We start from the raw sequence: 72,089 nt of genomic DNA, 5'->3' as shown, positions 1-72,089 counted from the left end.
CGGTTGTTTGGATGGCTCGTGCAATTCCTAATCTCGAGAGCTGAGTTCGGGAGCTAGCCTCGACCTCTACGTACGCCGAGCGCTCATGGCGCGATTTATCAAAGAACCGATGGGAGGCCAAAAATCATAGTAAGCCTCATTTTCATATATCTGTTGATTTGATCAAAATGTCTTTCTTATACTTAACCAATTTTCTTATGTGTAGGACTGGAAAAATATGCGGTCATGAGGCCCCCGTCAGGTAAGGAAAAGACATTAGCCCCGATTTCGAAACCTGCAAAAGACAACAAGAGATAAAGGGTCTCTACCTCCGAGGATCCAGAGCTTAAGAAAAGGACGGATCGTAAGCCGAGGAAGAATGTCATCCCTCTGACCAAAGAATTCATTCGACATATAAGGGATGAAGAAGAAGAAGAAGAAGAAAATGACGGCTCCGTACTGGTGGCCCGAGTGAAGAAAACCATCGATGCCCCAAAGGCAGCTGGATCGATGTCGGTTGATGAGGCTCCACCTCGAATTGAGGTAATATCGGAGAAGGACTCGGGCAAAGTCCCCGAGTTGTTAGAGATCGAGGATGCCTCCCACAAAAGTAAATGAACGGTGGGTAAATCTGAAAGGACTGGCCCTGAAGCCCTTCGAACTAAGGAGAACGCCCCAAGTGACTCACTTGGGGCAATAGTAATCGGAGACTTGCCCAATCTCCCTGCTTTTTCCGAAGGGGCGATTCGAGAAGCCCGAGCTTTGGGGACCCTCGAGGTAGATGGATCTCATGAGGGAGAGGGCCCCTTCCGTTATTTGTTTACAGGTATCGAGGATGTTGCCGGCCCGAGTGACGCATCGGATCTTTTCTTCGAGGCTCAACGAGCCCTGAACGGGTAGGTCTCGATTCCCTTTATTGATGTCATATTTTTTCATTTTCTACCTAACTTTTTCTCTTTTACATATAGGCTTTAGCTCTTCATCACGAGGCATTTTCCAAGTCTGGGGCAGAGTTGAGCCGATGTGAGGCTGACTTCCGAGGGCTTTCGGAGGAGAGAAATGCCCTCAAACTTCTTAGTGGGCAAAAAGAGGAAAAGATCAAGGATCTTGTAATGATCCAGCCGATCATTATGAGAGTAATAGCCTCGATCCCCTATATACTGCTTCTCCCATATCTATTTCTGCTATTGTGACTTGCCGGGAGTTTTTTTTGGACTTAGAGAAGTAGTAGATTTCTGTTGTTTTATTGCAGAAAAATCCTTCATCGCGTTCGCGAGAGGTGCCTCGCGATCGCGTAGAGCATCTGGGAAAGGCAGCTAAGTTGTTCTTCGCGTTCGCGATGTTGTTCCCACATTCGCGAAGGTGTGGGACCTTAAGCCTACGCATTCGCGATATGGTCCTCGCGTTCGCGTAGAGGAACAGGGCAGAGGGAGTTTCGGGCATTAAGCCTACGCGTTCGCGAAGAGGTTCCCGTGTTTGCGAAGGGTCCGTCAGTGGAAGGTACGCGTTCGCGAGAGTCCCCTCACGTTCGCGAAGGAGAGATTTTGGGCTAGTGGAAGATTGTTCATCGCGTTCGCGATCGTGATGTCTTGTTCGCGAAGAAGAATGCACATGGGCAGAATTTAAGGTTAAAAAACGAGGGTTGAGTTCATAGCACAAAATTTTGATTGAGAGCTCGGTAGAAGGCGAAATTTGGAGAGATTTTCGGAGGAAGTTTTTGGGTAATGATTCCTAACTCCTTTATGGTTATATTCCACTAATCTATGGTTGATTTCATCATTTAATTTCGGATTTTGGGGTTGAAATTGGGAAAAATTTTGGAAGAACTTCTTCAACAAAGATTTTGAGTTTTGAAAGGGGATTTGAGGTCGGATTTGAGTAATTTTTATATGGTTAGACTCGTGAGTGAATGGGTGTTCGTATTTTGTGACTTTTACATGATTCCGAGGAATGGGCCCCACAGGCGATTTTTAAGTTAATTTCAGAATTTTTGTTAAAATGTTGATTTCATTAATTAGATGAGTCTATTATGGTTGTATTTATGATATGTAATTGCTTTTGGCTAGATTTGGGCCATTCGGAACCGGATATTTGTGGGAAAGGCATTGTGACCGATTGATTGAGCTTGATTCGAAGTAAGCGGCTTGCCTAACTTTGTGTGGGGGAAATCCCCTTAAGATGTGGGCGAGTACATACATGGGCTAGTTGTGGTAAAACCCGATTTTCTTACTGAACAGCAACATGTTTTCCTATTACTTTGAGTTATACAATTTAAATGAGTACTAATCTATTTTCATTCTTAATTGAGTTATTCCAATATGTGTAGCTATCATGTTTAGTCTAATACAACATATATACGTGTCTTAATTGTTTATGTGAATTCTGTGCAACTTGCTTAGTAAATTTCCTGCTTCTTCCCTGACTGGTACTTAGTCTAAATCGTAGGAATTTCGTGATTTAGTTGTATTTCTATCGTTCGCGCTGTATATTTACTTTGGGACTACGGAACGGTATTCTGGGAGATCCCCCTGTACTACATATTTACTTTGGGACTACGGAACGGTATTCAGGGAGATCCCCATGTACTGCATATTTACTTTGGGACTATAGAACGGTATATCGGGAGATCCCCCTATACTGTATATTTACTTTGGGATTACAGAACGGTATTCCGGGAGATCCCCCTGCACATTTACGTTTGGGACTACGAGACGGTATCTCGGGAGATCCCATGTTGTGTTTCTCTGTACTGAGCTATTACCTTCTATGATTTCATTGTTGTTAAATTTCAGCCTTTATTTTATTACGGTATTACATTCTATATTATTTTTATTATATATTTACTAGTAGGGCCCTGACCTGACCCATCACTACTCGACCGAGGTTAGGCTTGGCACTTACTGGGTACCGATTGTGGTGTACTCATGCTACTCTTCTGCATATGTTTTTCGTGTGCAGATCCAGGTGCACCTTATCAGCCGCATTATCGGTGAGCCGGGACAGCTTTGGAGACTTCAAGGTATATATGTCGCGTCCACAGACCTCAGAGTCCCCTTCTACTCTTTCCCATGTCCATTATCTTCTGTATTTTTCCTTTGTTAGACTCTGATGTATAGAGACATTAGATTTTCCTTCTGTAGTTTGTGATTCACGATGTTCCGGGTTTTGGGATTTGTTGTGTATTTTTGAATAGTTGGTTAAATTTATATTTTTATTTCACTATTCCGCAAAATGTTAGGCTTACCTAGTTGTAGAGACTAGGTGCCGTCACGACGTCACATAGAGGGGAAATTGGGTCGTGACAAGTTGGTATCAGAGCTCTAGTTTCATAGGTGTCGTGAGTCACAAACCGGTTTAGTAGAGTCTCGTAGATCGGTACGGAGACGTCTGTACTTATCTTCGGGAGGTTGTGGAACTGTTAGGAAAATTTTACTACTTTGATTCCTTGTCGTGCAAAAATTATTGACTTCAAAGATTCTAAACTTATGTATTCTATTCTCTCATAGATTGTGAGGACACGTACAAGCGGATCTGATGACCAGGCACCCGCGCCTCCTGCTAGAGCCGCGAGCGAGAGGGGTCAGGGTAGAGGCCGAGGACGTCTACGTGGTGCAGCCAGAGCACCCGCACGAGCTGCTACAGAGGAGCCCCCAGTAGCTCCAGCTGGAGGGTAGACACCTGAGGTACCTGTTTCTGCACCAGCCCTCCAGGAGATTCTAGCCCAGTTTCTGAGCATGTTCAGCACCTTAGCTCAGGCTGGATTGATTCCACTTGCTCCCGCCACATCTCAAGCCGAGGGAGGAGCACAAACTCCCGTCGCCGGTACTCCAGATAGCGGGTTCAGGTCGACTAGGCTCCAGAGGTTGTACCAATGCAGCCGGTAGCTTAAGCTCAGCCCGAGGTTAGGACATCAGCTTCTGAGGTGAAGCGACTCATACTTGAGAGGTACAAGAAGTACCACCCACCTACTTTCAGTGGATTGGCTTCAGATGATGCTCAAGGTTCTGGAGAAGTGTCATCGTATTCTCCGTACTATGGGCATAGCGGAGACGAGCGGGGTTTCTTTTACTATATTCCAGCTTAGAGGAGCAGCCTATCAGTGGTGGCGTGCTTATGAGTTGAGTAGTCCGGCTAAGGCAGCTTCGCTTACATGGACTTAGTTCTCGGACATGTTTTTGAGAGAGTATGTCCCTCAGAGCCTCAGGGACTCATGGCGCGCGGAGTTTGAGCAGCTGTGCTAGGGCGCTATGACTGTGTCAGAGTATGCAGTTTGCTTCAGTGATTTGGCCCGACATGCACCGGCCTTAGTTGCCACAGTTCGAGAGAGGGTTCAACGGTTTATTGAGGGACTCCATCCCAGCATCCGGAGTAGTATGGTCAGGGAGTTGGAGATGGATATTTCTTATCAGCAGGTTGTGAGTATTGCCAGGAAATTTGAGTGCATGTTTGCCCAGGATAGAGAGGAGAGGGAGGCCAAGAGGTCTCGAGTGACTGGTTATTATTCTGGAGCTCGTATCCCAGCAGCTCTCCATGGTAGGGGTTATGCGAGCCGCCCTGTTCATTCAGCTCTTCCAACCGCCAGCGGTGTTCCAGCTCCTTCTAGACCCCAGGAGCCTTATAATGCACCGCCAGTATCTAGTGTGCCTCCTGCACGGGGTGTTCCTAGCGGCCAGTCCAGCAGACCTGGCCCAAGCTAGTCATAGTAGCCACGCCCACCCAGAGCTTGTTTTGAGTGTGGTGACACTCGCTATATGGTGAGGGATTGCCCCAGATTTAGGAGGAGTTCACCTCCACAGACTTCTCAGCCACAGCATGCCCCACTGGGTCCTCAGGCCATGATTACAGCACCAGCTGCCACCCCACCTGCTCAGCCAGCTCGAGGTGGAGGTCGGGGAGGTAGAGGTTGCCCTAGAGGGGGAGGCCAGACCAGATATTATGCCATTCCTGCTCGTACAGAGGCAGTTGCTTCTGATTCTGTCATTACAGATATTGTTCTAGTCTGTCATAGAGATGCGTCGGTATTATTTTACCCAGGCTCTACATATTTCTACGTGTCCTCTTATTTTTCCCTGTATTTGGGCGTATCGCGGGATTCTTTGAGTTTCCCTGTTTATGTGTCTACTCTTGTGGGAGATTCTCTTGTTATGGACCGTGTGTATCGGTCATGTTTGATTACTTTTAGTGGTTTTGAGACCAGAGCCGACTTATTATTGCTCAGCATGGTAGATTTTGATGTTATCTTAGGCATGGACTGGTTGTCGTCCCATTATGCTATTCTTGATTGTCACGCCAAAACCGTGATGCTGGCTATGCTAGGATTACCGCGGTTAGAGTGGAGAGGTACCTTAGAGTATACTTTCAGCAGAGTTATTTCATTTCTTAAAGCTCAACGAATGGTTGAGAAGGGGTGTGACGCGTATCTAGATTATGTGAGAGATATTAGTATTGATACCCCTACAGTTGAGTCAGTTCCAGTAGTGAGGGACTTTCTAGATGTGTTTCCAACTGATCTTCCGGGCATGCCGCCCGATAGAGATATTGATTTTGGCATTGATTTTTTGCCGGCCACTCAGCCCATCTCTATTCCTCTATATTATATGGCTCCTCCTGAATTGAAGGAGTTGAAAGAGCAGTTATAGGAATTGCTTGATAAGGGCTTCATTCGGCCCAATGTGTCACTTTGGGGTGCTCCTGTCTTATTTGTGAAGAAGAAGGATGGTTCTATGCGGATGTGTATTGATTACCACCAGTTGAGCAAAGTCGTAGTGAAGAACAAGTATCCATTGCCTCGTATTGATGACTTATTTGATCAATTACAGGGTGCCAGAGTGTTTTCCAAGATTGATTTACGTTTAGGTTATCATCAGTTGAAGATTCGGTGGCCAGATATCCCGAAGACTGCTTTCAGGACCATATATGGTCACTATGAGTTTCTTGTGATGTCTTTTGGGCTGACCAATGCCCCAGCAGCTTTTATGCACTTGATGCACAGTGTGTTCCGGCCCTATCTTGACTCATTCATCATTGTGTTTATTGACGACATTCTAGTATACTCCAGGAGTCGGGAGGATCATGAGCAGCACCTGAGGACTACACTTCAGACCTTGAGAGAAAAGAAATTATATGCAAAATTTTCAAAGTATGAGTTTTGGCTAGACTCATTGGCATTCTTGGGTAATATAGTATCGAGTGATGGGATCCAGCTGGATCCGAGGAATATTGAAGTAGTGCAGAATTGGCCCAGACCGTCCTCAACTACAGAGATCCGGAGTTTTCTTGCTTTGGCGGGATATTACCGTCGATTTGTAGAGGGTTTCTCGTTTATCGCAATACCTATGACCAGGCTGACCCAGAAGGGTGCTCCGTTCAGGTGGATAAAGAAATGTGAGGAGAGCTTTCAGAAGCTCAAGACAGCTTTGACTACAGCCCCAGTATTGGTATTATAGGTTCGGGGTCTTATACTGTATATTGTGATGCATCGCGGATTGGTCTCGGTGCGGTGTTGATGCAGGATGGTAGGGTGATTGCCTACACGTCCAGATAACTGAAGGTACACAAAAAAAACTATCCTACCCACGAACTTGAGTTAGTAGCTATTGTTCATGCCTTGAAGATATGGCGACATTATTTGTACGGTGTTCCTTATGAGATTTACACCGATCATCGGAGTTTGTAGCACGCTGTTCAAACAGAAGGATCTTAACTTGTGTCAGCGAAGGTGGTTGAAGCTGCTTAAGGATTATGATATCACCATTTTGTATCATCCGGGGAAGGCCAATATGGTGGCCGATGCTTTGAGTCGCCGGGTAGAGAATTTGGGGAGTTTAGCATATCTACCAGCAACAGAGAGGCCATTGGCGTTGGATGTTCAGGCCTTAGCCAGCCAGTTTGTGAGATTGGATATTTCTGAGCCGAGTCGAGTATTGGCTTGTGTGGTCTCTCGGTCTTCTCTTTATGATCGTATCAGGGAGCGTCAGTATGATGACCCCCATTTGCTTGTCCTTAAGGACACGGTCCAGCACGGTGATGCTAAGGAGGTCACTATTGGAGATGATGGTGCATTGAGGATGCAGGGCAGGCTATGTGTGCCGAATGTAGATAGTTTGCATGAGTTGATTCTCCAGGAGGCTCACAGTTCACGGTACTCTATTCATTCGGGTGCCGCAAAGATGTATCAGGACTTGAAATAGCATTTCTGGTAGAGGAGAATAAAGAAGAACCTAGTAGAGTATGTGGATTGATGTATGAATTGCCAGCAGGTAAAATATGAGCATCAGTAACCAAGTGGATTGCTTCAAAAGTTAGAGATTCCAGAGTGGAAATAGGAGCGGATCACTATGGATTTCGTTGTTGGACTCCCACGGACTCAGCGGATGTTTGATGCAGTTTGGGTGATTGTGGATAGGCTGACCAAGTCAGCTCATTTCATTCCTGTGATGACTACCTATTCTTCCGAGCAGCTAGCTCGAATCTACATCCGTGAGATTGTCAGACTTCATGGCATACTGGTATCTATTATCTCTGACCGGGGTACGTAATTTACATCACGGTTCTGGAGAGTTGTACAATATGAGTTGGGTACTCGGGTTGAGTTGAGCATAGCATTTCACCCTCAGACGGACGGGCAGTCCGAGCGCACTATTCAGATATTAGAAGATATGCTCCGTGCGTGTGTGATAGATTTTGGGGGTGCTTGGGACCAGTTCTTGCCACTTGCGGAGTTTGCTTACAACAACAGTTATCAGTCCAGCAATAAATGGCACCGTATGAGGCTTTATATGGTAGGCGGTGTCGGTCCCCAGTGGGTTGGTTCGAGTCCGGCGAGGCCATATTATTGGGTACGGACTTGGTTTAGGATGCCTTGGAAAAGGTGAAGGTAATTCAGGATAGACTTCGCACAGCCCAGTCCAGATAGAAGAGTTATGCGGATCGGAAGGTTCGCAATGTGGCATTCATGGTTGGAGAGCGAGTCTTGCTACGGATTTCGCCTATGAAGGGCGTTATGAGGTTTGGAAAGAAAGGGAAAGCTGAGACCAAGGTTCATTGGTCCATTTGAGGTGTTGCGTCGAGTTGGGGAGGTTTCTTATGAGCTTGCCTTTCCTCCGGAAGTATCATGGTGATCCGTCTCATGTGTTGGATTTCAGCTCAGTCCAGTTAGACATGGATCTATCTTATGTTGAGGAGCCAGTGGCTATTTTGGACAGGCAGGTCAGAAAGCTAATATCAAAGAACATTGTTTCTGTGAAGGTTCAATAGAGGGGACAGCCGGTCGAGGAGGAGACTTGGGAGACCGAGCATGATATACGCAACCGTTATCCTCATCTTTTCACCACTTCAGGTATGTCTCTATGCTCGTTCGAGGACGAACGATTGTTTTAAGAGGGGGGATGATGTAACGAACCGGCCAGTCATTTTGAGAGTAATAGCCCCGATCTCCTATATACTGCTTCTCCCATATCTATTTCTGTTATTGTGACTTGCCGGGAGTTTTCGTTTTGGATTTTGGAGTGATTTGGGACACTTAGTCCCTAAAACGAGAGCTTAAGTCTTAGGATTTTTGACCGTAGTCGGAACTGTGTGAAGATGAATCCGGAATGGAGTTATGTCGGTTCCGTTAGCTCCGTTAGGTGATTTTGGACTTAGGGGCGTGTCCGAAGTGTGTTTTGGAGGTCCGTAGCTTATTTAGGCTTGAATTGGCGAAAGTCGAATTTTTGGAGTTTTGGACCGGTAGTGGAAATTTTGATATCGGGGTCGGATTCCGATTCCGGAAGTTGGAGTAGGTCCGTAATGTTGAATATGACTTTTGTGCAAAATTTGTGGTCAATCGGACATGGTTTGATAGGTTTCGGCATCGGTTGTAGAATTTTGAAGTTTCAAGTTCTTTAAGTTTGAATTGGAGGGTGATTCGTGATTTTAGCGTTGTTTGATATGATTTGAGGGCTCCACTAAGTTTGTATAGTATTTTAGGACATGTTGGTGTATTGGGTTGAGGTCCCAGGGGTCTCGGGTGTGTTTCGAATGCTCAACGGGTCATTTTTGGACATAGAGAAGTAGTAGATTTCTGTTGTTTTATTGCAAAAAAATCCTTCATCGCATTCGCGAGAGGTGCCTCGCGATCGTGTAGAGCATCTAGGAAAGGCAACTAAGTTGTTCTTCGCGTTTGCGATGTTGTTCCCACATTCGCGAAGGTGTGGGACCTTAAGCCTACGCGTTTGCGATATGGTCCTCGCGTTCGCGTAGAGGAACGGGGCAGAGGGAGTTTCAGGCATTAAGCATACACATTCGCGAAGAGGTTCCCGCGTTCGCGAAGGGTCCGTCAGTGGAAGGTACGCGTTCGCGAGAGTCCCCTCGCGTTTGTGAAGGAGGAATTTTGGGCCAGTGGAAGATTTTTCATTGCATTCGCGATCGTGATGTCGCATTCACGAAGAAGAACGCACCTGGGCAAAATTTAAGGTTCAAAAATGAGGGTTGAGTTCATAACACAAAATTTTGATTGAGAGCTCGGTAGAAGGCGAAATTTGGAGAGATTTTCGGAGGAAGTTTTTGGGTAATGATTCCTAACTCTTTTATGGTTATATTCCACTAATCTATGGTTGATTTCATCATTTAATTTCGGATTTTGGGGATGAAATTGGAAAAACTTTGGAAGAACTTCTTCAACAAAGATTTTGAGTTTTGAAAGGGGATTTGAGGTCGGATTTGAGTAATTTTTATATGGTTAGACTCGTGAGTGAATGGGTGTTCGTATTTTGTGACTTTTACATGATTCCGAGGAATGGGCCCCACAGGCGATTTTTAAGTTAATTTCAGAATTTTTGTTAAAATGTTGATTTCATTAATTAGATCAGTCTATTATGGTTGTATTTATGATATGTAATTGCTTTTGGCTAGATTTGGGACATTCGGAGCCGGATATTCATGGGAAAGGTATTGTGACCGATTGATTGAGCTTGGTTCGAGGTAAGTGGCTTGTCTAACTTTGTGTGGGGGAAATCCCCTTTAGATTTGGAACTATTGTGATATGTGAGCGCCGTGTACGTGAGGTGACGAGTACGTACATGGGCTAGTTGTGGTAAAACCCAATTTTTTTATGAACAGCAACATGTTTTCCTTTTATTTTGAGTTATACCATTTTAATGAGTACTAATCTATTTTTATTCTTAATTGAGTTATTCTAATATGTGTAGCTATCATGTTTAATCTAATACAACATGTCTACGTGTCTTAATAATTTATGTGAATTCTGTGCAACATGCTTAGTGAATTTCCTGCTTCTTCCCTGACTGGTACTTAGTCTAAATCATAGGAATTTTGTGATGTAGTTGTATTTCTATCGTTCGCACTGCATATTTACTTTGGGACTATGGAACGGTATTCCGGGAGATCCCCCTGTACTGCATATTTACTTTGGAACTATAGAACGGTATTTCGGGAGATCCCCCTGTACTGCATATTTACCTTGGGACTACGAAACGGTATTCCAAGAGATGCCCCTGTCTTACATATTTACTTTGGGACTGCAGAACGGTATTCCGGGAGATCCCCCTGCACATTTATGTTTGGGACTACGAGACGGTATCTCGGAAGACCCCCTGTTGTGTTTCTGTGTACTGAGCTGTTACCTTCTATGATTTCATTGTTGTTAAATTTCAGCCTTTATTTTATTGCGGTATTACATTCTATATTGTTTTTATTATATATTTACCAGTAGGGCCCTTACCTGACCTCGTCACTACTCGACTGAGGTTAGGCTTGGCACTTACTGGGTACCGATTGTAGTGTACTCATGCTACTCTTCTGCACATGTTTTTTGTGTGCAGATCAAGGTGCACCTTATCAGCCGCATTATCAGTGAGTTGGGACAACTTTGGAGACTTCAAGGTATATCTGCCGCGTCCGCAGACCTCGGAGTCCCCTTCTACTCTTTCTCATGTCCATTATCTTCTCTATTTTTCCTTTGTTAGACTCTGATGTATAGAGACACTAGATTTTCCTTCTATAGTTTGTGATTCACAATGTTCCGGATTTTGGGATTTGTTGTGTATTTTTGAATAGTTGGTTAAATTTATATTTTTATTTCACTATTCCGCAAAATGTTAGGCTTACTTAGTTGTAGAGACTAGGTGCCGTCACGACGTCACACCGAGGGGAAATTGGGTCATGACAGACCTTCGAGCTGAGTTGGCCAAGGCTCACCAAGACCAGACAGACCTGATCGGGCAGATAATGACAATTTTAAAACCCATGGGCTCGATTCAGGAACGGTGGCTAATATTTCAGTCTCACAGCTGCAACAGAAGATTGAGAGGATTGAGCAGTTCTGCGACGAGATCTGACGATGAAGGCGGAGTCCTTGGGGTAGAAAGAAGGTATGGACCGCCTTGCTGCATAAAAAGAGATTGTTCATGCCCAATTGTCATCGACCAAAAGTCAGCTCCAAGGCCTGAAGGAGAATAGTTCAGCTCAGGCAAAGAAAATAGGGGAGCTCGAGGATCAGTTGGCTTCCGAACTTGCAAGGGCCAAAACTGAAGCCGAAAAAGCAAAGGCCGAGGCTAAGGCGATCGTGGCCATCTACCGGGCTGATGCTGAAGCTACTCAAGCCCAAGTGAGAGAGGCTACCGAGACCACTCAAACTCGAGCATATTGAATTGCCGAACTCGCCCAATGCCAATCTCGGAGGGAAACCCTCGAGGAGATCCACGCTCGAGGTTTCAATCTTGCCAACGAGATAGTAAAGGCTAGAGAGCATGAAGCCGAAACTGGAGCGCTGGCCACTTCTGGTGATGATGATGATGATGGTAGCAAGAGCGGGTCCGAGAATGGGGAGGACCTCCATGGAGAAGAAGCTTCCCCCGGAGGAGATCGAGAACCTTAGGATTTTTCACTTTTGATCTTTTTGTATAGGATCCTGATCGGACCTTGTAAATATTCTCATATATATAAAGATCTCTTTCCTTTCCGACTTGTCTTTATTTTATTTAAGCCTTGTGAAAGTTTTGTTTTACTTATGCCTTATGAAAGTTTGTTCATAAGTTCTAGGCTTAGGCAATTTGATCAAATCCGAACAAGTGTAGTTTTTAAAATCGAGTGAGTACTTGCTCGAACTCGGACTAAGGTGACCCTTAGGTTTAATTTCGTGAGGATGATTTCTTCGAACTTACAAATAAACTAGCCCTTTAGGCTCTTGAATTAGGCCGATACGGCCATAGCAAGAAATGACTTTCTCCCCCTTTTCGGCTTGAAACGTTTATCGTTATATAAATTCGGTTGTGCCTTAACACGAAATAAAAGATTTGCTCGAGAGTTCGAACGGTTCTGTACCCATTAGGATTTTTAAGGGTCGATATTAACGAGACCCTTTGTTTCGTAATGCCTTAGCATAAAATAAAGAATTTGTTTAAGAGTTCGAACGCCTTTGTATCCATTAGGGTTTTCGAGGTTCGATATTATCGAGACCCTTAGAAATTTAGTCTAGGTTAGCCTTTTTAACCAGTTTGTGAAAATATTCGAAGGCCTATTTAATAACGAAAATCGGAAGTCTCCGAACCGTGTTGATTTGGTCGTAGCCTTTAACTTGGGATTCACCTTTTGGTCTTGTTCCCCTGTTATACTTCGAACTTGTTCGAAGTATCAGTCCCCGAGTGAGGTGGCCGTGGCCTATAAAATCGAGGATTGCCTTTTTAAGGTCTTACAATTTCGAGGTTTAGTAATTCGATCATGTCAATTTTTTGGACGGTAGTCCCAGAGTATCGGGTAAATTGTGAACTTCAGTTGTGATCGGCCCTTAAGCCAGTTTCCACCATAGATTATAAGTATGAAATTGTAGAGTATAAATTTTTCTAAAGCATGGAGCATCTGGTAAGGAAAAATACTTCTTCCAATAAATTATACATGTGTAAATGTTTTGCCATTAGGGCTCGAGTAATCTACACGGATATGGTTCATTTAACCGTTTGGTCCTCTACAAAATTTACCTATCGAGACCCTGTCGACACGAAGTATTTTTCTTATAACTATCCGAGGGTAATGCCCTCCAATATTCGAGATTGATTGTAAAGGAGCCTCGGATAGTGCTGAATTGCTCTAAGTTAGCACGAACAATTTTTGCCTCGTTAAAAATCTCGCCAGAAAAACCAATTTGGGATAAAAACCGGTCTAAGGAAAAAAAGAGTGCAACTCGTGCTTTCAGACCTAAGGACTGCGTTTGAAGAATCCTTTGATGTCTTCGATCAAACATCTGCAAATGGTTAGTATAAAATATAAACGAAAATGGAGAAGGCCATACCTTAGCAGTAATATCGTTTGAGGAGTGATATGTTCCAATTGTTTGGTAATTGCTCGCCGTTCATAGTGCCAAGTTTGTAGGATCCTTTTCTGACGATGTCGAGGACCTGATACGGTCCCTTCCAGTTCGGACCAAGTTTTCCTTCGTTTGGGTCTCGAGTATTGAGGGTGACCTTCCTTAGAGTCAAGTCCCCGATTTTGAAGTGTCGAAGATTGGTTCTTCGATTGTAGTACCTTTCGATCTGTTGTTTCTGTGCAGCCATTCGAACGAGGGCGGCTACCCATTTTTCATCTAGCAATTCGAGGCTTGTATTCATATCCTCGTGATTTGACTCTTCTCTTGCATATCGAAACCTGACGCTGGGTTCCCCGACTTCAACCGGGATCAGAGCTTCAGCGCCGTATACTAAAGAAAATGGTGTTGCCCCCGTACTGGATTTTGACGTCGCTCGATACCCCCAAAGGACTTCGGGCAATATTTCTCTCCATTTTTCCTTTGCGTCGTTCAATCTTTTCTTTTGATTTTTAATAATGGTTTTGTTTGTTGATTCGGCCTGTCCGTTCCCACTAGGATGATATGGCGTCGATAGGATCCTCTTTATTTTGTGATCTTCGAGAAATTTTATTACTTTGCCGCCGACAAATTACTTTCCATTGTCGCATACGATCTGGGCAGGCATCCCGAATCGGCATATAATGTGATCCCAGATGAAGTCTATGACTTCTTTCTCTCTAATTTTCTCGAAAGCCTGTGCTTCAACCCACTTAGAGAAATAGTCAGTCATAAACAAAATAAATTTAGCTTTACCTGGGGTCGATGGAAGAGGGTCGACGGTATCCATTCCCCACTTTTATGAATGGCCATGGGGATAAGACTGAGTGGAGTTATTCTCCAGGCTGATGAATCATCAGCGCATACCTTTGACATTTCTCGCACTTTCGAACAAACTCTTTTGTATCATTTTCCATATCGGCCCAGTAGTATCCTGCTCTGATGACTTTGTGAACCAATGATTCGGCACTGAAATAATTTCCGCAGGTGCCCTCGTGGATTTCTCGTAAGACGTAGTCGGTATCTCCTGGTCCCAAACATATCGCCAATGGTCCAACGAACATCTTTCTATATAGTGTTCCATCTTCGGCCAATGTGAATCGTGCGGCCTTCGTACATAGAGTCCTCAATTTTTTAGGATCTGATGGAAGCTTCTCGTTCTTTAGGTACTCGATATATTTGTTCCTCCAATCCCAGGTCAGACTTGTGGAGTTGATTTTGGTGTGGCCTTCTTCGATTACTGACCTTGAAAGTTGTACGACAGTCCCCGAGTTAATCTCGCCGTCTTCAGCTGATGACCCCAAATTTGCAAGGGCATCGGCCTCGCCATTTTGTTCTCGAGGTACATACTGTAAGGTCCATTCTTTAAAACTATGTATAGTCACCTGTAATTTGTCCAAGTACCTCTGCATTCGATCTTCTCGGACCTTGAAAGTTCTGTTGACTTGGTTTACTACGAGCAGGGAGTCACATTAGGCTTCGATGACTTCTGCTCCCAAACCTTTAGCTAGCTCAAGACCTGTAATCATGGCCTCATACTCGGTCTCATTGTTAGTTAACTTGGAAGTTTTAATAGCTTGTCTAATTGTATTACCCGTGGGCGGCTTTAAAATGATGCCTAGCCCGGACCCCTTCACGTTCGAAGCGTCATCTGTGAAGAGGGTTCACACCCTCGATGATGTACCTGATTTTAATAACAATTCCTTTTCGACCTCAGGTACGAGAGCAGGTGTAAATTCGGCCACGAAGTCCGCTAAGATTTGAGATTTGATGGTCGTTCGGGGTCGATACTCGATATCGTACCCACTGATCTCGACGCCCCATTTGGCCAATCGGCCCGAAAGCTCGGGTTTATGCAAAATATTGCAAAGGGGATAAGTAGTCACCACACAGATCGGGTGACACTGAAAATATGGTTTTAATTTTCTATAAGCGCTTATTAAGGCAAGTGCTAATATTTCTAAATGTGGGTACCGGGTCTCGACCTCACCTAGAGTTTGATTAACATAATAAATAGGAAATTGCGTACCTTGCTCTTCTCGAACTAGGACCCCACTTACCACGATTTTCGAGACTGCTAAGTACAAGTAAAGTTGCTCGTCTGCTTTCGGAGTATGAAGCAGTGGCGGGCTCGAGAGGTACCACTTTAGTTCTTCCAATTCTTGGTGGCATTCCGGGGTCCATGCAAAATTGTTGTTCTTTTTTAGCAGTGAGAAGAACCTATGACTTCTATCTGAAGACCTCGAGATGAATCGTCCTAGGGCGGCTATGCGCCTTGTTAGTCTTTGTACGGCCTTAGCATTATCCACGACTGTGATGTCTTCGATCGCCTTGATCTTATCGGGGTTGATTTTGATACCCCGATTTGATACCATAAAGTCGAGGAACTTGCCCGAGCCGACCCTGAATGCACATTTCTCCGAGTTGAGTTTCATGTTGTATTTTCTTAGTATATCGAAGGTCTCCTGCAAATGTGTCAAATGGTCCTCTGCTCGCAGGGACTTAACTAGTATATCGTCAATATAAACTTCCATTGAATTACCTATTTGTTCTTCGAACATTCGATTTACTAAGCGTTGATAGGTTGCACCAGCATTTTTGAGTCTAAACGGCATTACATTATAACAATTGGTGTCGTACTTAGTGATGAACAAAGTTTTTTCCTGATCCTCCGGGTTCATTTGTATCTGATTGTACCCGGAGTAGGCATAGAGAAAACTAAGGATCTTATGGCCGGCCATGGCATCGATCATGCGATCGATATTCGGGAGAGGAAAAGAGTCTTTAGGACATGCTTTGTTCAAATCTTTATAGTTTACGCACATCCTAAGTTTATTTCCCTTTTTAGGGACTACGACTACGTTTGCTAACCATTCGGGATATTTTACCTCCCGAATGGACCTTATTTTGAGAAGTTTGGTTACCTCGTCCTTGATGAATGCATGTTTTACCTCGTAATGGGGTCTTCTATTTTGTTTTACCGGGCGGATGGGGTCCAAGCTCAGTCGATGTGTAGCGATTTTCGGCGGGATCCCTGTCATATCTAAGTGGGTCCAAGCAAAACAATCCATATTATCGATAAGAAATTTAATGAGTTTTTCCCTGAGCTCAGGGGTTAACCCCGTACCCAGGTATACCTTTCGATCGGGTAGATGCTCGATCAGTACGACTTGCTCCAGCTCCTCGACCATCGATTTGGTGGCGTCGAAATCCTCGGGGATTATGAAGGATCGAGGGATCAAATAATCATCGTCCACGTCTGTTCCTTGCTTCTCCAATTGAGTCGAGGCTAGTAGTTATGATTGCTATTTAGCTCCCTATTTTCCTTTGGACTCCGATCCTTTAGTTGACGAAAGTGTCGATACCGGTATCACTTCGCCGACCGCGAACATCTCTTTGGCAGCATGTTGTTCCCCATACACCATTTTTACTCCATCCGGTGTTGGGAACTTCAGCATTTGGTGAAAGGTTGAGGGGACCGCCCTCATATTGTGAATCCAGGGTCTTCCGAGCAGTGCGTTGTATCTCATATTGCCTTCGATCACATGGAACTTTGTTTCTTGAATAATTTCAGCTACATTTACTGGTAGGATGATTTCACCTTTAGTTGTTTCGCTTGCCATGTTAAAGCCATTGAGAATCCGAGTTGCGGGTACGATCTGATCTTGTAGGCCGAGCTGCTCCACAACCCTCGATCGAATAATATTGGCCGAACTTCCTGGATCAATTAAAACATGTTTAACCTGAATTTTATTCATAAGGATAGAGATTACCAAAGCGTCATTGTGGGGTTGTGAAATCCCTTCTGCTTCATCATCATTGAATGATAAAGCGCCTTCTGGAACATAGTCCCGAGTTCGTTTTTCTCTGGTGATCGATACTTTAGTGCGTGTGAACACGGGCCCTTGTGGAATATTGACCCCACCAACGATCATGTGAATCACGTATTGTGGTTCTTCCTGCTCGTTCTTCCTGTTTATGTCTCTGTCTCTGAAATGGTTTTTAGATAGGTCACTCAAGAATTCTCGAAGGTGACCCTCGTTGAATAGACGGGCCACCTCCTCCCTTAGTTGTCTGCAGTCTTCGGTTTTATGACCATATGTACCATGGTATTTGCATGTTTGATTGGGGTTCCTTTGGGATGGATCGGTTTGTAGGGGTCTGGGCCATCTAGTATCTTTGATTCTCCCAATGGCTGACACAATACCTGATGCGTCGACGTTGAAGTTGTATTTTGACAATCGTGATTCTTCTGTAGGATTGACATGTTTATCGAAGCCACTTTTGCTCATGAGCCCTCGAGAGCTTTGTCTTTCGATCATTTTGGATGGGATTGCATCCTGGGCTGCTGTTTCTACGATCTGCATTGTATGGTAGATACTGATCTCTACTCGACCGAGGTTCTCTGTCGATATCCCTTTGAGTTCTGCCGACGGGCCTGTTTGGATAAGCAAAATCGGAAGGGGTCCCCAACTGATCATCCTTGACCCTAATCTTCGATTGGTACCGATTATGTATATCGGCCCAGGTTACCGCAGGATATTCAATTAAATTCTTCTTTAGCTGTCGTGATGCCACCAAACTTCGTTAGTTCAAACCTTGAATAAAGGCCTGAACAGCCCAATCGCCTGTGACCTGTGGTAGTTCCATGCGTTCCATCTGCAATCGAGATACGAATTCCCTCAACATTTCGTTGTCTTTTTGTTTCACCTTGAAGAGGTCCGATTTTCTAGTCGCGACCTTTATTGCTCCGGCATGTACCTTTACGAAGGAGTCTGCAAGCATGGCGAAGGAATCGATGGAATTAGGCGGCAAATTGTGGTACCAAATCATTGCTCCTTTCGACAAGGTTTCTCTAAATTTTTCAGTAGAACAGATTCAATTTCTCCAAGGTCCAATTTTTTAGTCGCGACCTTTATTGCTCCGGCATGTGCCTTTACGAAGGAGTCTGCAAGCATGGCGAAGGAATCGATGGAATTAGGTGGCAAATTACTGTACCATATCATTGCTCCTTTCGACAAGGTTTCTCCAAATTTTTCAGTAGAACAGATTCAATCTCACCGTCTTCTAAGTCATTCCCCTTTATTGCGCATGTATAAGAAGTGACATGCTCATTAGGGTTAGTGGTCCCGTTGTACTTAGGAATTTCTGGCATTCGAAATTTCTTCGGAATGGGTTTCGGTGCCGCACTCGGAGGGAAAGACTTCTGTACAAATTTCTTTGAATCCATACTTTTTAAAATCGGTGGTGCCCCCGGTATTTAGTCAACCCGGGAGTAATATGTCTCTACTTTCTTGTCATTTGCCTCGATTTTCTTTTCTCCCGATTCAATCCGTTAAATGAGCTCCTCGAACATTTTTATAATGGCGGGGCTAGTCCCCGATTCGTTGGCATTCGACCTTTTCGGCACAGGCTCGGTCCTTTGAACGACTTCTGGTTCGATCCTACTCGGTGTTCGGTGTTGATTTTGTAGTTGTGCTATAGCGGCCTGTTGAGCCTGTAACATTTCGAATATCAATTGGAGGCTAACTCCACCATCTTCTCCGCCCTGTGTACCTCGACCACCTGATCGAACTTTCCTGTGTATACTACCTTCGGGCTCAATGCCCAAATTTGCATTTAGGGCGACATGTGAAGTGACATCGACGGGATTTGCAATCTCCCTCGAGGTCGGCCTGAGATTTCTCGATTCCTGGGGTGGCTATGTTGTCGTTTTCCCCTTAAAATCCAAGGTTGTTGTCACTATGTGTAGGTGTTGCTTGTGAGTTTGACATGTTTGTCCTGAAAATAAAGATTCTTACGAGAACAAGTGTAAAGCAGTGTGTGTTATTGAAATTAGTATTAAGCAATCACTATTATCCTTAGCCCCACGGTGGGCGCCAAACTGTTTACCCTTAAAATGGAATAACAATTAAACTTATAATATGGTTCGAAGGACACGTGATTTCACCTAATACCAATTGATAAATGTGAGGATGAGTAATAAAAATTAACAATAACGTAAAGCAAACCAGTATTAGAATGAGACTCAACCCTTGAGTTTGGACACCCTCGAACTGGTTGGTGCAAGAACTATGAAAGTATAGCAAGCTGAATAACAATGGTGAGAACAATAAAGAGAATTATATTGCTTTTTATGTCTGTCAACCGTCCTTTACAAATAGTTAATACTCCCCTTTATATAGTAGAGGAGTTCTACTTATGGTATAACTCTAATTATAGAAGAAATCCCATGATTAGCTAATTAACCGTTTCTGATTTGATCCGTTCCGAGATTTACGTCATGATCCTCGACCAGTCACCGAGGTTTACGCCGTGATCCTCGACCAGTCACGGATATCTCGCCTTTTTATTATTGTGCTATCTTCGATCTTGCTCGATGTCTGTTTATTTAGCTTCGATCGCTACTAGCCTCGATCTTGACATGTAACTCAGTTCTAAACTCGGTACCCTATCCTCGTGATATGGCCTATTCCGTTACGAGGCCATCCTTCGATGCAAACTCCCGGTCTCGATCAAATAGAAAAATCAGGTGGGCCCAATTTTAACCGTATACAACTAATACATGTTATGCATTACTAATTTTTAACGTGCTCAAAGTACGATGCAACAGCAAAGGAAAGTACAGCAACGACTTTAATTTTTTCTTGGCAGATAGTGACTTGATATATGTTGATAATTCAATATATATACAGTAACACAGCAAGAGTGACTAGGAAGATAGCGCAAAATGAAAAGAGAATCTGTTTGACACTGAAGTATCAACCCGAGCCATGGAAAAAAACAAGATGAGTCACTTTCCAATAAACTCAGCCAAAGGAAAATCTGATTCTGGCTTGGATACTGATTTTCCTATACTACCTCCGAGACAAATTCAAACTTTAAAGTCTCTAAGTATTACGAGTATTTTTTATATATTAGGGTAATTAATGTATAAGCTATCCAAATTGAATAATTCTGCAATTTATCTAACCTTTAGTCTAATATTATGTTTGTCATTAGAAAAGAAGTCTCATTTTCAAGCGATTTCTAATAAAACGCAAATACATGAGTAATTTTAAATCATAATCAAAAGTTAAAACATAATTTATTGTTTTATTGGCAAAGGAAAATCTAAAGATTTAAGAGATAAATTTGATAAACGTGAAATCCACTAATTTTACGCTGCGAATCTGTTAATGACAAGTCAAAGACGAAACGATTTGCTGACGTTAAAGGCGTTGCCCAAAGTGTAATGGGTGGAAAAATTGAGACATTCCGAATACTACAATAAAAAAAAAAAATTGGACATTTTCCCTATCTATTTATAATTCTGATCTAGATCCATAGCTACAAACTTATCACTCACTGAGTCACTAACTTTGTTCCTTCTCCATTCTCCATCCATCTGATTGTTCACTAGCCTCATCATCTTACCATATTGTCTTACAATATTTTTTCAATCTTTTTCTTTGACAAACTAGTGTTAGTGTTAGAACCTATGCGATAAGCGCAGAGGCGTAGCAAAGATTTCAAGTTTATGGGTTCGGAATCGATAAGAGAAAAATATCATGTATAAGTTGAGTTGGAATCTAATTTTTTGTACTAATATTTTTTCTTTCTTTGCAGAAAATAATTAAACTAATAAGAAAAAGGAACAATGAGAAGAAAAAGTTCACTTTTTAAATTTGCAAAAAAGAACTATAATGCTGAAAATTCAAAAGTAAAGTGGTGTATGCAACTTTACAAATGATGAAAGTATTTGTGCACATGAAAAAATCCAAGCAAATGACCCACTTGCAGATTTGGAGGATTACATTTCAGCAAACTTTACAACTACAAGCACATGCAAGTTGCCAACTTGGAAAAATATATGCGAGAAATTAATGTACATGATATATTTTTTCATCTATAAATAGCACTACATTTAGCTTCTCATAACACACAGAAAATTGAGAGGAGAGCTTCTTCTCTTCCTTGCTTCTTTCAGTACTTTCTTTTCCTATTTTAGATATTACAGTGTTTTCATTTCTAGTTCCGAATAAATTATAATGTTGGAAATTACTCTAGCACCTATTTTTAATTAAATAGGGAAAATTATTCTCTTGAATATTTCTTTCTATTTTCTTACTTAATGGGCAAGAATATTTTCGTTGTTAGTACTAACTCCATTATGGAGTAATTTTTCTTGTGTTGAGAGAATGACAGGTCTTAATATTTCTATATAATAGTAGATATTATCCCTCAATTTCACATGTTTGAGCTGAAGTATTTTCCATTTAAAATTTTATCTGTTATATAGTTAGTTGTTATTTAATTTGTTAACATCTATCTATTTCATTCTACATATTAACTTCTTACTAATTCTATAATCGAAAAAGGCGGAAGAGTTATATAGTTAATTTTGGTATTGATAGATGTTAACTTTTATTTAGTGACATCTAACCCTTATATGTTAAAATTGATTCTACACTTATCTGTAATCGAAAGAGGTGAATATTGTAGTTATCAGTTATAACAAGTAGGGTAACCGGAAGGGACTTACTAAAAAGAGCAAGTTTTAGTTTAAGCATATATTTCTGGATCTTTAATATTACTATTTTGACGATTAATTTGTATAACCGAGAGGATTGCAATTAATTGTTCAATTTAAGTAATAATATACAAATGTAATCGTGAGAGGCATTTATTCATTTGTGAAAAATGAAAATTGAAGAATAATTTTATCTATTATATAATAGAAATATTAAGTGAAGTTATGATCCCAATACCTTTTTATTATATTTGTGAAAAGCAAAATATTTTCTATTGCTCTATTCATGCATTTTAGTTAGTTAATTCACAACTCAACTCCTCCTGGTTTTCCCAAACAGTAATTAAAACAAGAAACGTCTGTAGAATAGATAAATCAATCTCTGTGGGTTCGACATCTTTCTATACTATAATTTGACAGAGTACGTGTTTAAATTTTATACACGCCAGACACTCGTCAGGGATCCTAATACTTTTAAGTTACTGGATTCTAAATTAATAATTTGTACATATTTAATAAAATTTTTATGACAAATGCATAATTTGAACCAAAGCTACTGGGTTCGGCCGAACCCGTAGCCGACACTGTGGCTCCGCCTCTGGACGCGCAGATACTTTGGCAGAATATTAATCTTATAATATTACTCCCTCTGGTTCACTTTAAGTGATTTTTTGGCTCTTTTCACACATATTAAGGAATTCACCTTTTAGCATTAATTAATAATAAAATTGATCATATTAACCTTAATTTGCTCATTGAAAATATAACAAATTACTCATAGGCTTGTTACTCCAAGGGCAACTTTGGAAAGAAGAAATTAATTCCTTCTTGATATCCGAAAAAATTAAATATTTTGGAGCACAAAAAAAGGTCAAAAAATCACTTAAAGTGGACTAGAGAGAGTATGATATAATATACCATATTATTTTAATAGACATTAGTTGTTATTTTATTTTTTAATACAGTGTGTAGAAATATAATAAAATTTATACAACATAATACACATCATACAGTTAATGTAGTGTGCAAAAATATAATAAAATTTATATAAAATCAAAGAATACATATTATATAGTAATCAAATTAATTATATGTTCCTTATTTATTTTTTATTAAATTAGCAAGTACTTAGTACTATACACTATAAGTTATATATTCCTTATTTTTTAATATTTTGATATTACTTCTCTTTTAATATTACACAAATATATATTTTCTTACTTTGAAAATATTTTTATTTTTTTAAACTTATGTCATACTGTTCAAAATTCTTCAATTGTCTAAATTTCAATAATTGTTTGAGTGTTATTTACTTATGTTTTATTTTTAATTAATTCAAATTATAAATATCTATAAATTATCTTTACACCCCCCCCCCTCTTCGTATGTTTTTTTATACTGAAAATTTAAATAATATAATATTTTTTAACTAAATTATAATTTTGAATTCATCAATAGTATAAAGAGATAAACCTTTTATTATTTTTGTAAAAATGCTACCAATATTTTTAATAAATATTATTTTGTGTTATATATAAAATATAAATATCTAATAGTATCTTTATGTTTTTGTATTTTTCATTATGGAGTTATGAGTTTTATATTTATTAACTAAAATTTTCTAAATGAGAAATTTAATTAGCATACACATTTTTACTCTATCGCATGAATTCTTTTTTTTTTAGTATACTTTATTTATGACTATTTATTTATTATGATTTAGTTATGTGTATATATACGACTTTTCTCATTATAATTATAATTTTATGTCTTATATTTTTATATTTTCTCACAAATTTATATTTTATTTATTTATTTATTTGTTCCAAGCTTATCTAATTGTATTGTCCATTCCTTAATATTATTAAAGTTTCATATAAATTTGTAGTAAACTACCAGTTTAATATAATACAATAAATATAATACCATATTAGGAAGAAACTACTTCCCAATTTGAATTGGCAGTTTTTTATTTTTTATTTTTTATTTTTTATTTTAAAATAATTTTAAAACCCTTACTTGAAACTACTCTCCAATTTGAATTGGTAATTTTTATTTTTTATTTTTTCTTATTTTCGTTTTATATTTTAAAATAATTATAAAACTCCAAATTTATTGGAGCTTTGTCCTAAAAGTTTACACTTGTCATCTTATGGTTATGCCACTTGACATCATATAATTGTTATATATATATATATATATATATATATATATATATATATATATAAGAGAGAGAGAAAGAGAAAGACTATCATATTAGGAAGAAACTACTCCCCGAATTTAAATTGACAATTTTTAAAATTTTATTTTAGTTTTTTATTTCAAAATAATTTTAAAACTCCAACTTTTTTGGAGCTCTGCCACTTTTTTTGGGGGGGTGGGGGTGGGGGGCGGGGGTTTAAAAGATTCTAGTTGAAAATTATTTAAGAGATTGCTGTTTGGCCAACAACCAGTCAAAATGAAAGAAAAAACAAGAGTAGGAGATTTTTTGGGGGAGGGTAAAAGACAGAATGTGATATAGCCTTCCTGGAAGGAAGTTGAGGAGTGAGGTGCTCTTTAGGTGTAATCTTTGAGTTTGTGCTACGGTAATATTTCACCGTACGTTATTATCAACAACAAAAAAAGTATAAATAGAACGAACTGAAGCCAATGACCTATATATTAAATTGTATACACCGTGTTTGACGTCCCTAATCTATAAACTGCCCCTTCCACTGCTTATTTGTTCTACAATATTCTTCTAGCTTTACTCTTTTTCTTCTTTCCCACGTACTAACTGACTAATTCCTATTATGTTAGGTGCGAATTATTCTTGTGGCAATACAAACAACCTTACTACTGTTAATGATTTTCAAAAGAGTTTATATGATTTTAATTTCAAATTGTATCCTACTTTTAATTCCGTAACCAAATTCGGAATAAATTTAGACTTTAGGCATGCAACCTTAAATAATAAAACAAATGTTGATTATTTGAATAAGAGGGTATTGAGTTCCATTACGCAAATAGCCTTTAAAATCAGCACATTATTATGAAATTCTAGCCTTAGATTCACTGTGGAGACCGTTTGGGAATGGCTAGTAGACTAGTAGTAATACAACTAAAACATATATTTCAGTCTGTTTACCCGAAAAACGGATAGAGTTGAATTTGTACATAGTTCTAAGGATATGTGATATAGCTTAATACAAATCGTAAGGATAAATAGAAATATCAAATATGGATTGCAAAGAATGCAAAATAAACAAGGTTGTAAAGAAAATAATTTTTAGGACTAAGCAAGATGAATCAATTTATGAAGCTTAAAAGAGTAACTCTTGAATATAAGAGAATATAGTGCTTGAATTACAATGTAAGTCAAAGAACTCCCTTCTACAGAAATGTAGCCATCCTCTTTATAGTGGAGGATCCTACTTTAAATATAATTAAAAATACTTAGTGGAGAACTCATGATAAATCAGTTTTTTCCTAATTTCCGCCGAGATTCTCTCCCTTAGTGTGTTTGCAACGGCTCTTGTCTGTGAGCTCGAGCTCGATCGGCCTCGGTGTTGGTCGGTATTGCTTCTAGAGCTCGATGTGGACTAGGGATCAGGTGATGATTCAAGCTCGGTATCGGTTATCCTCTGCCCCTTAAGCTCGAAATTATCTCATCATAGTTCGATTCGGACCCGAGCTCGATAATGACTTCGAACTTGGTGTTTGACTTATACCTGAAATCTGAAGTTCGTTCATACTATCTTCGGAACCCATCTCGATATTACGAAGTCTTTCTTTGATCCATTATGTTTCGACCTCGATCAATCGTACTAATGCCGAAATCTATTTCGACTGTATACAGATAGTCCCCTCGTTTCTCGGGAAGGATGTGGTGAGAAACGATATGATTTCTCAATGGCTCGATTGGATATGCGCAGACGTTTGCATCGAGCCTGACCATGACATCCGTGATAGTTGTTTGTCAGTTTAGCTTACCAAGGCATTTATTGCGTGTCAGACGGTGGTCGACCACCACTGATATTGAACGGTCATTGCTTCAATCTATAAATAGCCCCTCCTTCCACCATTTATCACTTTTACGTCTTCCATCTTCAAAAAAGTTTTAAAGTTCTTTTTCGTTTCTTTTGAGTTCATTCACTGATCTGTGACTCTTTTCTGCAAAATTCTTCCTCTAAACCACCAAATCTTTGTCACCTTCTTTAAATCCAAAAATGGTGAAGACTTCAAAAATCGTCCCCCAAAAAGAAAAAGGTTCTTCTTCCCAATCCGCCGCCGACAAAACACCGGTGGATCCACGGCCTGAGGAGTGCGTTCCGGCAGCGTATGTTCTTACCTCCGATTTCAAACTCGATAAAGGTTCGCCGATTCCTGGCCGATATGAGCCCGTATCAAGATATATTTGTTCGATAACCAGGGGGTATATCGAGCAGATAAAAAAATATTGTAACTGGGGGAACAAAGAAGTGGTAGTGCCGTCTCCCGAAGAGGATATTACTACTCACGTGAGAGGGTTTTTAAGTGTGTACACTTACCCTTTCACGTTAGGTCCACTCGACCCTGTTATCATAGATTTTTATCGTAAATACCTAATAACCCTAGGCCAGATCCATCCTTTGTTTTGGCGGATCGTTATTTTGATCCGATACTTTGTGAACAAAATCGAGGGGATGCCTTTTACCCTCGATCATCTCATCTGATTGTATCGTCCTCACTTTTTTGAGGAGGGTTAATAAAACTTCAACATCGAGCTACCAAGGCTCTTTTCTCAAGCATAGACGAGGACAGGGATCGAGGCTGGATGGGCAGGTTCGTTCGAGTAAGGACTTCGGACCTGATTCCGACTGAAAAGATGCCTTTTCCTGAGGAGTGGAACATGAAGCGTAAGTGTAATTCTGTTGTTATCTCCTACTATTTTGTCCTTTCATTTCTTTTCTCACCGATATCCCCCTTTTTGTGATGCAGCGGTTCCTTGGATTCCCGGCGCAGTGCCCGATTTCAAGAACTGGGTACGGGATCTGGTTTCGACCTCCTTATACGCCAAGCGCTCATGGCGTGACTTGTCAAAGGGCTGATGGGAGGCTAAAAATCATGGTAAGCCCTTTTCTCGTATTTTTTGGTAGTTTGAACAAGATGTTTTTCATACACTTTAATAAAATTTCCCGTATGTAGGTATGGGAAAAGATACGGTTTTGAGGCCCTCATCCGTCGAGGAAGAGGTTTCGGCCTTAAAGCTAGTGAAAGAAAATAAGAGGAAAAGAGCCTTTGTTCCCGAAGATCCAAAACCGAAGAAGAGGACGGCTCGTAAGCCGAACAAGAATACCATTCCTTTGACCGTAGAATCAGTTCTGCATCTAAGGGATGAAGACGAAGAATAAAACGATGGGAAACGAAGAAGACCACCGACGTTCCACATGCAGCTGGATCGATGGTGGTTCATAAGGCTCCGCCTCGAACTGAGGATATATCGGAGAAAGATTCAGGCAGAGTACCTGAGTTGTTGGAGATCGAAGATGCTTCCCATCGAAGCCAACGGATGGGGGATATATCTGAAGGGGCTCTCCCTGAATCTCTTCGAACCGAAGAGAATGCTCAGAGTGATTCACTTGGGACAGTAGCAATTGAAGACTCGCCCACCTTCCCTACTTTTTCCGCAGGGGCGATTCGGGAAGCCCAAGCTTTAGGGGCCCTTGAACTAGACAGGCCTCATAATGGAGAGGATCCTTTTCGTGACCTGTTTACCGGTGTCGAGGACGCTACCGATACAAGTGACGCATCGGATCTTTTTCGCGGAGTGCAGCAGGATTTGAATCACGTAAGCCTTAAATTATTTTGTTGGCATTACCTTTATGTTTGCTTTTCTTTTCTAACTTCGTTTCTTCTTTCTTTGCAAGCCGCGGAAGTTCATTGAGAAACATGTTCTCGGTCCTGAACCGAGCTGCGTCGATATGAGGCCGGCCTTCAACGGGTTACGGAGGAGAGGAACTCCCTTAAACTCCACTTAGGGCAAAGGGGAGAAGAAATAAAAGACCTCCGAGCTGAGTTGGCCAAGGCTTACCAAGATTTTTAGCCTCCCGGCTGCAGCAGAAAATGTTTTTCGAACTTAACAGGTTACGGAGGAGAGGAACTCCCTTAAACTCGTCTTAGGGAAAAGGGAGAGGAAATAAAAGACCTCCGAGCTGAGTTGGCCAAGGCTTACCAAGATTTTTAGCCTCCCGGCTGCAGCAAAAAATGGCTAGTTTTTCGGTCTCACAGCTGCAGCAGAAAATTAAGATGATCGGGAAACTCCATGAGGAGGTCGATGTGATAAAAGCGGAGTCTTTGAAGTGGAAAGAAGGTATGGATCGCTTTGCTGTAGAGAAAGAAGCTGCTCAAGCCCAATTATCATCGGCCGAAAATCAACTTCATAGTATGAAGGAGAAAAGCTCAGTTCAAGCAAGAAGAATAGAGGAGCTCGAGGCTCTGTTGGCCTCTGAACTTGCCAAGGCTGAATCTAACGCCGAAAAGGCAAAGGCCGATGCGGATGCACTCGTGGCCGTCTATCGGGCCGATGCTGAAGCTGCCCAGGTCCAAGCAAGAGAGGCAGCCGAGACCGCCGATACTCGAGCATATTGGGTCGCTGAACTTGCTAAGTGCCAATCTCGGAGGGAGACCTTCGAGGATATCCATGCTTGAGGTTTCGATCTCGTTGAAGAGATAAAAAAGGCTAAAGAACTCGAAGCCGATGCTGAAGCCTTGGCTTCCGATGATGATAATGATGATGATGATGATGATGGGAGTAAGAGCGGGTCCGAGAATTGGGAGGGGGGGGGGTAGTGGAGAAGAGACCGCTCCCGGAGATAACCAAGAAACTTAGCCCTTAGTTTCTATGTTGTAATCAATCATGTAAACAATCTTGTATATATATATATAAAAATATCTTTTTCTTTTACCGACTTGCTTCTGTTTTGTTTCCTACCTTATGAAGATTTTATTCATGCCTTATGAATGTTTTCATAAGGATTTAGGCAATTTGATCGAATTTGGACTTCGCAACCTTTATAACCGAGTGAGTGCTTACTCAAACTTGAAATAAGGTAGCCCATAGACTTAGTAGTCGAATTGAGTGATTGTTTGAACTTGAAGTGATGTAGCCCTTAGGCTTATTAGTTGAGTGAGTGATTCGAACTCGAAGTAATATAGCCCGTAGGAACTTGAAGTGATGTAGCCCTTAGGCTTATTAGTTGAGTGAGTGATTCGAACTCGAAGTAATATAGCCCGTAGGCATAATAGTCGAGTGAGTGCTTGCTCGAACTCGAAATAAAAATAGCATGTAGGCTTAGTAGTCGAGTGAATGATTCGAACTCGATGTAATATAGCCCGTAGGCGTAATGGTCGAGTGAGTGCTTGCTTGAACTTGAAATAGAAGTAGCCCATAGGCTTCGTAGTCGAGTGAATGATTCGAACTCGAAGTAATGTAGCCCATAGGCATAGTGGTCGAGTGAGTGCTTGCTCGGACTCGAAATAAAAGTAGCCTGTAGGCTTAGTAGTCGAGTGAATGATTCAAACTCGAAATAATATAGCACGTAGGCATAGTAGTCGAGTGAGTGCTTGCTCAAACTCGAAATAAAAGTAGCTCTTAGGCTTATTAGTTGAGTGAGTGATTCGAACTCGAAATAATGTAGCCTGTAGGCGTAATAGTCGAGTGAGTGTTTGCTCGAACTCGAAATAAAAGTAGCCCGTAGGCTTAGTAGTCGAGTGAATGATTCAAACTCGAAGTAATGTAGCCCGTAGGCGTAATTGTCGAGTGAGTGTTTGCTCGAACTCGAAATAAAAGTAGCCCGTAGGCTTAGTAGTCGAGTGAATGATTCGAACTCGAAGTAATGTAGCCCGTAGGCATAATGGTCGAGTGAGTGTTTGCTCGAACTCGAAATAAAAGTAGCCCGTAGGCTTAGTAGTCGAGTGAGTGATTTCGAACTCGAAGTAATATAGCCTGTGGGCTTAATAGTCGAGTGAGTGATTTCGAACTCGAAGCAATGTAGCCCGTTGGCACTCACTCGAAGTAATGTAGCCCATAGGCTTGATAGTTGAGTGAGTGTTGCTCAAACTTGTTGATTTACCTTAAGCATGTTTGCGTAATAAATCTTGGATATAAGATATAGGTAAAGAAGAAATTTTTCTTTGCAAGACATTGTACATGTGTTCATGTTTTGTGTCAGGGCTCGGGCCAACTACATGAGCATGATTCGTTTTGACCATTTAGCTCTTAAACTTTTTCCTATCAGAACCCTGTTGTTATGAAGTAATTTTCTTGCATCGAACTTGATATATTTGAGGGCTAATGCCCCACAGTATTCAAGTATTCGAGGTCGATTGTAAAGAGGTCTCGGATACTATCGATTTGTTTCTAAGTTAGCACGATCAATGGTTGCCTCATTAAAAACCTTACCGAAAAACCCATTTGGGATATAACCAGTCTAAGGAAAAAAGAGTGCAACGCGTGCTTTCAGACCTAGGCCTTCGTTTAGAAGGATCCATCCTAGCTCCTGATCGGACTCCTGCAGGGGTTAGTTTCGAAATGTAAATGAATATGGGAGGGTCGTACCTTAGCAGTAGTATCGTTTTAGGTGTGACACATTCCAATTGCTTGATAGTTGTTTGCCGTTTATGATACCGAGCCTGTATGATCCTTTTTCGACGTTTTCGAGAACCTGATACGGTCCTTCCCAATTCGGTCCTAGTTTTCCTTCATTTGGATTTCGGGTACTGAGGGTGACTTTCTTAGCACCAAGTCCCTGAGTTTAAAATGGCGAATCTTGGTTCTTCGATTATAGTATCTTTCGATTCGCTGCTTTTGGGCGGCCAATTGGACGAGAGCAACTTCTTATTTTTCATCCGATAATTTGAGGCTAGTGTTCATAGCCTCGTTATTTGACTCTTCTGTTTCATATCGAAACCTGGCACTGGGTTCCCCAATTTTGACTGGAATCAAGGATTTGGAGCCATATACTAAGGAGAACGGGGTTGCCCCGGTACTAGATTTTGATGTTGTTCGATATACCCAAAGAACTTCGGGTAGGATTTCTCTCTATTTTTCCTTAGCGTCGTTCAACCTCTTCTTTAGGTTTTGAATGATTGTTTTATTCGTTAATTCGGCCTGTCCGTTCCCACTGGGGTAATACGGTATTGATAATATCCTTTTTATTTTCTAGTTTTTGAGGAATTTCGGGACTTTGCTGCCGATAAACTGTTTCCCATTGTCACACACTATTTAGGCGGGTAGCCCGAATCGACATACGATATGATCCCAGATAAAGTCTATAACCTCTTTCTCTCTTACTTTCATGAACACATGTGCTTCAACCCATTTAGAGAAATAGACAGTCATAAATAGAATGAACTTAGCTTTACCTGGGGCCGATGGCAGAGGGTCGGCGATATCCATTCCCCATTTCATGAATGGCCATGGGGATAGGACTGAGTGAAGTTGCTCTCCGGGCTGATGAATCATTGGTGCAAACCTTTGACATTTGTCACATTTTCGAACAAACTCATTTGCATCTTTGTCCCTATCGATCCAATAATACCCTGCCCTGATTATTTTTCGGACTATTGAGTCGGCACCGGAGTGATTTCTACAAATGCCCCTGTGCACCTCACGTAGGATGTAGTCGGTGTCTCCTGGACCTAAGCATACTGCCAATGGTCCATCAAATGTCCTTCGGTATAACGTTCTATCTGCGGTTAATGTGAATCGAGCAGCTTTGGTTCGTAGGGCCCTCAAATTTTTAGGGTCTGATGGGAGCTTTCCATCCTTCAAGTATTCAATATACTTATTCCTCCAATCCCAGGTTAAGCTTGTAGAATTTATCTCGGCATGACCTTCTTCGATCACGAATCTCGAGATTTGAACGACAGTCCCCGAGCTTATCTCGCCTTCCTCGACCGATGATCCCAAATTTTCAAGTGAATCGGCCTCACTGTTTTGCTCTCGTGGAACATGTTGTAAAGTCCATTCTTTGAAATGGTGCAAAGTGACCTGCAATTTGTCCAAATACCTTTGCATTCTATCTTCTCGAACTTCGAAGGTTTTGTTTACTTAATTTACCACCAGCAAAGAGTCACACTAGGCTTCAATGACTTCTGCTCCCAAGCTTTTAGCTAGCTCGAGACCTGCAATCATGGCCTCATACTCGGCCTCGTTGTTAGTCAACCTAGTAGTTTTGATAGATCGCCTAATAGTGCTACCTGTGGGTGGCTTTAAAACGATGCCTAACCCGGACCCTTTCACGTTCAAAACCCCGTCCATAAAAAGGGTCCATACCCCCAATGACGTACCCGATTTCAATAAGAGTTCTTTTTCAACTTCAGGTACGAGGGTCGGCGTGAAATCGGCCACGAAGTCCGCTAAAATTTGAGACTTGATGGCCGTACGGGGCTGATATTCGATATCGTACCCACTGAGTTCGACGGCCCATTTAGCCAATCGGCCTGGTAGTTCAGGCTTGTGCAAAATATTACGGAGTGGGTAAGTGGTCAATACGCATATATGGTGACATTGAAAGTACGGTCTTAACTTTCTAGAGGCACTTATCAGTGCAAGTGCCAATTTTTCTTAAGTGTGGATATCTAGTTTCTGCTTCTCCTAAGGTTCGACTTACATAATAGACGGAAAATTGTGTACCTTGCTCTTCTCTAACTAGGACACCACTTACCGCGATTTCCGATACTGCTAAGTACAAGCAAAGTTTTTCATCTATTTTTGGAGTATGAAGCAGTGGTGGGCTCGATAGATATCGCTTTAATTCCCCTAATGACTGTTGGCATTCCGGAGTCCAAGCGAAATCGTTCTTCCTTTTGAGTAGAGAGAAAAAATTGTGACTTCGATCTGACGACCTCGAAATGAATCGGCCTAAGGCTGCAATCCATCCCGTTAGCCTCTGCACTGCTTTTATGCTGTCCACGATGGCGATGTCTTCGATGGCCTTGATTTTATCGGGGTTAATCTCGATCCCCCAATTTGACACCTTGAAGCCGAGGAACTTGCCCGAACCGACCCCGAAAGCACATTTCTCGGGGTTGAGCTTCATGTTGTATTTCCTTAAAATCCCGAATGTTTCCTGCAAATGGGTCAAATGGTCCTCTGCGTGCAGGGACTTAACTAGCATGTCATCAATATAAACTTCCATTGATTTACCTATTTTATTCCTCGAACATTTTATTTACTAGGCGTTGGTAAGTAGCTCCTGCATTTTTTAACAATATGTTCCATACTTGGTGACAAATGAAGTCTTTTCCTGGTCTTCCGGGTTCATTTGGATTTGATTAAATCCGGAATAGGCATCGAGAAAAGTAAGGATCTCGTGGCCGGCCGTGGCATCAATCATGAGATCAATGTTAAGAAGTGGAAAAGAATCTTTGGGGCATGCCCTGTTTAAATCCTTGTAATCTACACACATTCTAAGCTTGTTCCCTTTTTTAGGGACTACAACTAAATTGGCTAACCATTCAAGATATTTCACCTCCTGAATGGACCCTATTCTGAGAAGTTTAGTTACCTCGTCCTTTATGAATGCGTGCTTTACCTCGGATTAGGGCCTTCTCTTTTGCTTTATTGGTTGGAACCTAGGGTCCAGGCTTAGCCGATGCGTCGTTATATCCGGTGGGATCCCTGTGATATATAAATGGGACCAAGCAAAATAACTCATGTTATCGATAAAAAAATTGAATAAGCATGTTCCTGAGTTCGGGGCTAATCCCGTTCCCAGGTATACCTTTCGTTCGGGCAAATGCTCGATTAAAATGACTTGCTACAACTCTTCAATCGTTTATTGGGTAACCTCGGAATCATCGGGAAGCACGAAGGATCGAGGGATCCTTTGATCATCATCTTCATCGATCTTCTGATTTTCTGGTTGGGTTAAAGTTGGTGTCTGTGATTGCTATTTGGCATCTTGTTCCCCTTTTGAGCTCAATCCCTTTATATGTGAAGGCGAGGATATCGGATTCGCTTCCTCGACGGCAAATATTTCTCTTGCAACCGGTTGTTCTCCGTACACTGTTATGACCCTCCTCGATGTTGGGAATTTAAGAACCCGGTGTAGAGTCGAAGGTACAGCTCTCATGTTGTGGATTCATGGTCTTCCAAAAAGGGCGTTGTACCTCATGTCGCCTTCGATTACATGGAACTCCGTTTCCTGGACCGGCCACAGTTATCGGCAAAATTATCTCGCCTTTGGTGGTTTCATTTGCCATATTGAATCCGTTTAGAACCAGGGCCGCGGGTACGATCTGGTCCTGTAGACCGAGTTATTGTACGACCTTCAATCTAATGATGTTGGCCGAGCTACCTGGATCAATTAACACTCGCTTAACTTTAGTTTTATTCATATGTACGGATATTACCAGTGCATCGTTATGAGGTTGTATGACTCCTTCTGCGTCTTCATCATTGAAGGACAAAGTTCCAATGGGTGCGTAATCCTGAGTTCGAGATTGTTTTTCTCTCACAATCGATGTCTTAGTGCGTTTAAGCACCGGCCTTTGAGGGGTATCGATGCCGCTGATGATCATGTGAATGACGTGATGTGGTCCTTCTTGTTCGTTTTGCTGGCCGAAATCCCTGTTTTTGAAATGGTTCTTCGCCTTGTCGCTTAAAAATTCTCGAAGGTGCCCTTTATTGAATAACCGGGCTACCTCCTCTCTTAGTTGCCCGCAATCTTCCATTCTGTGGCCATGGGTGCCATGATATTCGCACATTTGATTGGGATTTATCTGGGCAGGATCGGTCTGCATGGGTCGAGGCCATTTAGTGTCTTTGATGCGTCTGATAGCCGACACGATGGCGGATGCATCAATGCTAAAGTTATACTCCGATAACCGAGGCGCTTTCTTAGATCCGGTAGGCCTGTCGAACCCATTTTTGTTCATCAGCCCCTGAGACCCTTGACCTCGATCACTTCTTTTGCTGCTTTGTCTGGGGTAACGTCTCGATTCATTGATTCTGTGGTTTCGTGATACGGTTGGTATCGATCCCTGATCGGACCTTGTTCTCGATTGATATCCCTTCGAGCAGCGGGTTCAGACCCTAACTGATCATCTTCGACCCTAATTTTTGATTTGTACCGATTGTGCACGTCTGCCCAAGTGATAGCCGGGTACTTGATCAGGTTGTGCTTCAACCGCTGTGAAGACATCGAACTTCGTTCGTTCAAACCTTGAGTGAAAGCCTGAACAGCCCAATCGTCTATGACCGGGGGTAGATCTATTCGTTCCATTTGAAAACGAGACACGAATTCCCTTAGCATCTCGTTATCCCTTTGTCTTACCTTAAACGGGTCCGACTTCCTGGTCTCGATTTTTATGGCCTCGGCGAGTGCTTTTACGAAGGAATCCGCAAGCATAGCAAAAGAATCGATAGAACTAGATGGAAAATTATGATACCATATCATTGCTCCCTTTGAAAGGGTTTCACCTAATTTTTTCAATAATACGGATTCGATCTCATCATCCTGTAGATCGTTCCCTTTGATGGCACATGTGTATGAGGTGACATGTTCATTGGGGTCGGTAGTTCTGTTATATTTAGGAATCTCGGGTATGCGGAACTTCTTTGGAATCGGTTTAGGAGCCGCGCTTGGGGGGAAAGGCTTTTGTATGAATTTTTTGGAATCTAAGCCCTTCAATATTGGTGGTGCCCCCGGGATCTGATCTACCCTAGAGTTGTATGTCTCCACCTTTTTGTCGTTTGCTTCGATCCTCCTTTCTCCCGATTCTATTCGTTTGGTCAGTTCTTCGAACATCTTAGCAATTTCGGGATTAGTCCCCGACTCCTGCTCATTTGATTTCACTATAGCAAGTTCCGTTGTATGGGTGATTTCTCGGGGTTAACTAGGCTCCGGTCTACTCGGTATCTGGGTTTGACTCTGCAACTGAGCGATTGCTGCCTGTTGAGCTTGCAACATTTCGAAAATCATGCGCAAGCTGACGCCCTTTTCCTCGACGTTATGGGTATATCGAGCTGCAGACCGAGTGCCACCATGAATGCTATTCTCAAGTTCAGAATGTAGGTTCGCCTCAATGGCCACATGCGAATTGATATCTATCGGCACTCTGATCCGAGCTCCAACGGTGTTGACAAGTGGTCTTTCAGTACTGGGTGTCAAGTTATTGTTCTCATCTTTAATACCAACTTCGTTGTCGATAGGTAAGGCTATTTGATTGGTAGTTAGTCGTTGCTAATTCAAAATCCAAGATACTTTCGAAAACAAGCGCAAAACGATATGTTTTTGCAGATTCGTATCAAATAACCACTGTTATCCTTAGCCCCACGGTGGGCGCCAAACTGTTTACCCGAAAAACGGATAGAGTTGAATTTGTACGTAGTTCTAAGGATATGTAATATAGCTTAATACAAATCGTAAGGATAAATAGAAATATCAAATATGGATTGTAAAGAATGCAAAATAAACAAGGTTGTAAAGAAGATGATTTTTAGGACTAAGCAAGATGAATCAATTTATGAAGTTTAAAAGAGTAACTCTTGAATATAGGAGAATATGGTGCTTGAATTACAATGTAAGCCAAAGAACTCCCTTCTACAGAAATGTAGCCATCCTCTTTATAGTGGAGGATCCTACTTTAGATATAATTAAAAATACGACAAAGGGCCAAATATACCCATCTACTTTCGAAAATGGTCTAAAAATAACCCTCGTTATACTATTGGGTTATTTATACCCTTGTAGTCATACTTTGGGTTCAAATATACCCCTCATTTTAAACGGAGGGACACGTGTCATCGTCATGTTGGTCAATTCTAAATATCTCCTAATTAATTAAAAAGACTAATTACCCATACCCAATTTTCTTTTTTGTAAAAACTGGAAAAAATTGAATTTTTTTTTACTAAAAACTGGAAAAAAACGAAAATATTTTTTTTCTAGCTTTTACAAAAAAACTACTTTAAAAAAACAGAAAAATATTTTCTAAAACAATGTTTTTGTAAAAACTGAAAAGTAATTTTCTAAAGCAAATAAAAACTGGAAAAAACTGAAATATTTTTAACTAAAAACTGGAAAAAAAGAAAATATTTATTTTTTTAGTTTTTACAAAAACATTGCTTTAAAAAATTGCTTTTCAGCTTCTTTTTTTCAACTTTTACAAAAATATTGTTTTAGAAAATATTTTTCAGTTTTTTTGTAAAAACTGGAAAAAAAAATATTTTCATTTTTTTCAGTGTTTAGTAAAAATAATTTAAGTTTTTTCCAGTTTTTTTTTTACTTTAAAAAATTGCTTTTCCGATATGGGTAATGGGTCTTTTTAATTAATTAGGAGATATTTAGAATTGACCAACAGGACGATGACACGTGTCCCTCCGTTTAAATGAGGGGTATATTTGAACCCAAAGTATAACTGCAGGGGTATAGATAACCCAATAATATAACGAGGGGTATTCTTAAACCATTTTTGAAAGTAAAGGGGTATATTTGGCCCTTTGCCGTTAAAAATACATAGTCGAGAACCCATGATAAAACAGTTTTTCCCTAATTTCCGCCGAGATTTTCTCCCTTAGTGTGTTTGCAACGGCTCTTGTCTGTGAGCTCGAGCTCAATCGGCCTCGGTGCTAGTCGATATTGCTTCTAGAGCTCGATGTGGACTCGGGATCAGGTAATGATTCGGGCTCTGTATCGGTTGTCCACTGCCCCTTAAGCTCGAAATCATCTCATCATAGCTCGATTCGGACTCGAGCTCGATAATAACTTCGAACTCGGTGTTTAACCTATACCTGAAATCTGAAGCTCGTTCATACTATCTTCGGAACCCATCTCAATATTACGAAGTCTTTCTTTGATCCATTATGTTTCGACCTCGATCAATCATACTAAGGCCAAAATTTATTTCGACCGTATACACAGTCTCAATTTTTTTATCACGATGTCAGTACCGGCAATATGAACCAGACTAGTTACTACTGTTATATTTATCTGGACTAACTATGAATAATTAATTACTTAACAATTCTAATAGAGAGAGCACACAAACCCAGCACTGAAGGTGTGCCATCAGAAACGATCTCGTCAAGTCAGGTTCATCACTTGTAAGTAAATGTCACTTGCTAGTATAGGTCAACATTAGTACATTATTAGGAAAAAGCATGATAAGGTCGAAGTCACTATCAACATCAATTCTATTACAAGAATACATGTGCTATGAAGGCAACCTCTGTTTCTTTTTTCTTTTTTTTTGTGGGTGGTGGTTGGTTTGGGGGGGGGGGGGGTAAGGAAGAAGGAAGCCATCTTCACTCTTCAGTTGTAGAAGTCCTGGAAGCCAAGCCCTTAATAATATGCCGACACTGAAACCTGACAAGTCATTGAAGCTAACACCATTAGGAATTTAGCACAATTCTGAGCAGTTCCTTTTGCCCAACTTTATCTTTGCCTTAAATCTGGGCTAGAAATAAGCATAACATTGAAAAACAAGTAAGCATATAAAAAGGCATTGCAGCTGCTTCCCTGATCTAATTGATAATTACATGGCACTCTTAAGAGTCCCCAGTAGTTCGGAAATGTCAATTTCACACAATTTCAGGAGGCAGGCGGAGGAATATTTAATACTGACTCAAAACAGAAATTGCAACAACTGCTGCACTACCCAATGGTACAACTAACAGGACTGTCTGTCTATAGCGAATAACTTCTAAACATCTCTATGACCGTACAAATAAAAACTTTGGTTTGGATTCAAAACTGATCAAAGCCTCTGTTTTTTCACTTAGGCTTTTAGACAGGATGCTTCAACCACTCCATATCATGACTGATTTTTAATCAGATGGAAAGGGCCAAAAACTCAAATCCCACCGTTGCAGGTGTAAAAAAAAGTTAAAATGTTTAGACATGATTTAAAGGTTCACATCACATTGTGCTCAACTTTATACATGATGCCTACTTACTATAATGCATTTTTTCCCCTCATACCATCTCATTTTAGTGTCAATGAACTAAAGTATGTCCCAGGATGCCAAACCTTGGAAAAAAAACGTTAAAACAACAAATGAACTATTTATGACGAAAGCTAGGATGGCAAGCATTATTAGATCCCCAGTAAACAATTTAACTGCCTTTTTAGCTAGAGCATCATAAGTTCTTTGATTCACTATATTTCGATATGAATGACAATCTGCGCAGAAAACAGTGAAACTGAAATCTTAGTGATGAGAGTTGACAAAAATCCTTCATATTCCCCATTTTTTGAAGCATAAAACATATTGAATGAAAGCTTGAATTCTCTTTTCCTTTTGTAGGCAGATTTCTGAATAGCAATGTCAATGACAAGGATAGATCAAGAAAACACAAACATAAAAAAAAGGATAAAAGATATAGAGTTATCATGGACTGAAAACTGAAAGTACCAGATAACGTCTTCAAGTTTAGAACTATGCGATGTGATTGCTTTAGCAGTTTGAGCATCATCAGCACATGCTTCTCTTTCAAGATTTTTGCTTCTACAACTAAACCGCAATTTCAAAGGCACTATCTGCACCACCACATGTTAAATGTTTGTCAGCAAAGCATTTATAGAAGCAAAATAGTGTATCATCGTGATGCTTCATAAATATAAGGCTCTGAATAATGAAGTTAGATATCATGTTAAGCCCTTGGAAAAAAAATACATGCTAGACTCTCAACGGATGATTGTTATTTATTAAAAGCTAATAGGAGCTTCAACGTCTATCTCTAGCTCACATCAGTCCAGCTATTGTTTCAAATTTTGCAAGATGTATTCGTAATGAACTGGGGAAGAGAGGGGATATAAACCAGTCAACCAGCATTATCATTGCTAGGCAAAGAAAATGACGAAAAGAAGGGGAGAAATTAGGAGGGAGCTTCTATATGCAAAGCACCAGCTCAGGAAAGATTTCATTCTCATCAGATTGGTATTACGAAAGCTTGAAGATGATCAATAATTGACGAGCACAGCTGAACCAGCTAATATTGATAAACATCTGAATTATCATCAAGAATGTCTACCAGGAGAATATGCATCCCCAGAACCGAATCACAACAATTTAGAATTCAAAGGAATAACCTCTGGGAACATACCTTTTTGCTGTACCTAAAATCCCTCTTTGGAAGAAAATGCAAAGGCAAGTTGATTGAAGAAGGAGCTTGAACCAATAGGAACAACTTGGTTGGACCTAAAAGGATATGAGAACTAGCAATGAATTCCCAGCAAGTATATCTTTTTTATTGTATCACTAATAGATAGTAATTGCCAATAAAATACCAGCAGTGAAGCTAGATCCTGCACCCTTTGAAATTAAGACCCGAATAGCCTGTGTATAACAGAAACCCAAAATTCATGCACAATAGAAATACATAGATATATATAGAAATGTGAGATGTAACATAAATAAACAAAAGAAGAAACCTTCTTTGAAAGTGCTTCCACAACTCGATTCCTAGTAAAATCTCCTCCTGAGGCTGTCGTTTCATGCGAAAAGCAGAGTTCACACACATGTAGCGGGCGCAAAGGACTAGGCCCAAGAATCAGAACAACCCTTTGAATAGCAGGAAATTCCGTGATCATCAATTGAAGAGCAGCCTTGAGACTAGATATAGTGTTCATTAACTTATCTAGTCTTCTTATTCCCATCCTCACCTCCCTCTTCCTGGCGGCATGCTTTCTATGTGAAGGGCCAGTTTCTGCTTGTAAAAGAGCTGTCTCCTAAAAGAAATCCAGTACTAGGTCATAGTGTAAGAGATACGAGTACCACAAAAGATGGTTACGAACAGAACAATGGTTTCAAAAGCAAGTTGCAATGTCTCTTTCCTTACAACTAAATTCTCTCCTATCAATTGTTATTGGAGTTCAAGCAGAGTTCTGCAAAAATGCTCTAGGATACAATATGACCTGAAACCTAAGTACATTATACACTAACAGAATTAGATTTCTAAACAAGAAAATTAAACTATCTAACTAACAAGAAAGTTTATAATATTTCTTGATTCGGGTAATGTAGAATAGAAAGCCAGTGAAAGATAATTGTTGCAGTGGACTTATTCCGTATATGTACCGTACAACTTTCAATACCTAGCAACATTTATAAAGCCAAAATTCGCTAATTCATATGCTAAATTAGACACCATTTTTGTTTATAACGTATGAATCATTACTGAACATGTTCCCCGTTTAAATTCATCTCAGACCAAAACAACAACAACAACCCAGTATAATCCCACTAGTGGGGTCTGGAGAGGGTAGTGTGTACGCAGATCTTACCCCTACCCTGGAGTAGAGAGGCTGTTTCCAATAGACCATCGGCATCCTTCCCTCCAAGAACTCCCCACCTTATTCTTGCTCTTGGGGTGACTCGAACTCACAACCTATTGGTTGGAAGTGGAGGGCGCTTACCATCAGAGCAACCCACCTTGTCTTGATTTACCTTGGTAAATCAAGACTTCCCCACTTTTTCTTCTTTTTTTTTGATTTACCAAAAGTAGATAAAAATTAATTTTGTTTTTTCCATTTACTACATTATCTTTCCGTGAATTTAAAAATCAGACTTCGAAAATATCAAAATCCCGCTACAAAAAGAGCAGCATACTTTAAAGTAAATGATAGTGCTCACTTACCAATTCCGCATATTCAGAGTTCAATACATCATATTCTAGAGTGAGATCCTGCAGTATGCTGCGCAATTAAACAAACAACATACAGGCGATCAATTAGAGCATCAGCAGAGAAACAAACAACGTAAAAAAATGAACAAAATCAAATTTTGTACTACTTACGAAGGGATTTGCTGGTGCATATAGAGGACGAAACCTAAGATGTCAGTAACAAGATGGAATCTGATAGAGCTGTTGAGAGTATCTGAGATTGTTTCGATGTCTGTGAAACCTACTTCACTTTCTCCTTTCCCTTCCATCAGCTCTCTATAGTCGTCTGATTTGGGTAATGTAAATTCAAATTAACACTTTAGCGCGCTGGTCCGAGTTTTGGCTCCGATTTTCCAATATATTCCCCACTTTACTTTTATTACTAAATTATTATTATTTTTCTCGAAAGGTTTGAAAAAAAACGTCTTTGGAATTTTGAAGTAAGACTGTTGGAGCCCAATATGGTCCGGCCCATAAGAATACCACAGATCCACCTTGACTCGACCCGGAAGTATTCATTTGTTTTGTATTTATTTTTGTAAAAATAACCTTTTTGTTATAAAATAAAGACGATAAAGTAAAGACAAGTATAGAGAAAAACTGATATATTATTCAAACTTCAAACGTATGTACATAATGAATTGAAATCTCCTCTATTTATAGAAGAAAGCAAGTTGCTATTTAAGCTGCTTCTGCAAGCTGTTGTGTAAGCTGCTACTGTACTAGATATAGATAATCTTCTATCGGAGGTAATGTTTATCCATAACGGGGTACCAAAAGGATAAGCTCATTGTACCAGATATAGATAATCCTCTACCGGGTGTGATGTTTATCCATAACGGGGTACCGAAAGGATAAGCTCATTGTACCAGATATAGATAATCTTCTACCGGGGTGATGTTTATCCATAACGGGGTACTGAAAGGATAAGCTCATTATACCATATATGGATAATCTTCTACCATGGGTGATGTTTATCCATAACGGGGTACTGAAAGGATAAGCTCATTGTACCAGATATGAATAATCTTCTACTGGGGGTGATGTTTATCCATAACGGGGTACTGAAAGGATAAGCTCATTGTACCAGATATGGATAATCTTCTACCGGGGGTGATATTTATCCATAACGGGGTACCGAAAGGATAAACTTCTTCAGGAGACTTATTTCCAATAGAGTACTAAATAGATAAACATATTTACGGCGGAGTCTCATATAGATAAGCTTCTTCAGGAAGCCTATTTACAACGGAATACTAAATAAATATCCATAATATAATATATTTATAACACTCCCCTTTGGATGTTCATTAAAAGATAATATGCATCATTAAAACCTTACTAGGAAAAACCCCGTGAAAAAAATTCTAGTGAAGGAAAAAGAGTACACATTTAGTAATACATATAACTAGTTGTCTCATTAAAAACCTTATAAGAAAAACCCTGTGGGAAAAACCTTAGTAAGGGAAAAATAGTATAGCGCGTATTTTACTCCCCCTGATAAAACTCTTGTTTCAAATATTTGAGTCTCTGTATTCCAATCTTGTATACCATCTTCTCAAAAGTTGAAGTTGGCAAAGATTTAGTGAATAAATCTGTCGGATTGTCACTTGAACGGATTTGTTGCACATCAATGTCACTATTTTTCTGAAGATCATGTGTGTAGAGTAATTTTGGTGAAATGTGCTTTGTTCTATCTCCTTTTATAAAATTCTGCCTTTAATTGGGCTATGCATGCAACATTGTCTTCGTATAAAATTATGGATCTTTTATCACATTCCAAATCACATTTTCCTTGAATAAAATGAATCACTGATCTCAACCATACGCATTTCTTACTTGCTTCATGAATAGCTATTATCTCAGCATGATTTGAAGAAGTAGCAACAATAGATTATTTTGTGGAGCGCAATGATATGACAGTGGCTCCACATGTAAACACATACGCGGTTTGAGATCGAGCTTTATGTGGATCAGATAAATAACTTGCATCTGCATAACCAACAAGATCTGCACTACCTTTGTTAGAATAAAATAAACCAATATCAAGTGTTCCCTTTAAATATCGTGATATATGCTTAATCTCGTTCCAATGTCTCTGTGTAGGAGAAAATCTATATCTTGCTAGTAAATTAACAGAAAATGCTATGTCAGGCCTTGTAGCATTAGCAAGATATATAAATGCACCAATTACACTAAGATAAGGTATTTCGGGACCAAGGAGTTCCTCATCCTCTTCTGGAGGTCGGAACAAATCTTTTTCACGTCAAGTGATCGAACAACCATTGATGTACTCAATGGGTGCGCTTTATCCATGTAAAAGCGTTTTAAGACCCTTTCCGTATAGGCAGATCGATGGATAAAGATCCCGTCTGCTAAATGTTCAATTTGCAGATCAAGACAAAGTTTTGTCTTTCCAAGATCTTTCCTCTCAAATTCTTTCTTAAGATATTAAATTGCCTTTTGGAGCTCTTTTGGAGTTCCAACAAGATTTATGTCATCAACATAAACAGCAAGTATAAAAAATTCTGATGCCATTTTCTTTATAAAAATACATGGACAAATAACATCATTTATGTAACCTTCTTTCATCAAATATGCACTGAGGCGATTATATCACATGCGCCAAGATTGATTTAAACCGTACAAAGATCTTTGTAATATGATTGAGTACATTTCACGATACTTTGAACTATAAGCTTCAGGCATTTTAAATCCTTAAGGGATCTTCATATAGACTTAATGAAATGAGTCGTATAGGTTATGACTTGCATTTAGATGGCATGACATCTTCAGGTGTCCGGACTACAAGTCTGATCCTCACAATCTTTTACAATATTGTGAACTATATTGTATCAAATATATCGTCGACGATCATTTTGTATCGGTTCCTAAGCGGCATAACTTGTTGAGATCTCATCACTTTCTTTATTTTTAGGTACATGAACTTTTTCTAGAGTTTCATGAAATGTTATGTCGTGGGTTCTTCTAGAGCTCATTTACTCCTATCATATTTCAAGGATTGTTACCTTTGGAACCGATCGGTTTACTACACTTCATGCGTGCAGTAAACTTTATTCTTCAGGGACTTTAATTTTAATAGGAGCATTTGCTGCTGAAATATGATATTTAATTTTGGATCAGCAAATGCTTCTGCCATTTGACTTGAATTATCTTCTAAGTGAGGATCATATTAATGATAATTCGATTCATATAGCATATTTTTCAGCTGTTTATTTCATCCCCCAAATGTTAGAAAAACTAACACATCCCCAATCTTTTTTGGAAAACCTATCTTTGTGTATTGTGGTATAAAAATTAATCATATACCACACATCAAAATTTATTAGATGGTAAAAATATTATATTTCTGATCCTAAACCAATTTGAGGGATGACTTATCATATTTTGTTGGTATGATACATACAAGTATTGTTGTATGCAATTTAGAAAATCTTAGACCAGCACATGAGGTTTTGTTCTCATAAACAATAGTTTAATCATAAATATGAGGTATTCAATACTAAACTAGTTTGAATATAAAGCAGTATCATCAAAATGAACTATCTTGATTTCATAATATGAAAATTATGCCCTTAATTGAGAAAAGCAATTTCAAATGTCAAACTGCAGGTTGACAATAAACACACATGTAACCATCTCATATATGCATCTATAAGTAGTTTACATGATAGGTGAATGAGCCCATATTCACCTTTTATATATTCTAGAATTCAGGGGTCTTAGTCCCAACTTTAGCTGGTATAATCAATTTATTATGAGAACAGGCAACACAAGAGAATTCTTGAAAAATCTTCTAGTTCTTCAGTATATGCTTATCTGAATTCTCAAATAGCTCATTTAAAAATGGTAAATGAAAACTTCAAGTTTATCATGATATGTGTTATCTCTTAGTAAGCTTCTGGTTTACTATGGCATAAACTTTTGCATTAGTAAACTTTTAATTTACTGTGGCTACTTTGTATCAGCGAATTTCTGCTTTACTGTAGCTATTTTTGCCTCAGTAAAACTTCTGATTTATTGTGACTGATTTTGCATTAGTAAACTTCTGGTTTACCGTGATACATGATATAGTACAAATTGAAGAATATGGTGGGTCACTTCTTACATACATATTATTTTACCCTCTATGATTGTGGAAACATGAAGATTTCCAATCTTTCAATAATTTGTAGTCTCAATATGATAGCCATTTGTATTAGTAAACTTCATGTTTACTACAACATATGTTTTGACCATAATCATATAATATGAATGACATATTTGTATTTAAGCTCTTCAAGAGCCTCCGTTTATTATCCACAATCTAATATTTATCGGACACTACTGGTGTCATGTGTCTTCTAGACAAACAACTAGCTCTTCAGGAGTTGTTGATATATTTTGTACTATCAAATATTGCTCACACACTTCTGGTATCATGAGAGAAAATTTCTTCAAAATAACATAAACAAAATAAATATGATAGTAAACATCATTATCAAATCATAACTTTTATTTATGTACAACAATTACATAACCATATTATCTACTATAAACAACAAAAATTAAAATATTGACATTTCTATAGATTCATCACCGATCACATGACTTGTTTCTCCTTACGGGAGGGTAAAGTAATTAGCTACATCCAAATGCATGAAGTCTAAATTATCTTCAGAAATAAAATTTGCTTCAGCATTTTTCTCTGTCTTCTTCGGGGAGGCCTGATACAGCTCAACCAGGTGCTTTGGCGTATGACATGTACGTAACCAGTGCTATTTTCCTTCACATCTATAACATGCATTTTCTACCTTTGCTATTTGCATCGCTTCATATTTTTGTTCTTTCATTTTTCACTGCTGGTAGTGAGGAGGGTTCTTTGGTGCATTATTATTACCATGATTAGAGTTTCTTCCCCGACACGGCTATGACCACGACTGGGGCCACATCCTCTTTCACGCTTAACTTTGTGAAAGTTCGTCTCCTTCATTTCAGGAAATGGACAAGAACCAGTAGGTCGGCTTTCATGGTTTTTCATTAACAGCCCATTATGTTGCTCGGCTACAAGAAGATGTGAGATTAGTTCAGAATACTTTTTGAATCTCATCGCTCGATATTGCTGCTGCAGGAGCATATTCGAGGCATGAAAAGTGGTGAAAGTTTTCTCCAACATATCATGATTAGTAATATTATCACCACATAATTTCAATTGGAAAATAATTCTGAACAAAGCAGAATTATACTCACTGATAGATTTAAAATCTTGTAACCTTAGATGAGTCCAATCATAACGTGCATGTGGAAGAACGACCATCTTCAGGTGATCATATCTATCTTTCAAATTATTCCACAGTATGACTGGATCTTTAATAGTGAGATATTCTATTTTCAAGCATTCATCGAGGTGATGGCGTAAGAATATCATTGCTTTGGCACGGTCTTGGTTTGATGCTTGATTTTTGTCCTTGATGGTGTCTGACAGACCCATCGCATCAAGATGAATTTCAGCATCAAGCACCCAGGACATGTAACTTTTGCCCGATATATCCAGGGTTACAAATTCAAGTTTAGAAAGATTTGACATTATTTAGAAAAAGAAAGTCCGTACCTCTGATACTTTCAAAGTATTTGCTCGAGATGGCAGAGTCTTGTGCTGATAACGTGTTATAAAATAAAGACTGTAAAGTAAAGACAAGTATAGAGAGAAACTTATATATTATTCAAACTTCAAACTTATGTACATAATGAACTGAAATCGTCTCTATTTATAGAATAAAGCAAGTTGTTGTGTAAGCTGCTACTATATTAGATATAGATAATCTTTTATCGCGGGTAATGTTTATCCATAACGGGGTACCGAAAGGATAAGCTCATTGTACCAGATATAGATAATCCTTTACCGGGTGTGATGTTTATCCATAATGGGGTACCGAAAGGATAAACTCATTGTACCGGATATAGATAATCTTCTACCGGGGGTGATGTTTATCCATAACGGGGTACTGAAAGGATAAGCTCATTGTACCAGATATGGATAATCTTCTATCATGGGTGATGTTTATCCATAACGGGGTACTGAAAGGATAAGCTCATTGTACTAGATATGGATAATCTTCTACCGGTGGGTGATGCTTATCCATAACGGGATACTGACAAGAAAAGCTCATTATACCAAATATGGATAATCTTCTACCGAGGGGTGATGTTTATCAATAACGGGGTACCGAAAGGATAAACTTCTTTGGGAGACTTATTTTCAATAGAGTACTAAATAGATAAACATATTTACGGTGGAGTCTCGTATAGATAAGCTTTTTCAGAAAGCCTATTTACAACGAAATACTAAATGAACATCCATAATATAATATATTTATAACACTTTCTTACTTGTATATAAATACCTAGTTGTTAGTTTAGTCAAAGTAGAGAGAACTTATTTTGTAAAAAGAACATCTGATTCAGTTGAATAAAGGCTCTCCTTTCTCTCTCACTCTGAATTAGGGTTCTGCCCGATTTCTCTTCCAAATTACTTCGATTTCTTGTATGCAACAGAGTTCAATCTTCATTGTTCCCTAACTTAAAAGAAAAAATAAATAAAAATTGTATCTTTATTAAATTATTATTTTTCTCATGTAATGAGGGTTTGAACAAAAATGTCTTGGAATTTTGAAGTCAAGACACTGGTAATCACAAAAAAATTATCAATCACCGATATCTCTGGCGAGTTCAATCTTCATTGTTCATTAATCAAAGGGTAGCTAACCCTTTGATTCATCAACTAACCACCTTAAAGTTTAAATTGTAATTTCTTTCTCCAAAACATTTTTTTAAAAAAGAAGGTGCTGCTTAGTTCTATGATGTTAAGATATTCGCTGTTTTTGTTAATTTCTCTGTTAATTATATAAAGCTGAAAGAGACTTATAAAGCTAAGATAAGCACCTTAATTCAATTCACTTCAAACTAAACGAGAATAGTTTCATTGAGATAAAGGAGTTAAAATCTTTTTCGTTAGCCAAAAAATAAGTATACAAAGTAATGCATCGTTTGGGAAGGAAGGGAAGGGGAAAAAATCATTCCACTGTTTCCAACTCGTACATCAATAAATAGAAAGGAACATTTGCGTACAGATTTACCCAATTTCTCAATTTTATGCAAACGTGAAGGCTGATTAACGTTTGCACAGCCAAATTACAAGGAGCAACTGTAGTTAACATTTCACACACTGATCTGATGCACACACCTTTCAACCAACACAAGAAGATTTTAAACATACCCCTCAAAATTAAAGCAAAATTACATCCTCTTTTGCTTGCCACCAACAGAAGAATAGACTTGCTTCTTGCCATATCTTGGCCATCTAGAGCATATAAAAAATGTAACTATATACAATTGTCAGCACAAATATTCTGCAGGTATCTTGAACTCTATTAATGTTCATAGCACTTCATCAGTTTTTGTCAACATGAATAAATCAATAAACCTCTCCCCATCACTCGTCTTTGTTTAATTTCAGCTATTTGTAGCACAAGCTAGTCCTTGTCACGTGCTAATCCTTTATCCTGGAAACACAATTTAGGAAGAAGATGAATCGTGATGCATGTAGCAAGTCTAATCTAATTTGTGAAGCTAGTGGGTAAAAATGGTTTTTCCTGTTTCAAGCATCACTAAACCCTATGTATCATTCATTATGCAATTACTTCAAATCCTGCAAAAACACATTTAATCATCCAAAAGCTCATTTAATCATATATAGCACAGCTTAAGTGTGACCAGGAAAAAAGAAACAAGGAAGAAGGATAAGATGATTTACTCTCAGCCAAAGGATGGGCTATATTTTACTTGCTACATATGGGAAATGTGTCCTGACTGGGAGGAGTTGGCTGACCGCGACATCTTGGATCTTACAAATTTCAAAAGTTGATCAGTAGTTAAGATTTCACTCAAAAAGATCCTAGACTCTGCAAAATATTCTCAGCACCAATGGTGCAAGCAAGAATTGAACCCCATTTACTGCACAAGCACCAAATAATGTATGAGATAAGTCATGAAGTACAGACCACAAACTAAGTATGAACACAGTAGATATACCTACCTTGAATAGAGCCACCCTCCAATCTCATACACCATACCGCTTCAAAGCCATACTTAGACTTGGCATTACATTATATGCTTGATAAGATCTTCTCAATTCAATGATTGAGCCCACCTGCAAAGCAGAAGGAAGAGGAAATATTTCAGTACAACATCTGAATGATAATAGCCATTCTACCACATTCCAAGGTATAATAGTAGTGATTTCAACTAAGTGTAAGAAGAATTGCGAGACAACTTCACAAGAACTATTAGTCTCTTTGAATCTGAGCTTGTTAAGAACTCTGCCTATATAAGTTTATGGGTTACTTTCATGGTGCCTCCTTGTGGTTTTAATTGCAGTTTACTTTTTTTGCTATTATGGAATAGACATCACCTCATTGTGGACGAAAATCATGTGAATTACCTCATTACCGTCAAGTCATACTTGCCACTGCTATTAATCCTTTGTAACAGTAAAATTCCATATCTGCCTAGTGAAAATTTTAATACTCTACTAATCAACCCTCAATATAAAGACATTGCCTTATGATATTGCAATGGACAGAGGATTAAATTGTGGCCTGATGCATGGCTAGGTCACAGCCTTCTGAAAGATAAGGGAACTAGTTCCCAGCTATTTACAAGGTAGCTTTCACAACATGATGCATATATACCACAATATAGAGCAGATAACTACAGGAACATTCCCCTTAGAAGGAATTGTCAAGACTATGAGATTGGCCGTGCTATGATAAACAATTAACTTCTCCAAGGAACAAGAAGAAAAAGCAATTTCAAGGGCATAACTGAGGGTGTCCAACACGAACTTATTGATTGCATAAAAGAGAATATCAAATACCATTAAAAGATAACAGAAGTCATTATCCTTCTCAATCGCTTCCCCAATAGATTAAGATGTGTAAAAGCAAGAAGAAGATATCTATTAATTAAATCGGCTTGAAAAATATTAAAGGCATCCATATCACATTCTTTTTATTCCTCCTTTTTTTCTTTTCGTTAACCTTAGGGTTAGGGAGCCTATTGGTGGGGAAGGGAGGGAGATTGTTTGTGTGTTCAGAAAGCAACTACACATGCCTTTTTCTGATGAAAAAAGATAATAGAAAGCAACTACACATGCCTGAATACCATGAACTTACAATCATTAGTACTGATGCCAAAAGTTGAAGGTAAGGAATCCATACAACAACAACAACAACAAACCCAGTGTAATCGCACAAAGTGGGGTCTGGGAGGAGTAGAGTGTGCGCAGACCTTACCCCTACCTTGGGAAGGTAGAGAGGTTGTTTTCAATAGACCCCCAGAGGTAAGGAATCCATATCACATTCATTTGGACTTTTTCCCCTTAACGTTTTAGAGAGACTAACTTACAATTATTAGCACTGATGTCAATCCTATTGCATATCCTTCATTGATGCGGCGCAAATTATGGTCTAGAATGGTGGATGTCGTGGCCAAAACACTTAATAACAGACCACCTGCACAACAATGCAATAAAAAAATAAAAAAAAAAGGAAAAGCATCTTCTGTTAGCGAATCACACAACAAGAAATTGAGGTTTAGAGAGAGAGAGAGATCTGTACCCCAGAACCGTGTTGAAGCTTGGATCTTTGTCAGATATTCAATTGTAGCTTTTCCAGGCTTTATACCTGGAATTCTAGCAGCTATCTTGTTTAAGTAATCAGCAATTTCTTTTGGCATGTTGGCCTGGTCACAAGTTTACTGTTAAGTAAAACTGAGCAAGAGAGAATATCCCTGAAAACCTTTCAAAAGCTTTTCCTTCTTCAAGTGATAGAAGCACAGAAATCAATATGAGAATGACATCAGATAATCAGTTTTTAGTCACTTTTTCAATGCGACATCATCTTTCCTAAAAAGACTACCTCTTTCTACACATATTTTTATTCAGAGAAAGATAATATAGAAAATTCAGCCTTATGTGGTCTTCTATTCTTTTTTGACCTCCTGGCTACCTAATTAGTAACTCTTAAAGGTTGAGTTCAATTTCTAGTTTCGCCAACATCTGCCCTGAACATCGTAAAGTCACCAGCATGTCTGGGTATCTTTTATTTCTTCTTTCACCTTTATTAGACCAACTGGGGGACTTCAATCCAAGCTACTAGATAGAAACTTTTTAGTCCAGCAGGATCCCTGTTAAAAAGGACCTAGCCTATTGAATTGATTCCACTGATGTTCTATCCACTCCAATTAAGCAGTAATAGTCAAGGAAAAAAAGAATTTGTGCATGTAACATTTTAAAATCCACTTTCTGCATGTTAATTAATGGCAAACTTACAATGTCAAATATGTTGAAGAGGAAGACAAAGAAAGCATAAACTGTATAGTAAACCCACGGATCTGCCCCAAGAGAAGTGTCAGGATTCAAAATATCTCTGAAGTGTTCCCAAAACCTTGAACCAAGAAGACTGTCAAAGAAAGTATGTGTCAGAAACCTGTAGCTGAAAATCTCAAAAAGCTTATTCTAACTGAAGCGCAAGTACAATATTGGCTCCAAATCACTAATGTAGGTAAGATCCTACTCATAAAACAATGGTAAAGAATCACTAAAGTTCTTTTCTTTTGTTTTAATATAAACAAAGAACCACTAAACTCCTGGTGTGACCGTAATGTAATTCAGTTGAATATAAAGTAACCTTGCAAGGATGTTGGGAAGTGCCAACAGATAGGAGGTAACAAGGATAGGCTGCATTCCTGCTGGATTTATGTTGAATGGTATATAGGGCTCCACCTCCGGAACTGGAGAATCTTCTCTGCTCAAGATGGGTAGCTTAAATCAGATGCCAATATTTAATATATTCACAAAAGAGTATTATATATATCTGTATGTAAAAGAAACTAAATTCTACGATAACTAGCTTCTACATTCCTAGATAGTACAAATTTAAGTCGTAACAAATTCCCAAGCCAAATAACAAATTTGTTTCCAACTCAATTATTCAGGGTATCCTAAGTCTCAACTAGAGAGTTTCTTCTTGTATGTATGTGTGCGCATATATGAATGAGTGTGTGTGTGTGTACATATCCATACTTACATGGCAGGCACAAGCTAGACATGTTTGAGTGATTTATCCTCCAGAACACCAAACAAAATTCCTTTTTTCCAGTCATGAAATATCAATCAAGTGAAAAAATAGTTCAACCCTGTCCTACAAGGCTACGTGCTCAAGCAGTCATAAACTTGTCCCATTTGGTGGAAAAGTACATGGATTGTGCATCCAAATATGGCAGAGTACAATAACACCTCCCTGCTCTTATTAATCGCACTTACTTACACATGATCGGGCATGCAAGAGAAAGCAATTACTTCTGTATTGCATGCTCATGAAATCTATGATTTAAAAAAACACAAATATTATGGAAGTTTAGATGCATTCATACTAGTAACTGATATGAGCTACTCAATAATTCCTTGATAAGAAATTTCCACTCTACATACACTCCAGTTACCACCAGTACTAAAAATTCCATTATAAGATTTCATTGTAGTACTGGCAAGTTCTTAATTTAAGTTCCCATTATCACTCAAATAATGTTGTATAAGTTCCCTGAAATCTTAGCTCATAAAAACATTTACATGAGCATTATGCATACAGCTGTGCCTATGAAGCTTTCACAACATTCAGCAACATAAAATCTGACTTCAAACAAAAAGAAAATGCAAATCATCAGCACTTCAGAGTTCAAGTCACCTTGCAGCAGAAGCAACTTTAAAACCGTAATATTGCAGCTTTACTTTCCGGCACCCTTCACTCACAACGACGGCCCACATTGTAACAACAGTAAAAACACCTAGTACAGCAAGTACATAAGGCCACCAGCTCCCGCTACTCCCTGTGTATGTTAAGAATGAAAGGAAACTTTAATCAAGAATTTAGAGGGAGTGAACTATTCAATCCTTTTATCAAATTCTTTTGTTATGTACTTCTAACCATTTTCGGATCATGACCAAACTCCAACACAAGTAAAAAATGGGTTCAGGACAAAAGAAAGAATCAATTCTCGTACACAACATGCTGATGTAATTGCCAATTGATTACAATGATCGGAAAGAATTAAGAGGCTACAGTATCTCATTTGTAACCCACCTGCTATTTGAGTTAACATTTTCTGCAATGTATCTGTGTAGCCAGTGAGAATACCCACACAAATAATCAAAGTCGATCCTTGACCTGAAACCATCCATTAGTGGTCAGCGAACATGAAAAGGAAGAGCAAGGAAACAGAAAAGAAGAATCAGCCAAATTCAATTTCATTCAGATATAATTTACATCAATCAATGACTAGGTCTTGTTACCAAATTAATTGGGGTCAGCTAATTTCGGTTACATAATTCCTCAAATACATCAGTAGATCAACCAAGTCTATACCAAATTAGTTGAGTCAGCCAATTTCAGTCAAGTACATAATTCTTCGAACTTCTTACAATCTCAGATTTAAAGAGGAGAATTATAAATGGACCTCCCAAAAGTGTGCCATAACAACTCTCAACAGCCAGTGAGACTTTCATCAGAGATAAGAAGAATCATCATGCCACTAGTTTACTATTCTTTATGTCTCAGTCAAACAGGCCTAGTTTTCTTTTTGCAGTCCAGTTTCCCTAAAATAAAGTTTAAATACATTTTACATAACTCAAGATCATCGGCCATTTCTTTTAACTCTTCCCTATGAAACTCTGTTTCTATTCTTTTTTCTTTCTTTCTTTTCTTGGGGGGGGACTAGAACTTGGTCACTATTTTATATATCCAGATCTAAAAAATTAACAATGAATTCCACATGTTGTGTCGGTAAATACAAAATGATAAACATTTTTAGCTATTTACTAAGAATCGTGCCATGTCACCAGGTCAAACTAAGACAATAAGAATTGCATGAGGGAGTATCTAAAAGCCAAAGCACTACCCAAAGGAAAATAGTATGACATGAGAGAAGAGATGAAAAAATATATAATAAGAATAAGAATAATAGCAATAACAACAACAACAATAGTAGTAGTAATAATAATAATAGTAACATTAATAATAATAATAATAATAATAATAATAATAATAATAATAATAATAATAATAAACAATAATTACTACAAACAAGCAGCAAAGATGCCTATAACAGGAAAAAACAAGCAGAATTAGAAATCTAAGACAGAAAGGAAGAAAATAAGAAAGGAAGAAAGAAAAGAAAATAAGATAGAGAAAGAAGCACAGAAGGAATAAATACCAAACCCAGACTCTGTTATTGTGTCACAAATCCATGACATAGTCATTGCACCAGAAACTAAAAGGAAGGAAGTCATCAACACATGCTTAACCCTGCAACAAAATGAAGATTTATGTAAATAATACATTAGCAGCATGAGAAGAAACTTTGACCCAAACAACCGGGGATGAGGAACAATTATGTATCAAGATTTAGATGAGAGATGATTGGCGTTAAATATTTCAAGGAACAAGACCAATTCAATGCTATTATGCTGAAGGCATTTACACAGAAAAACATTTTCAGTCGCCAAAAATAATAGCTAATTGAAAGGGCTCTGGGATTTATCTTCAAATAGCACATGAGAAGAACGAATCCACAAGGAAGTTTGATTTGCTGATTATTCCAAATACCAATATCTTCTCTTTTTTAAATCAGTAAAAGAAAGATTTCATCAACTTAAAACCAGCACTAAGAGAGCGGATGAAGACTTCCAGCTTCAGAAAATCAAAAATCTTCAAGGAGTATTTCTCATCCGATTGAACAAAAAAGGAAAAGAGAACGTCAAAACAATCAAAAGTCAATGAAAAATTTATCAGAAAATGATCGAAAAACAACTGTTGCATTACTATTACCTACTTCCGATAGATAAAGAGGGGGCAACTTGAATATACCAAACTTGCCGCAATCATAGTATCCCATTCATTATGCGAGCTAGATGCAGTTGTTGCTTTTGATCACTATGTGCAGATAAATCAGTAACTATCTTCAATAAAGTAATTTTCTTGAACCAAATTAACCACATTCCAATCCACCTTTTTCAAATCAATAGGATATATACCTTCTTTGCTCAAAGAAGAAGGCGGGTATACTTCCGGGGGAAGATTTTCAAGCCCTTCCTTTGCTCTTTCTAATTGAGCCAACAACAATGTTATACTTCAAACCGAGACATTGACGACACTTTAAGATGAGATATGTGGGATGGAGTGGAAAACAGGGAATTTACAACTTCATGCCTTACCGTGCTTCTAAGCATTTTCAAAATTTTCAATAATATAACTTTCAAATTTTACATTGAACAATATGCTTAAGAAACAGATCAGCTTAAAGTAAATAGACAGCAAGAATAGTATTCACTTCTCTTTCCGAATTAGGAAAATAAGGAATATCAAAAAACAAAATTTGAAAATTTCCAAAGGTCATTTAAGTTTCCAAAGCTGGGATAGAAAAAGAAATAACTTTAAGGCTACTTTATAGTTTGCACAGAAGAAATGGAGCTAGAATGACGCAATTTAAAGAAACAAAACTTTACTGGAAAATGAACTCCCATATTATGCAAGAAAAATAATACTCCACGATATTTTGTGCACAATGAATATTGAAAATAGCAAAAGTATGCTCACATTGATTATTACACGAAAAATTTGTACCTCTCTTACCTATGACTGGCAGCATATATCGAATATGGAAGTGAGTAACAAGAGAGAATAAGAGCCTCCAAAATTGCAAAACCAAGCGAGATCCACCATCTAAAATAGATCCAAAGTTTCATAAGCTTGTGCAATTTTTGATGACAAAACAAGGAAAATTGACCACCAAAGTAAAAGAACAACCCATCTCACTGATTCATATGAAAAAACTAGACATACATATAACTCTTGATCTTTTCATGCCCATCTAAGCCCTCTTTTCTCAGCTTTACCAAAGAAGGAAGAACATGACATAGTACCTGAACAGGGAAATTGGCATTCACTAGTTTTGCACAAAACTGAGGCATTATGTAACAGAAAGATGAATCCTACCACTTCATATGTCTTGGTCCCTATCAAACCACTGAATCAGAAGGACGCATGAATCACTTGCTCTTTCAGCAATAGTACTAATCAACTAAACAGAAAATGCATTCTGTTCCACCGCAATAAAATCCTTTAAAAGTAATTTTTTTTTTGGGAGAAAGATAAAACCCTTTAAAAGAATGCTCTAAGCAAATCGACAATGATAAATTAAATGGAAATGATGTTGGAGGAATGCTTGAGGTAGTTTTGCAATGGTGCAGTCACTGGATGTGAGTATTATTATTGTTCAAATACCTTTTCTTATTATCTTGAATAGCACAAAAGTTTAGCTGTTATTTTCACTTTTCTCCAACTCGGATAACACCCTCCTCCAAGATTCCTTAAATCTCTTTTAGAAATCACTTTGATAGATGTCAATATTGTCTCAACATTTTTCACCAAAAAATATATTCTTTTTTTATAACCGAGACATGCCCGAGGGCCAGTGCATTCTTTTCACCTGACATTTATATACTACAGAACATACAAATGTAGGTCCACACAAAGATGTTGGTATTTCATACTCTATTGAGAAAAACTATTCTGGTACATCCCTCTGGTGGTCCGACATAACAAATATATTCATGTAAGCAGAACATGCGAAACAAAAACTTCTTTGCATATAATAAAATAGCTTATGAAACATAGAACAGTGAAATGTTCTTATCCTGGTTCAAAAATTTTATATTATGGTGAAAGTAAGCTGACCTGCATAAGAATTGATGCCGCTATCTGAGGACTGACCCCAAGTTGGAAAAGAGAGAGTTTCAGTTCAGGAGTGGAATCGCCAAGTTCATCTGCAAAGACAGTTTGATACTTCAATGGAAGAAAAAGAATCATCTTTTCACCCCTTCCCAAGTCCCCGTTCAGTGTCTGACGAACAAATAACTTCAAACAACTCATTTCAAAACTGAACTCCAATAACTAAGAAAGTATAAGTCTAGATGAAAAAACAACTTACTAACAGATCCTGAGACAAAGCTGAGATAGTCTTCTGGAATCAACCTCCTGTCAAATCCTGGAAGAGGAATGAAATATCCTATACGACTGATGACAATTAAAATGGCAGTCACAAATAGCCTTCTCCGTATCTCACTCTTGAAAAAAGACTCAGCAGCATTATCAATGACAGATCCCAGTCTTACAAAGTTCAAGAATCTGTTTCTAAATTTCTTCTGCTTAAGCTGCAAGGATACAAAGTTATTGGCATCTGTAGATGTTGGTGACACTCCCTCACCTTCACTTATTGGTGAAGATTGTCCATAATGCAGCGTTTCTCCCGATGATGCCCTGATACTTGTATAGTGACTTGCAAGTTGATGGGTGAAATAGCTGGATAATTCTTTCCTACCATTAGACAATATCAGATCCTTTCGTGAAAAAAAGTGCCTTCTACTCGATTCAGAAAATTTTAACTTGAGAGGAAGGCGTGTTCTGTTCAATGGCAAATTATAGAAATGGAGATTACATCCAGCAAACTTTCCTGCTAGCCAAAAGTAAAAAAAGTTGGTCTTAAATGCGTTTCTACCAGAAAGAGCAAAAAATAGAGCTCGAGCGATAGGCCGATGAAGCAAATAAATATACTTTAGATTTGTAAGATTGGCGCATAATCCGAGTTATATATTGCCGCAATCTGTATACAGTAAAATCAAGAGATTTAAAATATATTCTCTAGTTCAAATCAAGCAAAATTCACCGTTAAAATTACAAGTCTTAACAATTGCTTTTCCTAGGAAGATAATAACATAATTACATCCACTTGTAAAACTGCTTTACTTAGAAAATATAATTGTTTTTATAGGATAACGCCCTCAAGCAAGTACAGTAATATCAACCAAACGGAACCTGCAAAATTCGCTTAAATAAGAGTATATCATTAAAGAGATCAACTGCTTTGCAATTTACACTGTACATGTGTGTTTCAATTTTATTTATTTTTTTTGGATGGGTTCTTCATACTAGTCTTGAAGCCGTGACCTAGTAGAAAACTAGTTGTTGTATTTCAAAATCTGATCTTGAAACATTCTAGTGTAATCGAAAGAAAGCTTGGGCCAAATGGAAGGGGCTCCCAACGATAGAAGGCTTACGGGATAGGGGCATACTCACAAGAATTTCCTAACTAAACCAATTGGGGTGATAGACCCCCGAAGTAAAAGCATTTTTTCTAGCATTGAACCTCACATAAAAAACTGGAAAGCTTACAACACAGGTCTTTGCTCTCAACCTTCTTCATATCTTGCCTAAAGTTCTTACATTTACTTCTGGCCAGAGTTAATAAAAATCATATGTGGTTATGGAGACTTTAATTTTTATTTATTTTATGTTGTATTGGTAATGGACAAACCAGCTTGCCACACACTTCAACTAATTAACCGAGCAGCTAGTCCAGTGCACAAGCATACATTGCGAAGGAAATTGTGCCACGGACTTATCCCAAGTGGTAGCTGGAATTCGGACCTTGGGATCTCCAAGTTGTTACTCTCATGCCTCAACAATGGGTCAACAAGACTAGGTCATCCTCTTGGGGACTACGGACTTCATAATTTATGCAACTGATCCAAAGAACAAGTAACAACGCTGCTCATTTCAGGTGAAGAAGATGCTTGCCAACATAAACACTCGCAAGAAGGGGCAGATGGATGGTACAGCCATCCACGCATACAGCCTTGTAAGACTACATAGCACTCATCATTTCTTCAGAAACACCTCACTCCAACCATTTGAATCATATCCCTCAGTCCTCACCACGTAGTCATCAGTTATCTAAGCTCTCTTTGGTGCTGACACGCGCACACACACACACACACACACACATAGGAGAGCAACCAACGATTCAACTGGAAATCAAGCTTTGAAATTTATTCATGTGACACCAAACACACAAAGATATAGAACGAAACAGAAAAGCAAGAGAAAGAAAGAAGTACATTATGAAATAACTATGGCAAAGGCGTTTGTTTGGAAAGTCTTAGCAGTTTTAACAATAAATCCAGCAAAGACGGACCAGTGATTAATTTGAAAACAAATTGCAAAAAGTAAAAAAGGAGATAGACTTGCCTCGAATCCTGAGGTCTGCCGTTGAGGAAAGCGGTGTGTAAGAGCTGAGAATAGCGGCTTCCATAGCAGAACTTCAGTGAAAAACTGCTCTAAAACCCTCAGCTCCTCACGTCCAAAATCAAAATTGTTCAATCCTTAACGCAGCGTCTCCAATATAGGAATTCGCATGTCAAACAGTCCACGAAACAAAAAGCTAAAGAGTCCACGAAAGGGTACAAAATCGCTGAAAACGGCAATTCTTTTGGCTGAGCTTCACCTATGGAACTGGAGAGACAAAAGGAGCACGAAAACTCAGACGAAGTCGAAGAAAGAAAACTCTCTGTATTGTATAAGTTGTGATTTGAGGGAACTGAGAATGTGTGAGATAGCAACTGAGAGACAGAGCAAGAAGAAAGGCGAGAGGCGGGGTGCGGGACAAAGATAGAAGAGCGGGCGACTTTGGGGGTAATTAATGCCGTCTTCTATTTTTCCCTCGAGGTTTCTTTTTCTTTTCTTTTTTCCCGGTTTGAACTTTGAAGAGAGTTATCTTTTTTCTGTTTTTAAAAAAATGAAGAAGACGATAACAAAAATCATTTCTCCTTTCGAATTATTTAATTTTTTAAAAAATAATTCTCCTTTTAACGCTAAGTATGAAGATTTTCTTCCTCCCAATGTCTATATTATCTTTTTTAATTAGTACTAGTTATAAGCAGGTGCGCTGCACGTGTATATTAGCTTCAATAATATGGACTTAAATTTCTACTATCACAAGTTGCTCCTTATTTCAAAGTAAAATTGTATTTTGGGCACAAAAAAAATAGATAGAGCTAATACTATTTAACGAATGTTATTACAGTAATTCTTTTTAGTTTTGATTCTTTTTTAAGTTTTTGAGTCTTCATTGTCTTTTTGGTATGTTTGTTTGCTTTTATTTCTTCATATTCAATTTATATTGTATCAACTGTTGCAACTTGGTGTAACTCCTCTACAATTAAATGTCTTCCAACTTGATGGCCTCCATTATTGTATTTAGTTTGAAACGAAATTTGAACTCTTTATCATCACTCAGGATCATTTTATGATAAAATATGAACTTTTTTTTTCTATACCAAACATAACAGGTTAGTTAAAAATAAGGACTATATATTTAGTGTCTTGTTAAAATTAAATGAAAAGGTGATATAGCTTTTTGTGAGATTAATATTATGTACGTCGTATTGCTCTTTTAGCTTCAAAAAGTCTATTGTTCTATGTCTATGATATCAAATACCTAAGTATCATATATCTAGAAAGTCATATTCTTAAAGAAGTGCAACAATAGTAGTGTATTTAGGATCAAATTTTGGATTGATCAGAAAGCACATCCCTAAATATTCAGTTAAAAATTTAGACATATCTCTTAATAAAACAGTTAGACAAGATAGTTTTATTGTCAAAAGAAAAAGGATCGAAATACTCTCTAAAAACTACATCAGTTAAAAGTTATTGTGACCAAATAGCCTTAACTTTAAAGATAAAAAAGTTATTGGGACCAAATAGCCTTAACTTTAAAGAAAAAAAGTTATAAGAATGAACCTTGAAGGAATCACTACACTGCCAATCATCAATTTTGCTGGGCCTAGGAAAGGTAACCAAAAAATTCACAAATAGTATAAATACGTAATATAAATCAGGAAAAATGACAATTTATAAAGATTATTATTATAGGTGGATTTAGGTGTGTCAATGGTTCGGTTCAGCCGGTTATTTTATAAAATTTATATCATATCAGTTTTTCGGTTATTGTATTATGTATAACTAAAATTAAACTTTTCGAAACCGTCCCAATCATATCGGTTACTCTTCGGTATCGGTACGGTTCAGTTAATTTTTGATATTTTTTTAAATGTCATGTAAAAGTCGCTAGTAAAAGTAAAATGCAATAACATACATACTTTTATTGAACTTAGCAAAACTTTCTAGACAGTTTTACTGTTTAAATGGTGATGAATTAAGAAAACATGAAAGATGGTCATAGTATAGATCCATCAACTACTCTACAACAACGTAAAAGAAATTAAGCAAAGACAAAGAAAAAATAAATCACACGAGTAGAAAGATATTAACCAAGTTGGAACTCAAAAATAAAGTCTATAGAAGATTAAGCATTCAAAAAGATAAATCTAAATCATACAAAAAGAAACATATTCAATACATTGTAGTTTGCTACTCATAATCGCTAGAATACTTTGTGTCTTGCTAGTGAATATGCTGGAAATAATTTAGTTTCAGTAGGAGTAACATAATAGGTTTGAGAATTAGGATTTTGATTTTAATTACTTGTTGGCTTGTAATCATTTTTATAACTTCAAAGGTTAAGGAAAAATTTAATGCTTTATTATTTTTAAACTTAGTATATAAATATATTTTTCACATGTAAATTTATTCGGTACGGTTCAGTATTTTTTCGGTTTATTTTCATAAAATAAAAAATTTATCCTAATTATCGGTACGGTTGTGGATTTATATAAAAACTTACTGACCACGCGCAACTCTAGTCCTAAAAAAAGGACTAAGCAGTCGTTGCAAATATAATCCGGTTTACAAGTCCGGAGTTGAATCACACAGAGAACTAAGGCTTAGCTAAAGTTCTTCAATATTGCTAAGAAACACAAGTCCAACCAAATTCCTAGTTATAAAGATTCGATTTTTATTTCTACTAATTAACTAACAAATATTATAAAGCAGTAAAATTATCAACTAACAAGGATGAAATTGAAGCCAAGCCTAAGGAGGTCTAGAGTTATGATTTCCCCAATTGTCGGAATCCTTTCCGCTACGTCTTCTGTAATTTCGCCTAAGTATTCTCTACCGATCGTGAGTACTTCGGATGTCGTAATTCTCTCTCGAGCAACTACCACAATTTACTAGACGTATTCTCTCGAGCAACGCTAGCTGGCATTAATTCACTGCTTACTACGATCGCACCAAGCTTTCGTTATCTCTAATCTCACCTTTAAACCCTCCGTATTGATCTCTCACATACGTTAGGAGTGTTGTTGTTCAATAATTAACTAAATGTGTACTCTCTCTCGAGTAATATACACACTAAATAGGCACAGATAAATGATGGCCATTCAATCGACAACAATAAATACGTAGTTGAACAAGTAGAGAAATCCAACGGCTCAATTATATGAAACATAACAAGAATTTATCCTACAAAAGATTCTATCAAAACTCTAGATAAGAAATTAACTATTCATAATAGTATGCAAAACTACAATACTAGAATTCATAACCAATAATGAAAATAGGAAGAAGGAAGTGAAAAACTCATAGAAGAAATCTCTGCCTTGCTCCTGGTGTGTTTTTGCCTCCTTAGGTCGAAATCTCATCTCCAAAAACGTCCCTTTTTGTTGAATCTACCCTAAAAATGGCTCCCCCCCCCCATTCAGACATGTTTAGGGAGTATTTATAGGCTAGGGTTGAAGTCCTTAAATCCAAATCCGGGTCGGATTCTTTTAACCCGTGTCTTTTAATTATCTGGCTATAGACCTCGTGAAGCCTGGTCTGTAGCGCGGTCAAGCTGGCTATAGACCTTGCGAAGCCTGGTCTATAGCGCGGTCAACCTGGCTATAGACCTCGCGAAGCCTGATCTATAGCGCGGTCAACCTGGCTATAGACCTCGCGAAACCTGCTTTATAGAGCGGCCAACCTAGCTATAGACCTTGCGAAGCCTAGTCTGTAGCACGTTTTGGGTACTTGTAATTTTTGTGCTCTTTTCTTGAATTTTCGTCCTCTTTTTGTGCAACCTTCACTCGTCTTTGTCTTCCGATGCTCCTACACATAAAACAATATAATTTAACTCAAACGTCACATAATTAACCACTAAACTAACAATATGTAAGGCGAGTAATGTACTAAAAGTATAGCATTTTGGCCTAACATCACCACCCCACACTTAAACGCTGCTCGTCCTCGAGTCAACCACAAATTCATACTAACCTTGAGCACTTTATTTTCTTTTAGCACATCTGAAGCACACCATACATATGACTATGGTTGATAGCAACAATTAAACTTTAGCATATGCCTTCAACACACACTTCTCTTTACTCTATGCCATACTTCAAAAATTTATTTAGCAACAAGACAACATGCTTATAACAATCCTAGCCTCACCAACCGACTCAATATCACAATGCATTCGTGGCTTGAACACTTAACATCATAGAGACATCTAATAACGTCACCTATCCCTTGCGAAATCATGTGCCCTCACCATAAGAACAAGAGAGTAAGTTGAATCCACATATTCGAATCAAATGCTCAAATATATTTTAAGGACTCACATATATCAAAAAAATTTCTCACCCTCACAAAGACGTCACATGCATGCACAAAGTACCATAGGCTTGCCATTATGTAAACATCCACTAATGTAGGCTTGCTCGATCTAAAATCAATTAGGACTTTTTCATGGTTGTAATGTGGGTTACAGGACGGGTAGGATATATTTTTAGAATAGTGACTAACCCTCCTAAGCACTTTAACATATCACAAAATTAACTTTAAGCGCAAATTCCTCAATCCCAACTTCAATTTCACAAACAATATCATTGTAACGACCCGGCCGGTTATTTTGAGAATTTAAGCTTCGTTCGATGGCATAAGGTCTTGAACAGCTTCATATTATGTGTATTGACTTGCGTGCGTGATTGAATTCAGTTACCGGATGATTCAGAGTGATTTGGGATACTTAGTCCCCAAAACGGAAACTTAAGTCTTAAGATTTTGATCGTAGTCAGAACTGTGTGAAGACGACTTTAGAATGGAGTTCTGTCAGTTCCGTTAGCTCCGTTGGGTGATCTTGGACTTAGGGGCGTGTCTGGATTGTGTTTTGGAGGTTTGTAGCTCATTTAGGCTTGAATTGGCGAAAGTCGAAGTTTTGGAGTTTTGGACCGGAAGTGGACTTTTTGATACCGGGGTTGGAATGTAATTTCGAGAGTTGGAACAGCTCCGTTATGTTATTTGGGACTTGCCTTCAAAATTTGACGTCATTCCGGGTTGGTTTGATAGGTTTCGGCGCAAGTTTTAGAAGTTGGAAGTTTTGAAAGTTCATAAGTTCGATTCGTAGTGCGATTTATATTTTTGGCATTGTTTGATGTAACTTGAGACCTCAAGCGAGTCCGTATTAGGTTATGGAACTTGTTTGCATGTTTAGATGGGGTCCTGGGGGCCTCGGGTGTGTTTCGGATGAGCTACGGGCCATTTCCTTCTATTTTTGAAATGCTGTTTTCTGTCATCTGGTTTCCTTAATCGCGTTCGCGTCCCTTCCTTCGCGTTCGCGAAGAGTAATTTTAGAGGAGGGAATATTTCTTCTTCGCGCTCACGAGCTTTTATCCACGATCGCATAAGCCTGCCCTTCTTTTCTTCGTGTTCGCAGCCCCACCTTCGCGTTCATGTAGTAGAAACTAGGAGGTGGGAGCTGGTGATCATTTTCCTCTTCGCGTTCGCGTGTTTCCCTACGCATTCGCGTAGGTTTCCGTCTCTTCTTCTCCGCATTTGCGAGCGTGTCTTCGTGTTCGCAAAGCACTTCCTGCAGCCTTAATTTTTTCTTCTTCACGAATGCGTCCCTTTCTCCGCGTTCGCGATGCACAAAACATCTGGGCAGAATATAAAGTCCTCTATTCCGAGGGTTTTCCATTTTGACCATTTTTGGAGTTCTAGAGTTCGGTTTTGAGCGATTCTTTGTGGGTTTTTCAAGTAAATTGATTGGGTAAGTGTTCTTCACCTAGAATTTAATATATTCCATGATTTTATCTTTATTTTTATCATTTAATTTATGTTTTGAGTTGAGGAAAATGGTAGTTTTTGAAGAAAAATTTCAAAATGAAAAATCATGATTTGAGGGACGAGATGGTATCGGAATTTGATAATTTTTGTATGGTTGGACTCATATCGGAATGGGTATTCGGGGGTTTGTAAAATTTATTGGGTTCCGAGGTGCGGGCCCATGGGTCGACTTTTGGACCGATTTTTAGATTTTGATAAAGATTGAGACTTTATGATCCGGAATAGTCTCTTATGAGTTTTATTTGTGCTTTGAAGTAATTTTGATTAGATTTGAGCCGTCCGGAGGTCATTTCACCCGAGAAGTTCATTTTTGAATATCGGTTTGTCTTCTTTGAGGTAAGTATCTTGCTTAACCTTGTGTGGGGGATTTTCCCTTAGGATCTGAGTCTTCTATGTTGATTGTAGTCCATGTACGCAAGGTGACGAGTGCGTACTCGGACCTATTTGTGGAAAGTTGGCCTTTTAGGGTTCTTAGGCCTTATATTCACTAAGTATGAGGTTGTTCTTGATATGATTAAGTTCCTATTTACTAGTTTCACCTCTACACGCTTTAATTTGAATTAATTACTTCAGGATTCACTCTTATTACCTATTTGACTCTTATTTGACTTAACTGAAGATTTTACCTCTTCTATTGTCATGCTATCTTTTCATAACTGCTTATCTTTAATTGGAATTATTATTATCTCATCCTATAATTGTTCAGTCTTAATTGAGGTTATGATTATCTTTCCGCTGTTTAACCTTATTGGATTGTTGAATATCCTTCGTAATTTCTCAACCTTAAAAGAAATTAGATATCCTACATCTTAGTCGACTTGTTTTATTTGGAATTATTTGACCCGTGTTAGCTTCCCTGTTGTTGAAATGTATATTGTGGGATCATTGTTACATATTAGTTTTTCCCTTGTTGAGTTGTTCTCTTTACGCCTAACATCCTTTACTGTGGTTATTCCTTGTGAATTGGTTTTACCGTTTATTTGTGAATTAAAGTTCTTGAGTTGATTTACTTGTCGTACTTTGTATTATTGTCTTTGTTGCTGTTGTACTTGTTGTGGTGATGCACGAGGTTTCTGTCGTGCGGTTATTATTATTATGATGCACGAGGTTTCTGCCGTGCGATTGTGGTTATTATGATGCACGAGGTTTCTGCCGTACGGTTGTTGTTATGGGGTTGCACAAGGTTTCTGCCGTGCTATTGTTACTATTAATATTTGCACATGCGGCGTGACAAGGCGGGATATATATGTGTGTGGGTTGCGCATGTGGAGAGACAAGGTGGGAACATTGTTATGCACGTGTGGCGAGACAAGGCGGGCACTTACTTTATTATTTCACACGTGGCGAGACAAGCTGGGCTGTGTCAGGGATTGATTTGTGATGATTTATGGCCTGGGGCATTCTTGTTGTTGATATTTGTGTAGTGGTATACGTATCTGTGTGAGCTTTATCTTGTGAAAGCTGTGAGAAAATATTCTACGTGTTGTCCGTTCTTCTTCTTCCTTATGCTTATTTGCTGGTATAGACTATGTTAGGACACTTGCACAAGCATACACGTAGTTAAGCACTCTTATCGGATAATAGGTGTTCTTGATATTGTTGAGCATAGATGTTCACTCTTGTTTACTTGCCTTCTATGTGAGAACGGCTCTATTGGCACATGAGCCGTCAGTGCGGTTATGAGCTATTATGAGGGCACAAGATGCCAAGTGTTAGGGTTCAGGTATTGAGACCCGTGAGTTGTGATTTGTCCGAGGTTCAGTAACTCATAGAGTTGTTGACTAAAACCTGATGTAAAAGCGGTTGTAGTTGTTGAGTTATTACTTGTCCTTGCTGTATTTGTGATTCCGGATTTAGGTTGTGTTCCATTCACTTTTCTGTGTCATTTTCATGATATTCCGCTGATACTTGTTGTTTCCTTTCTTATTGCCATTACTTTATTGTGAACCATATTGCATAATCTTTATGTAGATATCATATTTCTGTTGTCCCCATACTCATACTTGCTCAGTTTATTAGAACAATGGGTGTCTTGACTGTTCCTCGTCACTACTCCACCGAGGTTAGTCTTGATACTTACTGGGCACCGTTGTGGTGTGCTCATTCTACACTACTGCACATTTTTGTGCAGATCCAGGTATTTTGTTCATTAGTAGCTGTGCGGGTCATTGCTGTGGAGACTCAAGGTAAACCTGTTGTTGCGTTCGTAGGCTTCAGAGTCACCTTCAAGATTTCATATTGCACTATTTATTCTTATTTCTGGACAGTTGTATTTAGAAGTTTTCTAGCAAATACTCTGTAGAGCTTATGATTTGTACTACCGGTTTTGGGAATTGTAAATTTTAAGAGATTTCTATTTCAAATTATTGGGTGTTATTTAGATAATGTTGTTGTTTCAATTAGTGTTAGGCTTACCTAGTCTCTAAGACTAGGTGCCATCACGATACCCAAACGGAGGGAAATTTGGGTCGTGACTAGTTGGTATCAGAGCTCTAGGTTCATAGGTACTACGAGTCATAAGAGAGTTTAGTAAAGTCTTATGGATCGGTACGGAGACGTCTATACTTATCTTCGAGAGGCTACAGGATTATTAGGACAATTTCACTTCATTCATTCCTATCGTGCGAGTTCATTGATCTCGAAGTTTGAAATTTTATCATTCCATTCTCTCACAGATGGTGAGGACACGAGCTGCAGTTACTGATGACGTTACCCTTGGAGCAGATGTCGCTAGAGGCAGAGGCAGAGGTCGACGAAGAGTACGTGCCACAGCCAAAGCACCTACCAGAGCAGCAGTTGAGGAGCCGCCAGTAGTTCCAGTTAGGGGGCAGGTACCGGAGGCGCCTGCTGTTACCCCCAGACTTCAGGAGACCTTAGCACAGTTCCTGAGCATGTTTGGTACATTGGCTCAGGCGGGGTTGATTCCGGTTGCATCAGCTATTTCACAGACCAGGGGATCCAGACTCCCGCCGCCCACACCCCAAAGCAGCGAGTTCATGTTGGTCAGGTTCTGGGTGTCATGGCGACACAACCTATGGTTCCAGTTCAGCCCGTGGTCAGGGCAGCAGTATCTGAGGAAGAGCAGCTTAGACTTGCAAGGTTCAAGAGATATGATCCTCCTACATTTAGTGGTTTGGCTTCAGAGAGTGCACAAGGTTTTCTGGAGGAGTGCCATCGCATTCTCCGTACTATGAGTATTGTTGAGACGAGTGGGGTTGCTATTACTACGTTCCAGCTCAGGGGAGCGGCTTATCAGTGGTGGCAGGCATATGAGTTGGGTAGCCCGGCCGATGCAGTTTCACTTACATGAGTTCAGTTTATAGAGATGTTCTTGAGAGAATTTGTACCTCAGTCCCTTCAGGATACATGGCGCGGAGTTTGAGCGGCTGCGCCAGGGCACTATGTCAGTATCAGAGTATGCTGTGAGATTCAGTGATTTGGCCAGGCATGCACCTGCTTTGGTCGCCACAGTTAGAGAGTGTGTCCGTAGATTTATTGAGGGACTCAAGCATGATATTCGGTTTAGCATGGCTCGGGAGTTGGAGTTAGATGTTTCGTTTCAGCAGGTGGTAGGGATCGCTCGCCGCGTAAAGGGCATGTGGGATCAGGAGAGAGAGGACAGGTAGGGCCATGAGAGAGAGTACAAGAGAGTTCAGGAGAGAGAGGACAGGGAGGCGAGGAGGCCTCGTAGACCGAAGAGATCTACTGGTCCTTATTTTGGAGGCAGAGTACGACATGGTACAATTTTTGTGGGTCAGCCAGTTCAGTTTGCACTTCAGGCTTCGCACAATGTTTCAGGTGTTCATGGGTCTAAGAGTACTCGTACGACACATTTCCCACAGCCACGTCAGCAGAGAGGTTGCTTCGAGTGTAGAGATACCAGCCACAGGGTGAGAGATTGTCCTAGACTCCGTACAGGTGTGTCACAATGGAGTATTCAGGCGAGTAGAGAGCGCCCAAAAGGTGAAGGCCCGACCCGTTGATGTGTCTCATATAGTAGGCTTGAGGCCACTGCGCCAGATGATGTCATATAAGTATGCTTTTGATTTTTTAAAGAGGGGCACCATTTGTATTTTGATTCGGTTCTGCTTATCGGGGCGAGTCCCCTATTTGTTGTCCCACCTATGGGTGAGTTCAGAACTTAGTATTATGTTTATGTGTTTGCCCCTGTTGGGAGATTCTATGAGTGATAGTCGTGTCTATCGTTGTTTTAAATTCATTATTGAAAGTTGCGAGACTAGAAGTGAATTCATGTTGTCCATTATTGTAGGTTTGATGTGATTCCTGACTAATTGGTTACGATTTGTGATTGATACTCTACCGGGGTGAGAGTTCAGTAAGTGTTGTGATTTTATTGGCAGAACCGAGTTAGTGGAAGATTTCAATTGGTATGATGTGTATTCGGCTTGTGATTCAGAGTTGAGGATGAGACCCTCGCTATTCCATGTGATTTGATATGTTTGAGCCGGACTGCATGCCGCAGTGGAAGTTATATCGGGATGAGATTCTTGTGATTTGTTCATATACTTTGATTTTTACTATTTAAATTGATTCGTAGTATGGTATTGTTAGAGAGTTATGCTTGTCGGGCTTGTTTGATATTTCTCTTATGTGTTTCTCTTTACATATTCAGTCAATTTCGTTATGTGCTTCTTGAGTTTTCGCTTGCGAGGTGTGCCTGATGGTGTTAGTTGTGACTTGTTGATTCAGGTGTATAATTAAGAGGTCTTCATGTTTCTTGCATCATTGTCAGTGTTGTGGAGGTTGAAATTGGGTTCCTATCGGATATGAGGCTAATTGTCGGTGCTGGTTTTGATTACGGGCAGCTATTGTGATCAGAAATGTTATTATGGGCCTATGTGTGGCGTGTCATGTTGAGTGGTCGTACCTTGTGGGTGTAGGCATGAGTTATTACAGCTGGTTGAGACTGATACCGGTTATGGATTTAGAATCGGGTCTTTTGAAGATAAATGAAAGCTGAGAATTTTGACTCTAAGGCTTATGGGTGTTGATAGAAAGGATAAATTACAGTTGAGATGGTGTCCTCAGGCTGATATAGATTGGTGTGACGAAGGGTCACCAGCGGGTGTATGTTGGATATGTACTTTCAGTGACTTAAAGACTTCAAGGCGATTCTTAGCACGTTCGAGGACGAACCTTTGTTTAAGAGGGGAAGGATGTAACGATCCGGCCGGTCATTTTGAGAATTTAAGCTCCGTTCGACGTTATAAGGTCTTAAACAGCTTCATATTATGTGTATTGACTTGCGTGCGTGGTTGAATTCAGTTACCGGATGATTCAAAGTGATTTGGGACACTTAGTCGCCAAAATGGAAGCTTAAATCTTAGAATTTTGACCGTAGTCGGAACTGTATGAAGACGACTCCGGAATGGAGTTCCGTCGGTTCCGTTAGCTCCGTTGGGTGATCTTGGACATAGGGGCATGTCCGGATTGTGTTTTGGAGGTCTGTAGCTCATTTAGGCTTGAATTGGCAAAAGTCGAACTTTTGGAGTTTTTGACCGGAAGTGGACTTTTTGATATCGGGGTCGGAATACGATTCCAAGAGTTGGAACAACTCCGTTATGTTATTTAGGACTTGCCTGCAAAATTTGACGTCATTCCGGGTTGGTTTGATAGGTTTCGGCGCAAGTTTTAGAAGTTGGAAGTTTTGAAAGTTCATAAGTTTGATTCGTGATGCGATTTGTATTTTCGGCGTTGTTTGATGTAACTTGAGACCTCGAGCGAGTTCGTGTTAGGTTATGGAACTTGTTTGTGTGTTTAGACGGGGTCCTGGGGGCCTCGAGTGTGTTTCGGATGGGCTACGGGCCATTTCCTTCTATTTTTGAACTGTCATTTTCTGTCATATGGTTTCCTTAATCGCGTTCGCGTCCCTTCCTTCGCGTTCGCGAAGAGTAATTTTAGAGGAGGGAATATTTCTTCTTCGCATTCGCGAGCTTCTATTCGCGATCGCATAAGTCTGCCCTTCTCTTCTTCGCGTTCGCAGCCCCACCTTCGCGTTCGCGTAGTAGAAACTAGGAGCTGGGAGCTGGTGATCATTTTTCTCTTCGCGTTCGCATGTTTCCCTACGCGTTCGCGTCCCTTTCTCCGCGTTCGCGATGCACAAAACACCTGGGCAAAATATAAAGTCCTTTATTCCGAGGGTTTTCTATTTTCACCATTTTTGGAGTTCTAGAGCTCGGTTTTGAGCGATTCTTTGTGGGTTTTTCAAGCAAATCGATTGGATAAGTGTTCTTCACCTAGAATTTAATATATTCCATGATTTTATCTTTATTTTTATCATTTAATTTATGTTTTGAGTTGAGGAAAATGGTAGTTTTTGAAGATAATTTCCAAAATGAAAAATCATGATTTGAGGGACGAAATGATATTGGAATTTGATAATTTTTGTATGGTTGGACTCATACCGGAATGGGTGTTCGGGTTTTGTAAACTTTGTCGGGTTCCGAGGTACGGGCCCGGGGGTCGACTTTTGGACCGATTTTTAGATTTTGATAAAGATTGAGACTTTATGATCCGGAATAGTCTCTTATGAGTTTTATTTGTGCTTTGAAGTAATTTTGATTAGATTTGAGCCGTCCGGAGGTCATTTC

The 72,089-nt window shown here is 39.1% G+C and overlaps 2 protein-coding genes across 3 annotated transcripts; both read right to left on the bottom strand.

Moving 5' to 3' along the window:
* Positions 1–37,933: 37,933 nt before the first annotated feature.
* On the bottom strand, positions 37,934–41,831 carry LOC107791668 (uncharacterized). The gene is made up of 7 exons (XM_016613764.2): positions 41,594–41,831; positions 41,435–41,492; positions 40,230–40,526; positions 40,086–40,134; positions 39,902–39,996; positions 39,211–39,335; positions 37,934–38,161 (listed from the first exon to the last, which is right to left on the bottom strand). Exons 1-7 carry the CDS (start codon positions 41,728–41,730, stop codon positions 38,101–38,103), a joined length of 822 nt encoding a protein of 273 aa, XP_016469250.1. The 5' UTR covers positions 41,731–41,831; the 3' UTR covers positions 37,934–38,100.
* Positions 41,832–48,785: 6,954 nt separating this feature from the next.
* On the bottom strand, positions 48,786–60,147 carry LOC107791670 (preprotein translocase subunit SCY2, chloroplastic). Of its 2 annotated transcripts, XR_001649305.2 has the most exons (15): positions 59,662–60,147; positions 57,566–58,087; positions 57,313–57,401; positions 56,419–56,498; positions 56,209–56,298; positions 54,791–54,882; positions 53,662–53,745; positions 53,266–53,407; positions 52,210–52,326; positions 51,852–51,981; positions 51,139–51,262; positions 50,927–51,033; positions 49,557–49,670; positions 49,275–49,474; positions 48,786–49,023 (listed from the first exon to the last, which is right to left on the bottom strand). XR_001649305.2 is itself a non-coding variant. In XM_016613766.2 (14 exons), exons 1-13 carry the CDS (start codon positions 59,723–59,725, stop codon positions 49,581–49,583), a joined length of 1,731 nt encoding a protein of 576 aa, XP_016469252.1. In that variant the 5' UTR covers positions 59,726–60,144; the 3' UTR covers positions 48,786–49,474; positions 49,557–49,580. The 2 variants fall into 2 exon arrangements, 1 of the variants encoding a protein (XP_016469252.1); XM_016613766.2 differs by having other exon boundaries at positions 48,786–49,474; positions 59,662–60,144.
* Positions 60,148–72,089: the final 11,942 nt, after the last annotated feature.

This window comes from Nicotiana tabacum, chromosome 19, assembly GCF_000715075.1.
Source record: "Nicotiana tabacum cultivar K326 chromosome 19, ASM71507v2, whole genome shotgun sequence".
Classification (NCBI taxonomy): Eukaryota; Viridiplantae; Streptophyta; class Magnoliopsida; order Solanales; family Solanaceae; genus Nicotiana; species Nicotiana tabacum.
This window is presented reverse-complemented; position numbering and strand designations above follow the sequence as displayed.

Coding starts and splice junctions, on each gene's coding strand:
- LOC107791668 (XM_016613764.2), bottom strand. CDS start 41,730: ATGGAAGGGAAAGGAGAAAGTGAAGTAGGTTTCACAGACATCGAAACA. Junction 40,527..41,434: donor ACTCTGAATATGCGGAATTG/GTAAGTGAGCAC, acceptor GATTTCTTTTAG/GAGACAGCTCTTTTACAAGC. Junction 39,336..39,901: donor ATTTTAGGTACAGCAAAAAG/GTATGTTCCCAG, acceptor GTGGTGGTGCAG/ATAGTGCCTTTGAAATTGCG.
- LOC107791670 (XM_016613766.2), bottom strand. CDS start 59,725: ATGGAAGCCGCTATTCTCAGCTCTTACACACCGCTTTCCTCAACGGCA. Junction 53,408..53,661: donor AATGTTAACTCAAATAGCAG/GTGGGTTACAAA, acceptor TAACATACACAG/GGAGTAGCGGGAGCTGGTGG. Junction 52,327..53,265: donor AAAGTTGCTTCTGCTGCAAG/GTGACTTGAACT, acceptor CATCTTGAGCAG/AGAAGATTCTCCAGTTCCGG.